This window comes from Triticum aestivum, chromosome 7D (assembly GCF_018294505.1).
Source record: "Triticum aestivum cultivar Chinese Spring chromosome 7D, IWGSC CS RefSeq v2.1, whole genome shotgun sequence".
Lineage (NCBI taxonomy): Eukaryota > Viridiplantae > Streptophyta > Magnoliopsida > Poales > Poaceae > Triticum > Triticum aestivum.
In genome coordinates, this window is record NC_057814.1 from 81,219,518 (window position 1) to 81,290,777 (window position 71,260).

At 42.8% G+C, this 71,260-nt stretch overlaps 4 protein-coding genes across 5 annotated transcripts; 2 read left to right on the plus strand and 2 right to left on the minus strand.

Moving 5' to 3' along the window:
* The first annotated feature begins 18,591 nt into the window (after positions 1-18,591).
* On the plus strand, positions 18,592-20,678 carry LOC123166185 (uncharacterized). 2 transcript variants are annotated; one of them, XM_044583955.1, is made up of 4 exons: positions 18,592-18,797; positions 19,511-19,582; positions 20,108-20,309; positions 20,401-20,678. In XM_044583955.1, the coding sequence occupies exons 3-4, from the start codon at positions 20,115-20,117 to the stop codon at positions 20,497-20,499; spliced, it is 294 nt and encodes a 97-aa protein (XP_044439890.1). In that variant the 5' UTR covers positions 18,592-18,797; positions 19,511-19,582; positions 20,108-20,114; the 3' UTR covers positions 20,500-20,678. The 2 variants fall into 2 exon arrangements, with proteins under 2 accessions (XP_044439890.1, XP_044439889.1); XM_044583954.1 differs by having other exon boundaries at positions 19,516-19,582.
* Positions 20,679-24,593: 3,915 nt separating this feature from the next.
* Positions 24,594-29,596, plus strand: LOC123164380 (protein FAR1-RELATED SEQUENCE 9). Its single transcript, XM_044581820.1, has 6 exons — positions 24,594-24,993; positions 25,074-27,197; positions 27,273-27,403; positions 27,492-27,563; positions 28,805-28,877; positions 29,118-29,596. Exons 2-5 carry the CDS (start codon positions 25,127-25,129, stop codon positions 28,865-28,867), a joined length of 2,337 nt encoding a protein of 778 aa, XP_044437755.1. The 5' UTR covers positions 24,594-24,993; positions 25,074-25,126; the 3' UTR covers positions 28,868-28,877; positions 29,118-29,596.
* A 251-nt stretch (positions 29,597-29,847) lies between these two features.
* On the minus strand, positions 29,848-38,360 carry LOC123164379 (histone-lysine N-methyltransferase EZ1). Its single transcript, XM_044581818.1, has 16 exons — positions 38,089-38,360; positions 37,370-37,493; positions 36,946-37,268; positions 36,662-36,823; positions 35,206-35,290; positions 34,936-35,085; positions 34,804-34,851; positions 34,667-34,735; positions 33,848-34,548; positions 32,964-33,099; positions 32,657-32,877; positions 31,889-32,020; positions 31,513-31,603; positions 30,772-30,819; positions 30,567-30,695; positions 29,848-30,391 (listed from the first exon to the last, which is right to left on the minus strand). Exons 2-16 carry the CDS (start codon positions 37,466-37,468, stop codon positions 30,122-30,124), a joined length of 2,664 nt encoding a protein of 887 aa, XP_044437753.1. The 5' UTR covers positions 37,469-37,493; positions 38,089-38,360; the 3' UTR covers positions 29,848-30,121.
* Positions 38,361-47,336: 8,976 nt separating this feature from the next.
* Positions 47,337-55,259, minus strand: LOC123164381 (uncharacterized). The gene is made up of 26 exons (XM_044581821.1): positions 55,022-55,259; positions 54,668-54,922; positions 53,842-53,922; positions 53,611-53,748; positions 53,270-53,430; positions 52,853-52,980; positions 52,632-52,723; positions 52,463-52,514; positions 52,313-52,373; positions 51,972-52,126; positions 51,832-51,893; positions 51,584-51,748; positions 50,918-50,986; positions 50,730-50,828; positions 50,468-50,557; positions 49,971-50,046; positions 49,778-49,868; positions 49,611-49,680; positions 49,345-49,524; positions 48,831-48,953; positions 48,646-48,729; positions 48,371-48,555; positions 48,147-48,285; positions 47,978-48,037; positions 47,777-47,881; positions 47,337-47,669 (listed from the first exon to the last, which is right to left on the minus strand). The coding sequence occupies exons 1-26, from the start codon at positions 55,142-55,144 to the stop codon at positions 47,547-47,549; spliced, it is 2,967 nt and encodes a 988-aa protein (XP_044437756.1). The 5' UTR covers positions 55,145-55,259; the 3' UTR covers positions 47,337-47,546.
* Positions 55,260-71,260: the final 16,001 nt, after the last annotated feature.

Consider the following 71,260-nt stretch of genomic DNA (forward strand, 5'->3'; position numbering starts at 1 on the left):
TGTCCTAAGACACCGGTGATAAGCATATGCACTGTAGCAACTTCACACCTCATGTATCCACTGTGTCAGCCCCTTGGACATATAAAAGGAGGCCCACGGCATACTGGAGGAGGATTCGAACTTTTGAACCACTCGGCCCAGCTCGCATGCATAGCGACGAGCCGAAGCTCAAGAACACAGAATATACACTCAACCAGGACTAGGGTTTTACGCTTTCGAGCGGCCCGAACCTGGGTAAAAATCCGTCGTGTTGACCATTAGATCTGCTCTTTGCTCTACCCCTCTTCCCTGCCAAACCGTAGAAGGGATCCGCGTGGTCCCGTAGGTGTCATTTTTCCCGACACCTTTTATGCTATCCAGAAATCCTGTATTATTTCCAATCAACAATATGTCATCCACATAGAATATTAGAAATGCTACAGAGCTCCCACTCACTTTCTTGTAAATACAAGCTTCTCCAAAAGTCTGTATAAAACCATATGCTTTGATCACACTACAAAGCGTATATTCCAACTCCGAGATGCTTGCACCAGTCCATAAATGGATCGCTGGAGCTTGCACACTTTGTTAGAACATTTTGGATCGACAAAACCTTCTGATTGCATCATATACAACTCTTCTTTAAAAAATCCATTAAGGAATGCAGTTTTGACATCCATTTGCCAAATTTCATAATCATAAAACGCGGCAATTGCTAACATGATTCGGACAGACTTAAGCATCGCTGCGGGTGAGTAGGTCTCATCATAGTCAACTCCTTGAACTTGTCGAAAACCTTTCGCAACAAGTCGAGCTTTGTAGACAGTAACATTACCATCAGCGTCGGTCTTCTTCTTGAAGATCCATTTATTTTCTATGGCTTGCCGATCATCGGGCAAGTCAACCAAAGTCCAGACTTTGTTCTCATACATGGATACCATCTCAGATTTCATGGCCTCAAGCCATTTCGCGGAATCTGGGCTCATCATCGCTTCCTCATAGTTCATAGGTTTGTCATGGTCTAGTAACATGACTTCCAGAACAGGATTATCGTACCACTCTGGTGCGGACTGTACTCTGGTTGACCTACGAGGTTCGGTAGTAACTTGATCTGAAGTTTCATGATCATCATCATTAGCTTCCTCACAAATTGGTGTAGGAATCACTAGAACTGGTTTCTGTGATGAACTACTTTCCAATTCGGGAGAAGGTACAACTACCTCATCAAGTTCTACTTTCCTCCCACTCACTTCTTTCGAGAGAAACTCTTCTCTAGAAAGGATCCATTCTTAGCAACGAATATCTTGCCTTCGGATCTGTGATAGAAGGTGTACCCAACAGTTTCTTTTGGGTATCCTATGAAGACGCATTTCTCCGATTTGGGTTCGAGCTTATCAGGTTGAAGCTTTTTCACATAAGCATCGCAGCCCCAAACTTTAAGAAACGACGGCTTAGGTTTCTTGCCAAACCACAGTTCATATGGTGTCGTCTCAACAGATTTAGATGGTGCCCTATTTAACGTGAATGCAGCCGTCTCTAAAGCATAACCCCAAAACGATAGCGGTAAATCAGTAAGAGACATCATAGATCGGACCATATCTAATAAAGTACGGTTACGACATTCGCACACACCATTACGCTGTGGTGTTCCAGGTGGCGTGAGTTGCGAAACTATTCCACATTGTTTCAAATGAAGACCAAACTCGTAACTCAAATATTCGCCTCCGTTATCAGATCATAGAAACTTTATTTTCTTGTTACGATGATTTTCCACTTCACTCTGAAATTCTTTGAACTTTCCAAATGTTTTAGACTTATGTTTCATTAAGTAGATATACCCATATCTGCTCAAATCATCCGTGAAGGTCAAAAAATAACTATAGCCGCCGCGAGCCTCAACACTCATCGGACTGCATACATCGGTATGTATTATTTCCAATAAGTCAGTGGCTCGCTCCATTGTTCCGGAGAACGGAGTCTTAGTCATCTTGCCCATGAGGGATGGTTCGCAAGCCTCAAGTGATTCATAATCAAGTGATTCCAAAAGCCCATCAGCATAGAGTTTCTTCATGCGCTTTACACCAATATGACCTAAACGGCAGTGCCACAAATAAGTTGCACTATCATTACTAACTTTGCATCTTTTGTCTTCAATATTATGAATATGTGTATCACTACGATCGAGATTCAACAAAAATAGACCACTCATCAAGGGTGCATGACCATAATAGATATTACTCATATAAATAGAACAACCATTATTCTCTGATTTAAATGAATAATTGTCTCGCATCAAACAAGATCCAGATAAAATGTTCATGCTCAACGCTGGCACCAAATAACAATTATTCAGGTCTTAAACTAATCCCGAAGGTAGATGTAGAGGTAGCGTGCCGACAGCGATCACATCGACCTTGGAACCATTTCCGACACGCATCGTCACCTCGTCCTTAGCCAATCTTTGTTTAATCCATAGCCCCTATTTCTAGTGGCAAATATGAGCAACAAAACCAGTATCAAATACCCAGGCGCTACAACGAGCATTAGTAAGGTACACATCAATAACATGTATATCAAATATACCTTTCACTTTGCCATCCTTCTTATCCGCCAAATACTTGGGGCAGTTCCGCTTCCAGTGACCAGTCACTTTGTAGTAGAAGCACTCAGTTTCAGGCTTAGGTCCAGACTTGGGCTTCTTCCCGGGAGCAGCAACTTGCTTGCTATTCTTCTTGAAGTTCCCCTTCTTCCCTTTGCCCTTTTTCTTGAAACTAGTGGTCTTGTTAACCATCAACACTTGATGCTCCTTCTTGATTTCTACCTCCGCAGCTTAAGCATTGCGAAGAGCTCAGGAATTGTCTTTTCCATCCCTTGCATGTTATAGTTCATCACGAAGCCTTTATAGCTTGGTGGCAGTGATTGAAGAACTCTGTCAATGACACTATCATCAGGAAGATTAACTCCCAGTTGAGTCAAGTGGTTATGGTACACAGACATTCTGAGTATGTGTTCACTGACAGAACTATTCTCCTCCATCTTGCAGCTATAGAACTTGTTGGAGGCTTTATATCTCTCAACTCGGGCATTTTCTTGAAATATTAACTTCAACTCCTGGAACATCTCATATGCTCCATGACGTTCAAAACGTCTTTGAAGTCCCGATTCTAAGCCATAAAGCATGGCACACTGAACTATCGAGTAGTCATCAGCTTTAGTCTGCCAGCCGTTCATAACGTCCGGAGTTTCTCCTGCAGCAGGCCTTGCACCTAGCGGTGCTTCCAGGACGTAATTCTTCTGTGCAGCAATGAGGCTAATCCTCAAGTTACGGACCCAGTCCATGTAGTTGCTACCATCATCTTTCAACTTAGCTTTTTCTAGGAACGCATTAAAATCCAAGGGAATGGTAGCACGGGCCATTGATCCTCAACAACATAGATATGCAAAAAACTATCAGGACTAAGTTCATGATAAATTAAATTTCAATTAATCATATTACTAAAGAACTCCCACTTAGATAGACATCCCTCTAGTCATCTAAATGATCACGTGATCCATATCAACTAAACCATGTCCGATCATCACGTGTGGAGTAGTTTTCAATAGTGAACATCTCTATGTTGATCATATCTACTACAGGATTCATGTTCGACCTTTCGGTCTCAGTGTTCCGAGGCCATATCTGCATATGCTAGGCTCGTCAAGTTTAACCCGAGTATTCTGCACGTGCAAAACTGGGTTGCACCCGTTGTATGTGAATGTAGAGCTTATCACACCCGATCATCACGTGGTGTCTCGGCACGACGAACTATAGCAACGATGCATACTCAGGAAGAACACTTATACCTTGAAATTTAGTGAGGGGTCATCTTATAATGCTACCGCCGTACTAAGCAAAATAAGATGCATAAAAGATAAACATCACATGCAATCAAAATATGTGACAAGATATGGCCATCATCATCTTGTGCCTTTGATCTCCATCTCCAAAGCACCGTCATGATCTCCATTGTCACCGGCTTGACACCTTGATCTCCATCGTAGCGTCGTTGTCATCTCGCCAACTATTGCTTCTACGACTATCGCTACTGCATAGTGATAAAGTAAAGCAATTACATGGCGATTGCATTTCATACAATAAAGCGACAACCATAAGGCTCCTGCCAGTTGCCGATAACTTTTACAAAACATGATCATCTCATACAATAACTTATATCGCATCATGTCTTCACCATATCACATCACAACAAGCCCTGCAAAAAAAGTTAGACGTCCTCTACTTTGTTGCTGCAAGTTTTACATGGCTGCTACGGGCTTCTAGCAAGAACCATTCTTACCTACGCATCAAAACCACAATGATTTTTTGTAAGTGTGCTGTTTTAACCTTCAACAAGGACCGGCCGTAGTCAAACTCGATTCAACTAAAGTTGGAGAAACAGACACCCGCCAGCCACCTGTGTGCAAAGCGCATCGGTAGAACCGGTCACATGAACGTGGTCATGTAATGTTGATCCGGGCCGCATCATCCAACAATACCGCTGAATCAAAGTAAGACGTTGGTGGTAAGCAGTATGACTATTATCGCCCACAACTCTTTGTGTTCTACTCGTGCAAATCATCTACGCATAGACCTGGCTCGGATGCCACTGTTGGTGAACGTAGCATGCAATTTCAAAAAAATTCCTACGATCACGCAAGATCTATCTAGGAGATGCATAGCAACAAGAGGGGAAGAGTGTTTCTGCGTACCCTCGTAGACCGAAAGCAGAAGCGTTTGGTTAACGCGGTTGATGTAGTCGAATGTCTTCACGATCCAACCGATCTTAGTACCGAACGTATGGCACCTCTGTGTTCAGCACACGTTCAACCCGATGACGTCCCTCGAACTCTTGATCCAGCAGAGGGTCGAGGGAGAGTTCCGTTAGAATGAAGGCATGGTGACGGTGATGGTGATGTGATCTGCGCAGGGCTTCGCCTAAGCACTACGACGCTATGACCGGAGGCGTAAACTATGGAGGGGGGCACCGCACACGGCTAAGAGAACAATTGATGTGCCTTTGGGGTGCCCGACGCCCCCGTATATAAAGGAGGGGAGGAGGAGGCGGCCGGCCAGGAGGGGTCGCGCCAAGGGGGGAGTCCTACTAGGACTCCACTCCTAGTAGGATTCTCCCGCCCCCCTCCTTCTTACGGAGAGGGGGAAAGGGGAAAGAGGTGGAGAGGGAGAAGGAAAGGGGGGCCACACCCCCCAACCCCTTGTCCAATTCGAACTGGCTTGGGGGGCGCACGCCACCTCTTGTGGCCTGCCTCCTCCTCTCCACTATGGCCCATGAGGCCCATTAACTTTCCCGGGGGGTTCCGGTAACCTCCCGGTACTCCGAAAAATCCCTGAACCTCTTTGGAACCATTCCGGTGTCCGTATATATATAACCTTCCAATATATCAATCTTTACCTCTCGACTATTTCGAGACTCCTCGTCATGTCCGTGATCTCATCCGGGACTCCGAACACACTTCGGTCACCAAAACACATAACTCATAATACAAATCATCATCGAACGTTAACGTGCGGACCCTACGGGTTCGAGAACTATGTAGACATGACCGAGACACATCTCCGGTCAATAACCAATAGCGCAACCTGGATGCTCGTATTGGTTCCTACATATTCTACGAAGATCTTTATCGGTCAAACTACACAACAACATACGTCATTCCCTTTGTCATCGGTATGTTACTTGCCCGAGATTCGATCGTCGGTATCCTCATACCTAGTTCAATCTCGTTACTGGCAAGTCTCTTTACTCGTTTCGTAATGCATCATCCCGTAACTAACTCATTAGTCACATTGCTTGCAAGGCTTATAGTGATGTGCATTACCGAGAGGGCCCAGAGATACCTCTCCGATACACGGAGTGACAAATCCTAATCTCGATCTATGCCAACCCAACAAACACCTTCGGAGACACCTGTAGAGCATCTTTATAATCACCTAGTTACGTTGTGACGTTTGATAGCACACAAGGTGTTCCTCCGGTATTTGGGAGTTGCACAATCTCATAGTCAGAGGAATATGTATAAGTCATGAAGAAAGCAATAGCAATAAAACTTAATGATCATTATGCTAAGCTAAAGGATGGGTCTTGTCCATCACATCATTCTCTAATGATGTGATCCCGTTCATCAAATGACAACACATGTCTATGGTCAGGAAACTTAACCATCTTTGATTAACGAGCTAGTCAAGTAGAGGCATACTAGGGACACTCTGTGTTGTCTATGTATTCACACATGTACTAAGTTTCCGGTTAATACAATGTAGCATGAATAATAAACATTTATCATGATATAAGGAAATATAAATAACAACTTTATTATTGCCTCTAGGGCATATTTCCTTCACCCACTTCCTTCCCTCTCCCCCCTCTTTCCTTCCCCCTTGGGGAAACATGGCAGGGGGGCGCAGGGCAAGGCAGGGCCCCTAGGGGGGGCGGACAGGCCTAGGGTGCGCCCTGGACTCTCCCCTCCCCCTCCCACCTATATATATGTGGGAGGGGGCGCCTAGCACACCACAGATCAATTGTTAGCCGTGTGCGGCGCCCCCCTCCACCGTTTACACCCCCGGTCATATTTTTGTAGTGCTTAGGCGAAGCCCTGTGGAGATCACTTCACCATCACCGTCACCACGCCGTCGTGATGTCGGAACTCATCTACTACCTCGACGTCTTGCTGGATCGTGAAGGCGAGGAACGTCACCGAGCTGAACGTGTGCAGAACACGGAGGTGCTGTGCGTTCGGTACTTGATCGGTTGAAGCGCGAAGAAGTTCGACTACATCAACCGCGTTGTGAAACGCTTCCGCCTACGGTCTACGAGGGTACGTAGACACACTCTCCCCCTCATTGCTATGCATCTCCATGGATAGATCATTGCTTGTGCGTAGAAAAAAAAATTGTTTTCCATGCAACGTTCCTCAACACTTTTCGATAAGTAAGAGTGTTGAGCCCAATAAGGATCATAAGGAATTGATAAGTACTCCCTCTATTCCATAATATAAGATGTTATTACATCCAATATACTCATATATTTCATGTAATAACATCATATATTATGAGACGGATGGATTAATTTTCAACAAGGTTACACTGTAAATGTTGTAAAAGATGATTTGATATATTGTTTGATAGGAAAATAAATAGTAACAAAAGTAATAAAGTGCAGCAAGTGGCCCAATCCTTATGTATGCTAAGGACAAGCCGGTTGTGTTTCTTATAATAGCTAAAACGCTCTTGAGGACACACGGGAATAAGTGTTGTGTGTGTGGACCGGAGGTAAGGCATTATTCTTACTTGAACGAATACCTACTTATGATTATACCCTCCATGCAAGAATCCTCAAATACAAGAGAGCTAATTAAGACAAATCTAACCATAACATAAAACAGTTGGATCCAAACAGTCCCTCTGAGAACAATTCATAAACTAGGGTTTGGGTTTCTATCACTCCTGCAGCCGATCATCTACAAACTAATTCCACAATGTCTTCCCCTAGGCCCAAAAATGGCGACGTGTCATGTAGTTGACGTTCACATAACATCACTAGAGGAAGAACAACACAATGTATTATTAAAATCTTAAATGGTAATCAACTTCACATGATTACTAGCCACAAGACTTCTCTCATGTCCTCAAGAACTAAAGGATTTACTCACAAGACATTGTATGCATCATGATCGGTGGGAGAAACATGGCCATATCACGACCACTCTCCATATTTTGAGATTCAGGGCATGTGAAGAAAAGATGTTGCATCTATTCGATTGGATGAAGTCATCAGCGAGAATCGGCATGTTGATGGATCATTTTCTTATGCAGGTTTTGCATTGTGTCGAGGAAGTCGGCGTGTAGGAGGCAGCCAAAGATGTAGACCTTGGCAGGAAACCTGGATTCCCATATGAGATCTAGCTTTGGATCCAAGATTTGATCGTTTAGGGCCGCATATGCCCCCTTGGTGGAGAATTTTAAGCCACCAAGAAGGGCCCTTTACCGATCCAGTCCTTCAGAGCAGGACCTTGCAACGGTAGCCTTATGGACTCAATTCATTAGTCGGAATGCAGGTTAGACGGCTACCCAGGCCAAGGTTGATCGCATCATGTATGAGTATGGCTACTAGCGTGTGTTATTGTGTGTGGTGTGATGAAGGCATTCCCTGTCGACCCATGGGCAGAAAATCGTGCCCATGGCCAAACCTAATGGATACCGATCGGGTATGGATATCCACCATATCCTCCCAACAGGTATATATAGTACCTCCGAAAATAGCAAAAACATGTGCCAACTAAGATTAGCACTCCAGACAATACCCAAATAAGCACAAGTACTAAGGACATCAATACACAATCTAAGTTCCTCACGAAATGACAAAGCACAATAAAAAAATTCTAACAGAATGACATAACACAACTCGCGAAGACATGGAGTAAGTTACGGTGGTGATATTCTTTCCTTTTCTAGTTAAGATTTATTATAGGGGAAAGGATAGTGAAGTAGGGATTAGGGAATATTGACACCAAAAGTCAGACTATGGGGTTGGATTCGGGCATACTCACGTGTATGGAACCCATACCTGATCCATGAGACTGGTCATAGTGGGAGTAACTTCAACAGTAACATAGAGTCCAACTCAGGAAATTTGTCTATGTAGCAATGAGTTAATGAGGAGAGAGGTATGAGTAACTTAGATAGTTACCGTAACATCACATATCACAATACAATACTCCCTCCTTTCCGGTTTATTGGGCTCATCTCATTTTCTTGATTTTTTTTCATATTATAAGTCTTACTTTCACTTCTTTCCATCACATGTTCACATTCCAAGGTGCATTAAATTGAAGCCTGCAAGGATTAAAAGAAATCAACCAATGCATGTAACCATTCCTACTCATTTATTGGTCATCCATGCATACATTATAATTAATGCAGATTAAAGTTTGAGTAATTTTGTAAACTATGAGATACATTCCTCCACTTATAATCTATCTTGGTTGATGAGATTTCAGATTTAAGCTCTGTAAACCGGAAAGGAGGAAGTATGAGTCTATAACCTACTCCCTATGTTCCTAAATATAAGTCTTTTTAGATATTTCACTACAGACTACATACGAAGCAAAATGAAATCTCCAAAAAGACTTATATTTAGAAACGGAGGGAGTAATAAATAAGTTTTGCATGACATAACACTTATGTTACTACCCACTATAAAGGTAGTAATGTAGTCTAGGGTCACGTATATGTTACTATAGTGTAAATTCCCTCCACTATGGCTAGTCTGACTAGTCGGGTCCGATTTGAGTGCTGCCCATGTGCGCAAAAATGTCCAAACCCTGCCCATTCGGACCGTGTACCCGTGGTCATTCATGTCCATGCGGTCATTCATGTCCATGCGAAAAATTACCAGCGTTATTCAGGTAGGAGGTGTAACTGCATGGGGTTGGGCCTATCACACAGTGACACAATCCCCTTACTCAACGACTTTTCATATAGTAACGACCTCTTCAGAACTTTAATATTTCACTGTAAAAGAAATTCGAATGGAGGGATCTCTCTCCGATTTCATTAAAGAAATCATTAGAGTTTTAATATATACTACATGGCAGAGGGAACAAAAGATATACAAGCTCACTAGAGCCAGAGAAAAACGTTCATTATTATATATGCTGATTGAAGATGCATGCATTGAACGGATACGGAGTAGGAAAGTGGATTGCTGTCACTCCAAATGCCGCGGCGCACGTTGCTTTTGCTTTGGCCACCGGGTGTCATGTCGATCTACAGTAAGGGAAAGGCTCTACATCTGCAGCATTGCGTTTGCACGAGTTCCAAGTATATGTCAATCAGTACTGCCTAAAATGGGTGGTCTTTCCTACTCTGCTAGAATCTATCTCTTGCATCGTCCATGGGCATTGGACATCTCTCTCTCTCTCTCTCTCTCTCTCTCTCTCAAGTTGAAGATTCGGATCAGCATAATTTGATCGCGTTCCTGAAGCTAATTTACTACGTGCATGGAGAGTTGGAGACCGTTGCATCAGGGTTAGTGCAACGCAGTGGCAGTGATCTGAATCTACATGCTCCTGCTGCCAGCACAGTGATCTGCCTCACGTGCATATCGATCCCCATGCACAGCACATGAATACGGCAGGGAGGGAGACCGGCCGGCCATTGTTTGACGTGAGCTTTGAAGCGAGTCGTTTGATGAGTATAGCATGGGAGAATGAGGCAGGGCCAGCCCCATGGTTTGCCCATTTCCATGTTGGTTTGTACCTCTCCACTCGAGTGGCTGTTCCATTCATGCTAGCACAGTACGTAGCACTTGGTTGCTCACACGTCAGGATACATCCACGCAGAGAAATTAAGGGAGGCAATGAAAGCAAGAAAAATCATGGAGACAGAGGTGATAAACCCTTCAAAACCTTGCTATACGTACGATCAACTCCCGTCCAACATGTACGATTGAAGACAAAATGTAGATGATCCAGTTTGTGGGCCATAGCATTTGCAGTCTGGTCGTATAGCTATCCAACAAAAATTAATCGTACGCAGAGCTGTTTCGTAAACCCCTTAGGCATATATCATATATGCAGTCAAATTTCCAGCTAGCCTGTGAGGAGCTTGGATTGCACGTGGTCAAGCTGCATGCTTGGAGAGAGACCGGCCGCTTGCAAAGCTGCTGGATGCTGGACTGGAGTGGCACTGCGGTTTGTTGTCCGGGGAAAGATTTTGCTGGGCACGTTTGACAAAGGGGAGATGGCATTACCGAGGTGTCCATTTCTGGGTCGGTTGAATGGCCCGGTCACGCACGCACCTGGCCCCGCATGCCAAGCACAAAACAGTGAAACGCAACTAGTACATGCGTGCGTGCGTGCATGATCTACAGTGGCCTCCCCTGTTCCCGGCCAGGACTCTGTCGCTCATCATCTCCTGTGCATGCTGCTAGAGAGAGAGAGAGAGAGAGAGAGAGAGAGAGATTGACTGAGACTGAGAGTATGTGTATGGCTAGCCAAGTCCATCGCTATGATAGCACTGCCCAGGGGAGAGAGAGAGAGAGATAGAGAGAGAGACTGGTGTGTGATGGACTGGGACATGAAAGTGACCAGCAAGAACAGCCAGTGGCCATCAAGCTTTACCTGTGTCGCCAGTACAAATACCCAGTGCCGCTTCACTTCACTTGCCTTGCCATACATCCATCCAGCCCTCTTCTACCTTCGCTAGGCTAGCTACTTCTGTAAGGCTCGATCGACACCATGGAGAGCGGGGGCGCGAGGGAGCAGCAGCCATGGCGCTACAGCTGCAACTTCGCGTGGCCGCCGCGCTCCTACACCTGCAGCTTCTGCAAGAGGGAGTTCCGGTCCGCGCAGGCCCTCGGTGGCCACATGAATGTCCACCGCAGGGACAGGGCCAGGCTCCGCCACGGCTCCCCACCTCCTCCTCCTCAGCTTGCTGCTGCTGCTGGTGGAAGCCCTAACCCTAGACGGGCAGCAGCAGCAGCAGCCATCCCCAACCTCAACTATCCTCCTCCACCACCGGCGCCGCAGCCATCCCTGTACAATGAGCGCTCGTCGGCGGCTGCGGCGGACACGAGGGCGTTAGAGTTGAGCCTGGAGCTAGGGTTGGAGGCTGGTGTGCAGTCCTGCACCAAGGAGGAAGATGATGGTCTGGATCTTGAGCTTAGGCTCGGCTGCTCTTGATCGATCGAGCATATGCATATCATTCTTCTCTAGTATAGCTAATTACATCACTAGGTTGGTTCTCTAGTTAGTTCTAGCAGTAGCTAGCTTAGTTCAAGCTATGAGAACAGCTGAATTGGTGTTTGCTTCATCGCTTCTTCAGTGTATCATTAGTCGGCTTTGATGTTTCAGCTAGCTAGGTATCTATGTATGGTCGTGTTCACTGTTTAATTAGGATGGTACCGCCCAGGGTGACCCATGATCTATGAAATCATTTTACTGTTGTTTTTTCAGCATTGTCTCTCTCACGTGGTGTAAATACTAGAAAAATAAATTTTATTTTTGTTTGGTTTGGACCTTTGGCTACCCAAAGCAGACATACATTGCGCCAAAAGGGATCGGGAAACTATATTATGACATGCTAAACTTGGTAAAATCAAGCCCCAACACTAGCATACATAAATATAAAATTTCCAATGACTACATTGAGATTCATTTTGTACATCATAGTTTGAAATGGCCAGGGAGGAAATCTGACTGACAAATGTTGAAGAAAATGGCGAAAGAACAGTTTGCTTTGTGCTCACCACGTAGCTACGCATGTTGAAAAAAAATCAAAAAAATGTTGAAGAAAATAAGTTGGATACAAAACTATAGTGGGTAGAGCAAAGATTGAACCCCTTATCAAATTCTTAGATAAATGATTTGTTGGACATGTCAGATTTGAACTGGGGGAGTTCCATGCATGCTCAGCTAAGAGTGATTGTTAACAGAGTGGATTTTCTCCCGTGTATGGAAGGTCCGTTCATGGACTAGTCCATTGATTATTTTGGGTCGACCCCTGCATGCAATTTTTGGTAGAGATGGCATGCTCCACCCATCCAACTTCCTTGATTTTTATTTTAGCATTCAAATTTGAATCTATTGTATCTTCTGAACTGAAAGTCCAATTTTTGTTTCGTTTGCGTATTTGTGTTTCTTGCGACGAGGGCTTTCAAATAATAGCAATCTTGAATACATTTTTACAAGTTTTAAGATTTTCACCTAGTTTCATCGATTAAAACTTCATACGATGAAGGATAAAATCACCGATTTTTCAATAATAAAACTTAAACCTTAAACCCTAAGCCCTAACCCCTAAGTCATAATCCCAATAGTAAACCCTAAACCATAAGCCCTAATACCCATCTTCGCGTCGTTTCGTGCTCGCCTCCGGATCATGTTCCTTCGTTGCGCCAAACCTGCTCCTCAAGGACACTGTGAGAACCCAAATGACATTATGCTCCGATCCCCCCCCCCCCCCCCCTCTCGTCGATGTCGTTGAATCTGGTAGCTTATGCATGTTTCTGATGGATTGGAAATGATTTTTGGTTATGTAGACATGTCTATGTGCATGATGGGGCAGAGCATTGAGTGAATTATGATCTTCAACTTGAGCACTTGACAACATGCAAGGTAGTTTTTTGGAGATTAACATGCAAGAGAGTTGTGTGTCTGTGTGTTGATTTCTCCCCTCCTACATGTTTTTCAAACCTATGAAAATTCTTCTAGTTATTTTCAAGTTCATATAATTATCTTAGTTGCCATCATCATCAATATTCGAAAGAATGTAAAATAACTATCATATAATATTTTGACTAAATTGATAATTTATAAACTAGTATGGTATGGATTAGTATTAATAAAATAAATAAATAATATTACAAACGGTGAATTGGAATCCTTCTAGCACTCTAGGGGAATTCTAGTTATATCATTAGCTCACAACATATCTAAAGTTCTGCCAAATGACTAAACTTCCTCACAGTCGCCTCCCCGGCACAATAGTTTTACCATCACAACCAGCCCAAAGCTACTTGCATCGCAGCTGCATCCAAACAAACAAGCCTAAATCCATCTAATTTTCACCTTCGGGGTAGCTACTCCGCCGGAGTTGCTCGTATGTCATTTGTGAAAGGATCAAGATGGACCTAGAGGGGGTGAATATGTCAACAAAAAACGTTACTTCACTTGTTTGCAATTTAGACCTTACGGAATGTAAAGTGTGAGCCTAAATATGTTATGGTGAGAGAACAACTGAAAGGACATGCGGTGTCCCCATGTGTGGTTTTGGTAATTGATGACATTCTCTATAGACTAATGGTTGCATTGAGTTATATTTGAAGGATTTGTCCATAGGCTTTTCTTGAAGTCCATGTGTTGGTTTCAAGGAGTTTATGAGTTGACCAAGGTGCTATTAAGGAATTATCCAAGATTGGTCATGTGAGTGTTGAGCTTATTGCAAGCATGTCTTGAAGAAGAAGATTGTGTGATCATTCATGCTTACCTTCAAGGCATCATCCAAATGAAGAGAGTTGGAAAGATTCAAGGTTGATCAAGACTAAGTACAGAGAGTGATTCAAAGTGATCAACACACAAAGTGTAGAAGATGTACCAAGAGGGATCAAGTGATCCCATGGTATGGTAAGCATTGTCCATTACGCTTTGTGTACTAACCCATGGTCTACGTGAGAGTTCTATGTGGGGTTAGGTATGTTTCCATGGGCTTGCGTCAAGAGGAAGATATCATACAACCCATGGAGATGATGACATCAAGTGGTGATCGTCGTCAAGATTGCGGTGTGCAAATTAAAGTGGAGCATCACGAAGAGATCATACTTGAAGCTTGTTGTCCATTGTGGTGTCAATGGACTTGTGAAGGTGTGCCAAAGAGTGGCTCACCCATAGTGGAGTATGGGGGAGCAATCAACTAGTCTTCATCGAGCCAACGCAATCAAGAAAGGTGGTCCAACTTTAGGGAGTCAAGATCGTCATCATCTAGCTCAAGTGGACTATGTGCAAGGCAAAGGTTTGACCTTGATAGGTTTTCTATTTTACCGGTCTCATGGTGGTAGTTGGGAGACCATGTTATAGCTAGGATCGATTGTCGTACTATCAAGGGGGGCTTTCGATGAGTAGCTTGATCGTATCGTTCGTAGAGAGCTCAAACCATTGCATCCTTGCATCACCTTTCTTGGTTCTTGGTTGGTTCTCTTTGTGAGTCTTAGAGCTTATGGTCATCTTGATGACAAGCTCGAGTTCATCGAAAACCGATTTCATATGCATCTTCTTTTGTGTTTTCGGTGTTGGAGTTTTTAGCAATCTTATTTGAGAAAGGGTTCTCACCATTTTATTTTGGGTATTTTCTCAATTGCTATTTCTTGATATTTCTATCAAGATTGTGTTTGCTCTTGTCCTTAGCTTTCCAACAAACTTGATTTCGTCGAATTCGAAGCTCGTACGCGAAAGTTATGGTTGTTTTGTTCTTAGCTGTTTTTCATAGAGAGGTTGTACCGCCCCATAGAGCGGTTGTACCGGTGTTTGGAGCGGTTGTACTGATCCAAAATTGGTCCAAAGGTTGTACCGGGCATGTACCGCTCTACCACCGGACTAGTTTCTGTTTTGGAGCAGTTCTTGGGCGGTTGTTGACCGGTTGTACCGGTTTAACCGGTACTACCGGTTCCCCGGGCTGTTGTACCGCTTTTCCTACAAGTTGGTTTTTCCTCTGCTTTGATCGGTTGTACCGGTTCGTGCACCGGTTGTACCGGTCCTACAGTTTTCTGCACATAACGGGCAGATTCGTGGGGACCTATAAAAGGGGGTCTTCTTCCCCATTGAACCTTATCCTTTGAGCTCGTGTTCTTCCCCCATTATTGACCTTCTTCGAGCTTGCTAACTCTCAATCCCTCCATGGATTCTTGCTAGTTTTTGAGGGAAAAGAGAGAGGAGATCTAGATCCACATTTCCACCAATCACTTTCTCCTCTATGTGAGGGGAAACCCTTAGATCTAGATCTTCGAGTTCTTGGTGTTCTCCTTCTTGTTCTTCCTCTCATTTTCCTCCCTAGCATTAGTTGCTTCGGTGGGATTTGAGAGAGAAGGACTTGGGCACTCCGTGTGCCCTTGCCATTGCATTTGGTGCATCGGTTTGAGTTCTCCACGTGATACGTGGAAGTTACAAGTTGAGGAGCTTATTACTCTTGGGTGCTTGGTACCCTTGAGCTTGTTCCTCTTGGGTGCTTGGGCGCCCTAGACGGTTGGTGGTGTTCGGAGCTTAATCATTGTGGTGTAAAGCTCCGGGCTAGCGTCGGGGTCTCCAATTAGGTTGTGGAGATCGCCCCGAGCAATTTGACGGGTACCGGTAACCGCCCCAAAGGGTTGCCAAAGTGTACGGCTTTGGTGACCGCCCCCAAGGGTTGCCATTTCTACGGGTTCGGTGACCGCCCTCAAGGGTCCCTTAGTGGAATCACGGCATCTTGCATTGTGCGAGGGCGTGAGGAGATTACGGTGGCCCTAGTGGCTTCTTGGGGAGCATTGTGCCTCCACACCGCTCCAAACGGAGATTAGCATCCGCAAGGGTGTGAACTTCGGGATACATCGTCGTCTCCGTGTGCCTTGGTTATCTCTTACCCGAGCCCTTTACTTATGCACTTTACTTTGTGATAGCCATATTGTTTCTTGTCATATATCTTGCTATCACTTAGTTATTTATCTTGCTTAGCATAAGTTGTTGGTGCACATAGGTGAGCCTAGTTGTTGTAGGTTTTGTGCTTGACAAATTAACCACTAGGTTTATTCCGCATTTGTTCAAGCCTAAATCGTAATTATTTTAAAGCGCCTATTCACCCCCCCCCTCTAGGCGACATCCACGATCATTCAACAACCTATACAAAGCTTGCAAGGTCCAAAGTTAATCACAATAAACAAGCTAGGGTTAGAGTTAACCAAAGACATGCGATTGGAGGGAGCAAGTTACCGTTGGAGAGGTGGATTCTCACACAAGCTCAACTTCTTCTCCTTAAGATATCACCATAAAGGTGATTCACATCCACTCATGGTAGACCTTAAGGCAGTCTCCAAACCTTTTATAAACTTTGGGGCAAATTAAAACATGATTTTTATGTGAGAACTCCTAACGCCTAGGATTCTCGAACATCTCAGAGTAATAACAGGATCAAAGGGGAGAGCTTGAAACTCACTCAAACCACAAATCTAGTTTTTCAAAGTGACGAGGATGTGTAGATCTATGCTTGAGTGGAATCCACACTCAAATCTCTCAACATTCCCTCAAGAATCAAAGATTCGGTTTGGGGAAAGTTAGGAGAGTTGTTTCTCAAGTTTATTCAATGTGGTCAACCCACCCACAAAGAGGTAGGTGGATATTTATAGTGTATCTGCAACTAGTCGTTGTTTTTCTCCATAAATTCCATAGCTGGATAGTCCATGCCAAAAGTGGCCAGATAGTCCAACTAATGAATTTTATGGAGAACAGTAGTCGAGCCATCAACAATGATTAGCGTAAATCCAAGGGGCGGACAGTCCGACTATTATGGGCCCGAACAGTCTAACCCATTAGTCATGTCAGACCGAGCGTGCTTGGACAAGTCATAAATTGTCCAGGGCTTGTCTTGCTCGTGAACGTCCCGAGAACGAGCAAGCCGGGACAAGGCCCGGACAATCTAAGACTTGTCCGGCTTAGTCCGAGCAAGCTCGGACAAAGGCTCAAACAGTTTGGCAGTTGTCCATCTCATGAACCACCCCGAGCCAGCCAGTTGTCAATGCCTAGATAGTTCGAGTAGATACATGTCGGATACTCAGGCTTACTATTTGTTTCCCTTTTTTACTTCTTTGACTTAGGATATTTTGTGAAATTTTGGTTTTGGACTTCAGAGAGAATAGGCTTAAAATTTGAAGATTGTGAAATGAGCAAATCATTTGCATCCCTTTGACCCCTCTTAATAACTTGGGATCCCTATGCCTTAAGAACAAAAGTAGAAAAAATGTACTTGATCTTGTTGTCGCACATGTCTTCAACCTAGTCATTTGGAGGGTCGACGATGCACAACACAACATTGCAAAAGGGGGCTAAAACTTGTAGATTTATTTAGTAAACATTTACCCTCCTATAAATATGTGTCATCAATACCAAAACATTATTAAGGGCGCAGTTGCACTTTCAGTATGTGTCCTAGATGCAATATGCCTATATCACGGGAGTCGCCTACGGAGCACCTTCCATGGGTTGAGGACCATTTTCATGTTCTTTTGGTTTCCTCTTTATTCTTACCTTTTTGTTTATTTTAATTTTTTTAAAATTTTCTTGTTTTATTTTTTTGTTCTATTTCTTCTGTTTTTATTTTCCTTTTATAATTACTTTTTTTGTTACCTTTTTTTATTATTTTTTCTATTTACTTCTTTTATTATATTAAAACAATATAAACATTGTTGACACATACACAAATATGTTTTACCAAAAATGTGTGAATACTTTCAAAAAAATAGATGAAGATTTTTAAAGCATGAACACCTTTAAAGATTACATGAATTTGTTTTCCAAAAAATAGATGAACTTTTTTAGTTACATGATTTTCTTAGAATGTGTGAACACTTTTTAAAATTACATGTTTTTTTAGAACGTGGTGAAAACACACTATAAAATTTCACAAACATTTCCTTAAAATTTCAAACATTGTTTTAATTACATGAACATTTTTTACAATAAGTAAACACTTTTTAATTACACAAAAAATTTAAATGTATGTACACCTTTTAAATAGGTGAATATTATTTTAAAATACATGGATATTCTTAAAAATACATGAATATTTTCTCTTATTTATTAGTATAAAATTGAATATTATTTTACCATGTCCATTCTGACAGCGCTGTGGTGGGCCGGCCGCAATTTCATTCCATCGCCCCAAACACTAAACATTCCACCTGTATGGACTTATATAGAAGGCCTAAATATCGTCTGGGCTTCCGTCCCGTCCTTTCCCGTGTGCGCCGCGGTGTCATTCCGGTCCTGCACGGCCCGTGCTCATCTCGAAAAGAAAACATCTCAAAAAAAAAAGGCCAGGGAGGGACCGTGCAACCGCAAACGCTTGCCCTTTCCTCCAAGAAAGAAACTAAAACTCCGGTCGAAAAAAAAGAGAGAGAAAGAAACGAAAACAACAGCCGGCCGAAGCCTCCGCTGCGCCGCCGCCGGTACAGGAGCCAAGCAGCGCCTCCCTTCGTCGAGCAGCAACGCCGCCGCCCGGAGCTACGCCGGCGACGAATACATAGGTCATCCCCCCTCCGTCCTTCCTCTTGCATCCTCTGTTTGTTCTTTTTTTCCCCTGATTTTTGTCTTGGACGAGTACTTGCTGTAGATTTGATATTGTGAGAATATAATGATGGCTATTTCTTGATGACTACTTGCTGCATGATTTTTCCAGCGCATGTTCAAGTCGTGAAAGGATTTTGCTTGGTAGGTGTTTGTGATAATGCTTATAAGGGAAAATGTATACAAATTGTAGTTTGAATTTATTTCAGATGATCACATGTTTTGGTTTAAACATGTTAGCAGTGAAACAAGCAATGCCTGACGATATATGTAAGGGAAAAGATTAAGTTGTTTTATCTGAATCAAAGCTTAGGAGTAAATGCAATTTGAGAGAGCAGGAGCTTTGTCTTGGTTATACTGGACGAAATTGGTTAACACATTAGTACTACTATATACTGGTGTTGTTGGCATCATAGATGTCCCAAATCTTGTTTATGATTGGGAATATAGTGATATTGTTACACTGTGCTGTTGATTTTAATAGTCAGACCTAAAATGTTAGCTGATTAAAGTGATTGGTTCTCCTTTTGGATGTTAGCTGACTGATCTTAAGGTTCCACCTTTCGTATTATGCCATGATAGATGTACAGCTAACTAATGATTTGATTTGCTGCTCCATATTCATTTACACTTACTAAAAGTATAATTCTATCTCTTTGGAACTTGGAGTCAGAACAGGGCATCAACATTGTCAATTGGAGAGGCTTGGAGCTGCTTTGGCATCCACAGTAGAGCAAACAAGAAGGTAATCTGCTGTTCCTAGCTTCTATACTTTTTTTTTGTGGATAAAAAAAACTAAAACGTATCCCTGTATTGGCGCTTTTCCAAAATGGCGAAGTTACGTATCCGGCCCAATACTGCTACACGTACCCATATCGGTGCATTTTAGCTTCTTATTTAGTAGGAGTACTTACCTAACGAATTATGTCAAACTTATGGTCACTGTATTCCCCTTTTGTTTCATATGTCAGTTGTGCATCACAGATTTGTCTCTGTTCCTTCTGAGTCAGTCCCACCACAAGTTGATTACTGCCGTCGTGCGATTTCTATATTGCACTCTCTTAAATTTCAGTTTGGTGAAGTAGATAATGCTCCTTTTTGGTTTTAAGTTTGCGGTTGTCAAGTATGACAGATGGCATATGGTTCTTCTTCCCGTGATTAAATGTGTAGAGTAGCTGCAGTGATGCAGAAGTTGGCTTCAGGATCAATATTACCCTGATCTCCTCTTTGGAATATGTACATCAACCTTTTCTCCCTTGGTTTCTTTCAGTATCGACATGGATTCCAGCACTACACAGTCTGAAGGTTCTCAGCCACCTGTTCCTCCTAAAAGCCCTACCATGTCGTCGTGCCGGAAGAAGAAAACTGATGATGATGCTACCTTCCTCAAAGATGTGAAAGAGCACATTGATGAGTTCATCCATGCCTCCATGGATGAGCACAAGACCTGCTTCAAGAAGACCATCCAGAAGGTATGTGACGCTGAAACTCAAAACTTTTGTGGTTCTGCCTTGTTTAACTTTGGTGCGTTGATGATCAAGCCACTTGCTTTGTGTTGCTCAGATGTTCGGGATGTCAAAGGCTGTTGCGGAGCGGTCCGCTGCAGCAAAGGAAGCTGAAGTCGAAAGTGCTTTGCCTCTTGAGACCAGTGTGTCCCGGTAGGAGATTGCATTGGTGGTGGCCAGTTCTTGCTTTCTGGTGGCATGGTTCTTGTATCAGGAATCTAGCAAATGTTTTTTTCCTATTGTTGCTGTATGGTCACTATATATTTTTTCTGTTAGAAATGTTGAATAATATTAACATGAGTATAAACTGAGACTGAGGCATCGGCAGGTTTGCTATACAAGCCCACGATAATTGACGCAGGTAGAGATTCCAGTATAGCCCAGTAACAGAAACGAAATTGGATTCAGCAATGCTTCAGTCTTGTGCTTCTGATGGGCTGAATATCTTCACTCGGCTGCTCATTCGGTTCGTCCAACGAACTTTTTTCACAGAAAAGAAAGAAGAGAAGCCCTGCCTGCTGCAAAAAAAAAATCCCTCACATTTCGGTAGGTCTGGGACAATCTGGTGTTTGAGTGTCTTTTGAAATTCCATTGGGAAAGAGATAAAGAGGGTATAGAGTAGGCCCTGTGCATATTTTTCTGATGGAGAAAGCCATCCACAGTTACACACATCTGTCTCTCAGATCTTTTTGTAGACGTGGTGGCAAACATTCAAAGATAAAGCAAATTTTGCAAAGCTATCAGCTTCATGGTTACTATTTCTTCTCTCGTGGATGGCCTGGCAATGCTCAAACTCAGTTGCTCGGGCAACAATACCCCAAGTCCTTTGGGAGATTTCCCTCACTATTGCCTGACATTCTGATGCGATAATCAAGCACTTGACGAGCAAGTTTTTAGCCCAGGGCTTGAGCTTCCCAAACGGCTAGAGACTCGAGTATAGAAGCTTCAGTTATACTCCTTCTATTCCAAAATAAATGTCGTGCTTTTTGTTCAACCTCTGAAGGTGATCGCAGATGACCCAATATATGTACCGTTATGGTTCCAGCAGACCGCATCAATAGCTTCAACATCCCCATTCCTGGAGGTTGCACCATCAACACGTTTGACATGGCCAAAGTTCAGTGGTAGGAGCATTTTACATTGTTTGACTATTGTACAAGCAAATTGTGAATCGGTACTTGTCTTCGTTGAGGTACTCCAAGTGTACCAATAGTTATGCCTCTATTTTGTTGGCTATTTAGGAATCAAGGTTTATTTTTCCGCAAGGCTTGTTGAATGAAGCCTTAAAGAATGTGCATGGTGTCAACTTCACAGCACAAGGTTAAATGTTTAATTATTATACTACATCGTGTTCTTTTGTTCTCCATTTGTGGATCTCCAGAGCTCATGAAACAACTCGAGGCTTCCAAAAGAATTCAGTCAGACAAGAGACAACCACAACAGCTCTCAGGTGTACTAGAAGAATTTGAAAACAGTTTTGCAGATATCCATGATAGTTATGTTGCCCATACAGTCACCACACCTATTATCTGCTGGTGGATAACCTTTTGTCGTGCCCACCAAATTGCCCACAGGGCAACCAGAACTTTGGTGAACTCCGCATGTGACAATGTCTCCTTGAGGGGAGAAAAAGGCATTGTTTCATATCCCAGGCATTATTAGCAACCGAATGATCTGTTGTAGTTGCTCCTTTTATCGATGACACATGTGCTCAGGCTTTTCTACCTTCACTAGGGTTGGGTATAGCTTATGTAATAAGGATATTAATTGTGTAGCTCACTGTTTGGGTTTAGGATCCGTCGAGCTTTATTGTCATTTGATTATTAACATTTTTTCTGAATACACGATGAACTTTTTTTTCGCACTAACAATGAACTTTTCTTTAATTCATGGTGAATATATTTTTTTTTGAGGAAAGGCCATAATTCATGGTGAATATTTATTTCAACGAGAAAGCTAACTTGGAAGACAGATCCGCACGACTCGCGAGCCGCTCGATCCCCGCTCGTTCAGCTCTTGCGCGTGAAAAAAGCTATTGGAATTAAAAATAGGGCCCGCCAGGATTCGAGCCCACGACCAGTCGTTTGAAGCCCGTGGCGCGCAACCAGCTGGGATATCTACCTATTCTGTTTCCCACATGGATTAACAGTACCTGAGAATGGGAAAGAAAAACAACATCGCCTTTGACGAGGGGACAAATTCATCTAGTCCAGGTTTTGTAAAGGACTGATGCATCGTGTTGTACTTGTCTCTATTTTGTAGTGATGAACATTTTCTAGTGAAATAAACATTTTGCTCCCATAGAATAATTTTTTTCTCATGTGTCATGAAGAAAAAATGTTTGTTTTAAAATATCATCCGATAAATTCTTTGTAATGAGTTTGATATTTTATGAACCACAAACCTGATAGCTTGCATACAAACATCGGTAGCTTTTTGACCAATTTTTTTTATTGAAAATATATCCTCGGTAACTTATGTCTAAATAGCATGGTAATACACATGCCGCATACCTGATAACTTACGTCTAAATATCATGATAACTTTTAAGACAATGGATTTTTTTAAACATACCCCTGATAAGTTTTGTTTAAGTAGCGTGGTAACTTACGTACCACATACCTGCTAAATTAGGAACAAACACCATGGTAAAATTTGCACCATGAAGGGGGCAGTTGTTCAACCCCCCCCCCCCCCCCTAACATGTATGTAAAATAGCATGATAAATTACACATCGTAGAGTTGATAACTAATGTATGGACATCGTGATAACTTCTTGTAAAAATTGTTCAAAACAAAACCCCGCTAAGTTCTATGTAAATAGCATTGTAATACGCACCGCATACCTGATAAATTATGGACAAACACCATGGTAACTTTTGACCTAGTGGATACAAATTGTTGAAAACATACATATGATAAGTTCTGTGTAAGTAGCGTGGTAAGTTACAAACTATAGACCTACTAAATTAGGTACAAACAACATGATAACTTTGAACCGGAGAAAAAATCATTGAAAAGATACCCTCAGTAACATATGTGTAAATAGCACGGTAAATTACATAGCGCGGAGCCGATAACTCGTGTACGAATACCATGGTAACCTTTTTGACCCTCGGAAAAAAGTTGTTGAAAATATATCCCGGCAAGTTTTGTATAAAAAGCATGGTTTTCTTTACGCATTACAGACCTGATAACTTATGCACAAGCCCCCTGATAATTTTGAATCGGGATTTTTTAATTAAAAATGTACCCCGATAACTCTTGTGTAAATAGCAAGATAATTTACACCTCACATATCTGATAACTTACATATGAACACCCCGATAACTTTTGTTTCAGTTAAAATAAGTGTAGAAACATCCCCCGATAAGTTCTAGGTAACTAGTATAACATGAGGGTCATGGAGACACCATATATCCGTTCGCGAAAATTGTCCAGTACAGATATCCAAGGAAAAAACTGGAAAAGCATGTTTCCTGTACTATTATACATAGTAAACAAATGTCCAAAAATTGGTTAGCTTATTATTTGATTTGGTCCGACCGTTCAATTTAGTTGTGAGGCGAATTTCTCTTTCAAATATGTACTCGAATTCTATAAGGAGTCAGATATTTTTGAAGCTTGTCTGACGTTATAGATAGTAGTGAAATATAAACTAACGCATAACTTAATTGCAATGAGGGGTTAACTCAGGTGGTTGTTGAGCTGGGGATGGACACCCGAGGTTTTGTGTTCGACTCCTGCGCGCGTTCTTTTAAAAAAAATTGCGTAAAAAAGCTGCGATACGGGGAGAATCGCTAGGGATGAAAAAATCGCTGTGGCGGGAGTCGTGCGGATCGACTGGTGGTTAGCACAGTCCTTATTTTGAAAGACAATTAACATTTTTTTCTAAAATATGGACACTTTTCAACACGGCGATCATTTTTAGAAAAATGTTTATGAATTTGCAAAAATTCTCTTTATAAATATCCATTCATTTTCCCCATATAATTAGAAAAATATTCACGTTTTATGAGAAAACCAAAGGAAAGCGGAAGAAGAAGAAAAGCGCTGGAAAACCAAAGGAGTAATGGTCGGTAAGCTGACAAGGCGAGCGCCATGTGCGCTACCTCGACTACCTTGCCGCTGTGAGCGGCAGATAGGAGGTCTCCGTTGTCACCAGCATGTACCACGAAAGACGGGCTTCACTCACACGGCCACAGCCCGTACACCTCGTCTCCGGCCCATTTACCCCGGTTCACTTACAGGACTCCAACGCCGGGTCCAGGCAACGCCGCCGCTGCTTTCCTTAGACCCGTTCCACCATCTCGGCCGTACACCGCACGACCAACCCCCGCCCCCGTCGCTGGGCTCCGGCGAGGCCCGCCGGCGGTCGCCCGTGAGCTCCGCAGCTAGGCTCCTCCTCTCCGCCATCCCGCAGCATCTCCTCTTCCTCTCACGAGCTATCTCGCGGGCGCTGTGGCCTACCCAAGCTCCAGCCCGACCCCGCTGTGCCCTAGCGCTGCCGCCGTGCGCCGTAGCTCAGCGTCACCGCCTCCGCCGACGCATCCGCCTCTCGCGCGCGCCGCCGCGACTGCCGCTCCCGTTCTTCCTCCCGGGGGCCCTGCTGTCTCCACCCCGTCCGCAGCCTCGCACATTTGGGTTTGAGGTATGAGCTTTTTTACATATCCAGGTGATTAGATTACTCAAACTCAAACTTATTAATAACCTTCACAAATTACCATGTAGATCCAGTCCCTGATGCTGTTCACATGAAGGCCGGTGCAGCTGCTTGAGTAGAAATGGATAGCATACCAGGCTCACAAGAGGAATTGCTTCGAATGAGGAAAAATGGTGAGGCAGGAAAGAAGGGGGAAGACCATGGAAATGCCTTGAGCCGCAAGGAGGCGACCGAGGAGCTTATCGGTTGCATGGTCCACAGTGAGGAGGAGGCATACAAGCTGTACTGCGACTATGGACATCGAATCGGCTTTAGTGTCCGGAAGGGCAAGCAGTCCTACTTCATTGGTACCAGGGACATCCGGACAAAAGATTACTACTGCTCGAAGGAAGGGCTTAAATACGACGAGCCTGTCACAGAAGCGAATTTCAACCGGCCGGACACAAGAACGAATTGCAAGGCGATGGTCCGCTTTAGAGTCGATGAGAAAGGGCGTTGGACTGTCATACGCTTTGTTCCCCTGCACAATCACCAGTTGGCTAAACCTGGGGAGAGGCATCTGTTGAGATCCGCGAAGTCATTTGCTGTTGGAAAATCAGGTGTTATAGATCCAGCAGAATCTGCTGAATCACATGCAATGAATGGTTCTTCTGATAGGACCGTGGGTGATATTAGTGAACCTCCAGGCTACACGACAAGGGATTGCTACAATCATGACAACGTGCAGAATATAACGCTAATTGGGGCAGGAGACAGCCAAAGTCTTGTGAGCTACTTCAAGCGTAGAACCAACGAGGAAGGAATGTTTTATTGGGATGTCCAAGTTGATCAAGAAGGCCGCATGACTAACTTCTTCTTCAGGGATGGTAAAAGTAGAAGTGATTATGACTGCTTTGGGGATGCTGTTATATTTGACACAACCTACCGCACAAATAAATATAGCCTGATATGTGCCCCTTTTGTTGGAGTTAACCACCATTGGCACAATGTTGTTTTTGGATTTGCATTCCTGTTAGATGACTCCACAGCTTCCTATGTTTGGCTATTTAAATCATTTTTGGAGTCAATGGGTGGCCGGTCGCCAAAATCGATTTTCACTGACCAGGATGAAGCTATTATGCAGGCAGCCGAGCAGGTGTTTCCTAACACGCGGCATTGCTTCTCCTACTGGCATATCCTGAAGAATGCACAGTCTCATTTAGGCACTGTAAATACTTCTCAAGCATTTCAAAATATGTTTATGAAGTGCATGCAAGGATGTGACACAGAAATGGAGCTTCAGGAATCTTGGGATGCTATGCTTGATGAATACAAACTACAGGATAATGATTGGCTTAATGGCCTTTATAAGTTTCATAACAGATGGTGCTCGGTATTTAACAAAGATACTTTTGATGGTGGGATCAATTCATCCCAGTGGGGAGAAGTCTCAAACAATATCCTCACTGGAGTTGCTGATGAATCTACTTCTATAACAAGATTTGCTCTCTTGCTGGAAAAGGTTGTGAAAACACTACGTAGAAATGAGTCAGAAGAGGATTTTCGCTGCAGCCAAACTGCTCCAGTTCGTGCAATCAAGCACAGTACAGTTCTGAAGCAGGCTGCGGAATCTTATACACATAGGATGTACAAGTTATTTGAGGCTGAATTTCTGGATGGATGTGGAGCAACTTCATGTCATGAAAATTCCTGTGGTGGAAGCTTATTGAGGTTTGAAATAACAATGCAGGGCAGGGGTTCAAAAATGTGGACTGTTCTTCTTGATACATCCACAATGGAAATCTCTTGTGGTTGCGGAAAGTTTGAAAGGATGGGCCTTCTTTGTTCTCATGCTCTGAAAGCCTTCAGCCTGCAGAATGTGGATATGGTTCCTGAAAAGTACATCTTGAAACGGTGGACGAAAGATGCCAGGAGAAGCATGTATAATCTCAGTCAAGAAGATTCAACACAACAAGAATGTACCGAGGCTGAACTTGCGTATCGCAATCGCGCAATGCAGTATGCGTATAACCTTGCATTGAAGAGCCAGGAACTGGAAGAAGCAAGAAAGATATTCTGGGACTCCCTTGAAACAGGAGAGAAGGCACTTGAAGTGTTCTTCGAAATGAGAAATCTGCACGCTCAATCTGCCAAAGATGCCAGTACAAGGGAGAAGAAGAAGAAGAAGAAAATACCTAAAGGACCAAGCACCAGTAAGCAACAACACTCAAGTCTCCTCGTGCTTTTAAAACATCTTTTTTGCATAACAAAAATACGCCACTGTGCAGAAAAAGCAAAGCAAGCCCTGGCATCTTCCTCGGCTGCTCCGGTACTAACCGCCCAAACTAATGAGCAGCAGTTTCAATCTGCACAAGATGCAAATGGTAATGCAACCATTGGAAGATCATATTACTATCAGGTACACATAAATATGTATGAAATGTTATCTTTTCTTCTGGCATTTAAGATTTAACTGATCTCATACCAGCATGGTTCATGTTCTGCAGGTTTTTCCAACGCCTATGCAACCAAACCAGATCTTCATGCATCCGAATACAATGCCTGTTTGTGCACCACAGGTATTCTGGTTGGCAGATTGGCCTGAGCAAAATTAGTTTTGTCTGTTATTCAACTGTTTATTAGCATTATTACCAAACAGCACTTTGGAACTCATAAATGGAAGTTTTGTAACAAATAAATTTGAACAATGCTTCTATACATAAGTACATGTTGTTCCTCGAGGGAAATATACATAAGTACATGACAGACGCGGATTTTGGCTCACGGGAGTCGGAGAAGCCGTAATCAGGTCCGGACGTAATCCCTCGGGATTGTTGGAGTAAATGCCACAAAATTCACTCCAACTGACATACCAGATGCATACACCCACTTAATAATACATCATAGATGGAAGGATACTCAATTAATGCGTCACTTTAGTACTCCCTCCATTACATATTAGTTGTCGTTGATTTAGTACGAACAGGAAGAATTTAATTCCCAAACTGTTACCTACGTCATCTATCATACAATAATCAAAGAAATGCCTGAGTCGCCCGTCCCTGTAACCCAGAAGTAATATCCTCCATATAGGGCTGGTCTCGCCTGAGCTCCATCACTGTTCATCTTCCCCGTTACTGCCTCCATTAGAAACAAACTCCATCCTGCTCCCCACCCTCATATTCTGATGGATCCAAGTTCTTCAAAGCAGATTAGGTAATATCTTGGTGCAGACCACCCAGCCATGTAGAGCAGAGGGGCCTTGGTTGGACCTGGTGATGACGATGCGGACATGGTGATGGACCTTGGTTGGAGCCAAAGAAGGTGTAGGTTTTTAGGTCAAGATGGCGTCTGACTCTGGAGAAGGGGAGTGGTGGTGATGAAAAAGAACTGTGCGTACGGTTGTTTGGTGGTTGGAACAAAATAGGTGATTTCTGGCTGGTGGGACAAATCCGTGTACCATGGTACAAAACATACTAGCTTGTAATAAATTGGTACAGGGAAGTATATATGGGTGGAATACATAAAGTAGCATACGATCCCAAGGATAGTGCAGGGTGAGGATATAGATGCATGGACCACCCGGAGCTCCAATGCAATTACCAATACATGACTCTGTACTTTTGTAGACTGAACTGAGCAAACCTTCAGGACGTCGACAAGTATGCCATACTATTTTCTATTTTCTGGTATTAGAGCCCGTAGCACTTGTACCATCTCTTAACTTGGTAGATGGGTTTACGATTCCACTGGCATTACAGACAGCATTAATAAAAAATGCTGAAAGGCTCTTGGCTTCTTGTGCACTTATGATCAACAGGATTTGTCAGCATATGCCACAGTGCGTCCTAATTCAAATTTCGGCGGCGCGAAGAACATCTAAAGGACACAAGGTATACAATTTTTTTCAGTTCAGTAACTTGATTAGCAATATTGCTTCTGCCACTCTGCGCAGAACTAGGATGGTAGCACCAGGCTTGTATCTCCCTTGCATTTCTTGAATACCTTGAGCATCATAAGCTAGATGTGAATCCTGAGTTAGCAAGGGTTCAAACCCTACTACACACACGAGGTGTAACCCATATTGCGGTTTGAAATTTCTACACTGATCTGTTGTTGCTCTTAACTTCCAGGGTCTGCTAGATGTGTTTCTTTACAATTTTTTGTTGGAGATGGCTACTACCAAGTACCAACCGTTACAGAGGGATCATGGTTCCATAGATGCTGCTCTTGAGAGTGGCTATTCTGTCCTGTGCCATTTCTTTTCTACCGAGGGTGGAGTCTAGGATTAATTAGGCATCCCATTGCAGTGTGACCTTTTGGGCGTAGGCAATTATATATAGCATGTAAGCTGTAACTACAAGAGTAGACATTAATTAGCTGTTAACAGGACCCCTGGAGGGAGTCCAGGAACCCTTGGCCGAGAAACGCAATGTGGTGTAATTTTCAACATTCATTTTTTGCCCGAGTTGGAGCATGAGAAATGCAAGGCCTTGACAGCCTCTCCAAGCTGACCTTGAATTCTTTGTGTTGTCACCAAATTGTATCTAAACCATGATTCTCAGGCTGATTATATATTTGATGGATGGCGCTTGCATATTGTGAATTGTGATTTTAACTGGCCTTGTATGTTGCATCTTCTACTTTCCCTTGTGTATGCAGAACAACAGCCACTAGTGCCTCCAGCAGTCCAGCGTGTACACTGCCATTGGCAAACAGCTCCTCGCTTGTTTGCCTGTATGTCACCCCACTCGTCAGTCAGAATGTTCAGTAACCAGTGAGTCACGAGCATAACGCTGGGCATTGCTCGAACAAACAAGTCGCTCGCAGGACCATTGTGGTGCCATGATCAACCCATGCAGCTACAGCAAACAAACACACTTACAAGAACTTTTTAGAGGGCAAACACACCACCAAAGGCAGCCCAGCTGCATTGGGCATGGAGCAGCAACCATAGCGGTTAAAAAACCGTCCATGTTCCATCCACAGGTTCCGACACAAATGGGGTTCTCAACTTCCGACACTACAACAACAGTCATGGGCCAATGAATGAATGTCAGGTTAAGGTACAACAGCATGCTAACGATTACCCAGTTCTGGCCCTGAACAAAAGAATCAACCAATGACTGATGTCTCTTCAATGGGCGAGCTTCTTGGCCCGCCCGCTGGAAGGCTGCCCGGGGTCTTTCGCTCCAGGAGCATCGGGCTTTCGAGCCCACACGGGGGCTCGGTCAGGCTCGTAGCAGTAATCATAGAAGATCTCCTCTCCTGAACCGATCCGCTCTTTGGCAAATATGCCCACCCTGTGATCGCCTGCTACCATGATGACCTTGGCATAACAATTCGGGTCAGGGGAGTGGTTGGCAAACTTCAGCTTGTCGCCCATTCTGAAGGCATCCAGAACAAACTGCACATAGTAGAGTAAGGCAACAGCGGTTGGATCAGATGTAAAATGCAGGGGGGCTTTGAATGAAGAGTTGGGAAGGAGAATAACTTGAAAGAAATGAGCTATATCTAGTGATCAGTCCAGCATATAACCCTGAATGTTGAAAAGACTGTAAATGGTAACATTGTATACCCACCTCATTATTCAGGTTGAAAAGGAAGGACGAATTCTCACGGTCATATATCTTTCCACGCTTATCTGCTTCCTTGTGAGAGATAAGCTCCCCAGTGTACTCGCCAAGATATTCATGCTTGCTAACAGTATTCTGAAGATCATGGAAAAGATAAATAAGATGAGTTAAAGGGAAAGAACGATGGACAAGATGGAAGGAGCAATTTTACCTTGAGAAATGCTCCCCAGCCAGAAACATCAGATCTTCCAAGTAAGACCTGAAAACAAAGTAATGACTATTCAATACCATGAACAGAACATTTTGTTCAAAACAGAACCAGGCATTATAATGGACAGCATGTATTTTACCAGCTATTCGATGTGTTGTGTCACAACATCAAGTCCAACAAGAACATTAAAATGGCCGTCGTGTACAACAATTCGGCTTTGCAATTCATAGTCATTATCACAACTAAGATGTTGCCTCGATATCTATTAATCCCTTCTTAGTTTTTTATAAGGGGTGGCGATGCTGGCATTGCCCTGTTCTATTTTTCCTTGATTTCAGAAGAAAAATGATGTGCCCTGCTTAAATTGATGGTAAAATAATCTCTTAAGAGAACGCCCAATTTAAATCAAATCATATCCTAATTGGTTCATAACTGGCTCGGAACTAACCATAAACAAGAGCCATTGCTCAGAAGTTTTAAATTATTGCTATATCAATACCAGCCTCGACAGTAATGAGAACTAACTCAAAGAGATGTAGACACTTAAATCATGTTTAAATCACATCTAGCAGTTCAGGTATCTAAGCCTGCAGTTCTGCACACAAAGAATCTGTAGTTCTTATCTTTATTCTGTTATAGATGACAGTGCCAACCACAGAAATCATCAAATCAAGTATCGACTCGAAGAAATATAACCAAGATGTCCACAACATGTGATAAGCTGAAGTGTAAAAAGTTTACCCTTTGTTGTTGTTTAAGAAGTAGCTTCATGTTCCGGCATTCATAATTATCGCCTCTTTGGCTGGGAACTCCCAATGAACCATCACCACACCTGTAGGTTAGAAATGGAACAGTTTAATGCACTGATGATTTATTCTGCAATACTTAAAGATGAGACAACAACATTTCAAGCTTGAACAGTTTGCAAACCATGACTCAACATTAATAAAATTGTGCCTTGCAACTTAACGGGTTTGGGTAAAACACCCATTGTGAATTTTGAACTACTCTGGTACAAGTGAGATTGTAGAAGTGTAAAGAACAAAATGCACAGGTCCTGGTGGTGCAATTAACTACAAAGCCGTTCAAAGATTGATCTGATTTTGCAAATACATACCCTACCCAGCAGTTTCTGCACACGTCAGGATCACATTCCCTGTCAGCAGCAAAGCATGGACACTGGCGACTGCGACACTGGCTCTTTGCACAATGACAACCTCGAAAACGATTCTTGCACATTTTCGGACACCTGAAATGCAAAGGGAATAAACTTTCAGTTTCTCGCTCCAATTGCTACATTATGACAGCAGGATTAGTTACAAAATTGTTTGTCTGTTTTTATGTGTTTTTATAGTTTTTATTTTTCCATTCACAACTGAGATTTCTCAAACTAAGCAATAACAACAAAGTATCCAGGACCACATAAATTAGTCTGATTTCATTCTCTAATGATAGTTAATCCATGTACTATGCATCTTTAAAAATCTCTTTTTGAATCCAATACTAGCTTCGATATTGTCTAAAAAGAGTCCAGGCATGCTAACAAGTAACGGGAAAGCAATTCAGCACTGAGGTATTCAATCATTCTACTAAACAATTCAATGGAATATGAAATCAAACTATATCTCTAGATATACAGTAGTTTTTAGCAATTGTAGTAGTGTCCAGAAGGACAAGCATTCTTAGTTCACATGTAACAGGATTAGTCCAAGCAAAAAATATATAACAGCAAATGAAAAGGTAAGTTAATCTGTGGAAGAGGACGGTTATAGTCAATAACTAGAATAGCTCCATAGAAAACAGACACCAAAATACATATACTTCAGTTGCATAGAACTTTTGCTATAATAGTGCAAGTTGTTGTAAAGGAAAATAATCAACTCACCCACAGTATTTCTCACAGCATGTCCCATTTACAAGACATGGACACTGTTTCCCACATGATGATTGACAACCACATGGGTTATATTGCCGACAAGGCTGATCCTTCCTTTCTGTAATCCTTTTCCTTATAAAATGGTAGCCTGCAGATTTCCAGGTGTACTTCAAACGACGAACTCTACCTCGCCTTCTAATAAACCGTGATCTCACACGCAACTCATGTCCCTGAGATGTTGACATTGGCAGCACTAAAATAAGAAACTAGCTGGGTGAAAATAAAAAATAACATAGAGGGGCAGAATGAACCATGCCTTTATATATCCTTTGACGAGAGAATCACCCCTGCTAAGAGTTCCAGATGCGCTGCTGTTTTCAATATAACTCATATACTGAAAAACATCGCTGCATGTTTTCATTCCACAGAGAAGGTTCCGAGCAATTAAACAACTGCATGAAAGAAAACCCATGAATTCAGTGTGGCTATTAATTTTGGGAAACAGGGTAAACTTACGGCTATAATAATGATAAAAGGAGAGCAGCGATTTGGCTCCCAGATTAATGTGCTCCCACTGTGAGCAGCAACAATTCAAAAAAGACACATGAAAGTGTCATACCCTCCCAATTTTCATGGAAAAACGAGTATTTTTTTAACCTTGAAAAAAAATGCCTAAAAATATAAGTGGTGATGGGATCCTTGCAGTTCACATTTTAAACTTTAACCATTTATATAGGTAGTATATACCTTGACACTATGAAGATAATGACATTAGTGGAAAAATTATGTCATTAGTGGAAAATCTGTTTGTAATATATAGTTTTGAGGGGATGGCCGCAACTTTTAGTCAAAGAAAGTTCATAAACATTTCCTCCCCCAGCATTTTTTCAATCCCTGGTACTCCGCACTTGTAAGATGGTGAGAAAACAGCATGCAAACGGAAATGATGGGAATACTGTATGTAAAGGAATGAATTGTCTACTCAGTGAGGAACCATAGTCAAAGTCTTCCGAGTGGCAGAGTTTAAAATAATTCACATATAACCTTTACTCAGTTCAGAAAAATGTTTACAGGTTATGTAAAGCCACACAGAAAAGATCACCTGACTGGATGCATAATAATACTGTAGTAAGCAACACATAAACAAGTGCAAGGTAATGAAACCACTGATATAGATGGTCATCAGGAGAAGGGTCCAACCTGTTCCTTCCAAAAATCTCCAAACCTTTCACTAGAAGCCCTTGCTCAATCACCTTCCAGGATCTACATTTATTTTCTTGCCTGCATATATTCTCCTCAACATCTTCTATCATCGAACTATCATGGCCATCTGTTGCTGAATGTTCGTTCTTAGTTTCCTCTGTTGAATCATTACGATCTTCCCCTGAAGCTAAACTATTCTCCATTTGAGGCGCGTCCTTCTTCCGAGAACTTCTTGTGCTTGGAGAATTCTGTTGTGGGGATGCAACTGAATCCTTGTGCCCATTTCGTGTATCAGATCTAAGCTTCATGTCCCTTGGCCAGAGACATCCACCAGAATTAGAATCTGATGGTGCCACTTCTCTATGTCCTTTTTTCACACTCATAAGAATCCGCTCGGCAATTCTTCTATTAGTACTTTTCCTGATTCCACCTTTTGGGCTAATTTTGACTTTTGATTGACAAGATGATTGTTGTGGAGATTTAGTACTCGTTGGATGTCCTTCTGAGTCGCTGCTTTCTGAGGCAACCCTTTGGGTTGAAGAGCCTTCACTTTGTTGGGATTTCGCTTTCTTACCACTAGAACCCTGTTTTTTCTTATTTGAGCTTAACTGGTTCCTTGTATTATCAGATGAGTGAGTTGGCTCCTCTATGTCAAGCATGTCAGAATCAACTGTGGTAGTAGCATCTGGTTTAGGAGCCTGAAAAAATGTGGTTTGTAAAACAATGTCAATGCAAGTCACATGCTTATGTTTCAAAATTCAAATTGTCAAACAAGACAAGCCAATTTTCAGAAGTCATACACCATAAAATACAAACCAGTTTATAGCAATGAATACCACATGGTATACCATCATCCAGGCTGTTCCAAGGTGGTTGCTTTTCTGTCTGTATGAGAAGGCACAAATTAGAATACCTCCCAATTTTGGAAATAACTCTTGAACTTCAAAACTTACAGGAAATACTAAATCTTGAGAACACCCATGTAGTTTGCAATCAAAAACCTGCCAATATCAAGATGGACAGAATATTCATCAGCAAACCAGAGGCATTACAGAAAGCATATGATGGTTAACAGATGAACGTACTAGACATCGGCGACAAAAGAGATTGTCAAAGGAATCCAATGCTGCATCCAAATCTTTATCACGGTAGAGATCTTCCACTTTGGCATTAGGTACAGAAACCTTTTTAAGAGAACCCTCAGTTTTCTCCCCATTTAGGATCTCATATCTGGCCTGTAAAATAGGGCTATATGTGTTAATTGTCAATATTGAAAATGTGAACTGGAAAAGGAAAAGCCCAAATGGCCAAAATGTTATTGAGATTATGTGAATGATTATGAACAGAAAACTAGCCTTTATATCACCAGCTGCCCTATCAAAACATCGAGCTAGGGTTTCCAGCACTGCATCAGACATGCCACATTCTTGAATTGTCATCCTAACATAGAGTAGCAGAGGAACATAATTAATGACATCGTCATCAAATCACCCATTGAGAAGAAGGGGTATAGCAGAAGCCTAAATCTATTTTTGGTCTATCCAGGTTAAAGAAGGTGTGTAAACTCATCAACAGACTACGCAGAATATAGTTGGACAACATAAACACCACATTAAAGTTCCTTGAAGAGTACGCTAGAAACAAAGCATGCAGCCCATTTTAAGTAACATAAGCCTACTTTTCTGGAAGTCCAAGCTAGTCTAGTCCGATTATGCAAACCAATTAAACATTTTGCAGTCTCACCTTAGGTAGAAAGGAAGAAGAAAGACACAAAAGTGGTATTGAATTATCGAAGTTCTTTATTAGACGAAAATAAAGTGAAGCAATGCAGGCCACAATAATTACTTAGTGATACTTCGTATTCATATTAGTTAAATACTCCCTCTGTTCACTTTTATAAGACGTTTTAGACAGTTCAGACAGCACCCAAAACAGTTCAGTGCCAGCTGTCTGAAATGTATTATAAAAAAGAATGGAGGAAGTACTTTACAACTCTTGATGTACCCCCGCCTAATCCCTTTTCGGTGGTGTGTTTCCAATTTTGCCAAGACCAAGGATTTCCAGCGCAGAGTGCCCGCAAAGATTTTGGTCATTTTACCGTCACGCACACCCCAGCTCTTTGTTCACATCATCTGATAACTGCACCATCGCCCAGCTCTCGTATCATAACGCGCTATCTTGCGAAAATTGCAAACAGATTCGCTCCTGTTTTTTCTCTCTTGATCTCACACATCAACCTTGCGCACTACTGCTGTCCTGCATGTATTTATCGTGGATAAAGGAGGAACGAGAGAAGATAACGGGCATGTGTTCTGGGTGTATTTAGTACGGCCATAGATTGTGGAGATCAATGGGTTAAGAGCCGATTAGAGATTAGTGAGAGGACTAGACACGAAAACTAATCATTTGACTTCCTGATGTGCCTCCTTAATAGGAATTTCAACAGGAAAAAAAACACACACCACATAAATAGGAACGGATGGAGTATTATGTTTCAAGAAAGAAAAAACGAGACAATCCTTTAACTTAAAAGTAAATTGTGCACAACCGTATTTTTTTCAGGAAACTATTAATTGCTTATGTATCCTAAAACCATAAGCTGCTTGTATCCTAATGTAGCGTGGTTCCCGTACGAAAATAGAAATACAACAAATGTATTGCTTCAAAGAAAAGTAAGTGAGGTAGCATTTATTTGAGGAACTGTGATATTAAAACTAGCCCATCTGTGAATCACAAATAAGTGCAGAAGTTAAGCCAAAGCTAAGGCAAAATAATGCAAAAGAAAACAAAGGAATGCCCCAAGTTGTTTACCGAATAAGACAGTCTTCAGAAACTTTGAACTCCTTTTTCTCCTCTTCATCCTCAACAGCTTCATCCTCACTATCACTGCAAATTAAAGCTTCACCACAATTTGCATCATAGTAAATCCTTCGTCGACCAAGTACAGATTGGTCTTCTGTCATCCTCTGGTTCCTGCATGAAACCCCGAGAAAACTTTTGTCTCAAGAAACCCTACGACACCTTACTGAAGGAAACTCATTTGCACGCAGCAGGGGTATGGGGAGGTCGAGAAGTGCATGTGGTTATAAACAGACCTGTCCAAAAATGTCCATGTTGTATAAGGCGGAATTTTTGGTGCTTCTGGTAGTTTAATTGGCCTAGTGACATTCTTTGCAGCTAGATTTCCACCCAACATAACAGTTGACGCGGCATAGGAGCTTTCTTCGTCAGAACTGACACCATCTTCGTCAGCAGGGGATACTACAATACGAGGCCCAGAAGAGAGTACATCGTCTTGCCTACTTGTCAGCAGATTCGAGTCAGTGCTATTTGATGTATTTCTTTGCCAGATTTTTGAAGAATTGCCAGTGCCTTGTGTAACGGGGCTGAGCTTTATCTTGTTATCCTCTATCCTATTCTGGAAAAAGAATATAACAATCAGAAGAAAGAAAAGAACAACATGAACATCTGATAAAAAAAAGTAGTGAGAGAAATACAGAATGTGTGATCTCAAAGCACCTTAATGTAAGTAAAACGATCTGCTGTAACTTTCTTCTTCAACGAGTCAATAACACGTAAAACGTGTCGGGAGGCCTCACTTCTTTCTTCTTCTGACATATTAGCCTTACTATCTTGAGTAAACCTAGACATGTAGTAACTTTAGCATAACAAGCATAATACAAACTCATATCACAGCTGTATGATTGAAGGGTAAAAATATTGAAGCCAGAAGACAACCAACTTTAGAGTGCCACTAATTAGTTCGTCTCAAAATTTTCAGGCATAATGTTAGGCATAAAATGGCGTCGTGATTACAAACTGTAAGCGCATAATGATACTGTACACCATAGAGAACAGACAAATTACTACAAATCTACAATAAATAGGCACCATCGTCCAGTTTACTGTTAGTCATGCATAAGCGTCCAGTTTAGGGTACTATCCCCAGATGACTGCACTCGAAAATAAATGAAGCAGTTCTTCAGTAACGGAAAGGGCAGACCATGACAAAAACACAACGGGTGGCTCGTGAATGCTCCTAGTAGAAGGGAGAAACGCAGTATAAAACGCACGAACTCAGACTCCGCCCGTTTCAGGCCGTCAGAGCGTAACCACGCGGCGCTCAGCCCTCGCCGCATTCCGCGTCGCCGCGCCATGGACGGATCTATAAGGTGCGCGCGGCGGCGGCCTGTTTCGGGGCGGAAGCAGCCGCCGCGTGACCGGAAGGAAGGGCATACCTGAGAGCCAATGTCGGCGGTCGCGGACGCGGCGGAGACGGGCCGAGTCGGGGCGGGAGCCGCGGCGGCGGCGGAGGGGCGGGCCGGGGAGGAGGCGTCGGCGGCGACGCCTGGCTGCGGGGGTGCGGCGGCGGCTCTAGGGCAGAGCGGAGGAGGAGGGGGAGGCTCGCGGTGGCCGCATTGGGTGGGAATGGCGGATCGTGGTCGTGGGGGCTGGGCAGGGTAGGTCAGACTCGGAGCAGGGAGATAGGTCACGAGAGGGGGGAGAGGAGGGGAGGGGATTAGTTTTTGAAATGCGGGGAGGGAGGGGGAAGAGAAGGTGGTGGTGCGGGACAGCGCCGAGGGAAACCTGGGGGGAAAGCAGGTGGGCTTTGATGACCCGGTCAGATCACTCGCCGCCCGGCGTGGATAATTGCTATCTTCGCACCCTCTCTCCACTAAAAATCGTTTTCTTAGCAAAACAAAATATGTTGAGGAAATGCATACTCTCTTCATTTCATGACGTAGTGCTTATAATTTTTGAAAGCCAAGCTTTGTTGACGTTGATCAAGTTAATATTATAAGATAAGATCCGTAAAGAATGTAGTTACTATCACTAGGGGTTGGAGCTAGGGCGCGCCTATGGCCCACTGCATCTGTCGGGCTTGGGTGTTTCAATTTTATCTAAGAACCTTAAGGGGCTGTTTGGATCGTTATCCTCACATGCCCAGCCAAAATTATGGGGTTGGCCTTGCATGGTGTAGGCGTTTGGGTAGCTGCCAATTATTTGGTGCGTCATGCCCAGCCCAACTATGCTAGTTCAATCCGACGATAAATTTTTGGCGAGATGCGGGCGCCAGAATTGACCGCTAATTAATTGGCGTGCCCGCAGTTGGCAGGGCTGACCCCGGGGGCAATCCAAACAGGCCCTAAGATCATTAATTGGGTCCCTAATCACATTTTGGTTATGCACATTTGCTTACAACATTGGCGGAGAATGAAAATGTGGCTTTAACGCGATGACATGTAACAAGCAACAAAGAAGAAATCATTGAGATAGTAGATTTATAAATAACGTCAATGTAGTAATGAAAACATTTTCATCGTTTTTTCGCAATAAAAAAACTTCCCTTGTATATTCGAAACTGCGGATCAATGGACATTTGAGCCATACTTCATCGACATATGAGGACAAGTCGAGAACCAACCAACACTCTTGTGTACTTCTTTAGCTAGGAAGGATGAGAAGTGTCATTCGGCACCTCACCAAGTTACCCTACACGCGAGAACATATCTGCACCGCCCAAAGAAACCAAAGTGCCACTCATCATTTTAGAAAGGCTGGAATAAGAAGTGTAATGAATCGTCAACAAATGCAGAGAGATTTATTGGTAATACTAATTTTAAATCAAGTTCATGCTATCAGATAAGTGTTTCAAAAAGCAGGGAAGACTATAAAAGTAGTTGAACTATCAACTATGACAAATAAATCTAACAATATTGTGTTAACTTAGTCATAGTGATTGCTCTTTAATTCTTTACTGGTTATGGAGATAATAGTAGAAGGCTTACTGCTGATAAAACTAGTTACCAGTTGTGATGTGAGATAATTAGTGGAAATATCAATGTTTTAATAAGCACCTAGCCATAAATAAGTTTTCACAAGTGTCTGTATGAGACCGGGTAGGCTACACTGGCATAAATAAAAAATTCTAACGTGTTCATCCCGGGAACTCTTGCAAGTAATTACATCTCGACACGTAGCGCAACGGAAGAGTGTCGATGTTGCGTGCCGATGTCGATGTAGTTGTACTCCTCCTCCTCTCTATCCCACATACAACTCCTCACGGATCCCATGAACCATTCGTACAAGCGCCGCATGTGTAGTACCTCCAAGGTGTCCACACATACAAGGACTAGAACATCACGCGGCCGGTGTGCTAGCTCCGAAGGCGTGATCTGGGTCGAGGGAGTGCGGCGGCTAGGGTTTGTGTCTCACACACGCATTAGATTAACCCTAATCCTGCCCACCCTTCACTTTATATAGACCTCGTGATGGGCTTCTACCTTAGAAGCCCATTAGCACTATATACCCAATAAATGATGGATCACATCCAAACTTTGTTTCAGGCCCCTTAAGTGCGTGACCCTATAGGTTCACGTATATTTGCACATGCACGAGTCCACTGCTCGACCAATCATCGGTAGCGGCCTCTAGCAGGATGTGTCGACTCCCAAATACACGTAAAGATCGTACTGGGCGAACCTTTCACAATATTATATACATGTTCCCTTTGCCTCGCGATATTGATTAAGCTCAAGGTGAGAATATGTCATCCTTGTTAATAGCTCGAGCCTCTTTCTCGATTTCCATGACTGTAATCCCTGAAAGACAGTTAGCACTTAAACGAGAGTATGGCCATATATTTTCTGGATCCGATCACTAGAGTGTCCAAGAGATACTCCCATTGTATTGAGGGGGCAAATCTCATCTTGATCGACCATATCTTGCAGCATGTTGCGAGGCAAACTCGAAAACTACCTTTGTGACTACATAGTAATGGTGTAGACTTTGATAGTCCCTAAGTAAGCCCTTACACATCCCATGCACATGTGAAGATCTCAGGTCTAAGGAATCATCACATTGTGGGAGACCAATTGACGGCATAGAAGGATACAATGCTCTCACAATGTCTTATGGTGAGTCAGTCCAACCCCATGTTCTCCAACATGTGTGTAACATTACTGGTGGACATCTCCATGTCAATGATCCGTGAAACATGATCATCCATCAATACGTGTTCTATTCGTTAACTCATATGCATCTCTCTCATATGCTTGGCTAGGGACTTCTTTAGAATAACATCATAGAGATAATGGGTTTCACACATGAATCACATATTCATTAATCAATATCATGCTATTTTATTCAAGGGATGGAATAACAAGTATTCATAAACATATGGAAATATCATCATCTCTGTGATTGCCTAGGGATATTTCCAATAGTGTCACCTTAGGATTGATCATAATCACCACAAATGCACCTAGATGGCCTAGCAGCCGACTATGTTCTTCGGTCGATGGGAGGCCCGACTTCCGGGTTGAGCATCATGGCGTGCAAGCCAAGGCCCCCCTCAGGATAAGGTCAGTTAAATATTATGTAAACCCTAGCTCTTGCCCCCTTTATAAGGCGAGGCTAGGGGTAGGTTGATGACATCTGTTCCAATAGCTCAGACCTCGGTAGCATTCACCATCCTCAATCTGTAATCCCCTCACACAAGGCGTTCCCACCATTGATCCAAAACAAAGTAGGAGTAGGGTATCACCTCAACCATGAGGCCCTGAACCTGGGTAAAAACCCCATGTGCAATCCCCTCTGATACCTCCGGTTATGCTCTCCACCCTATCAAGGACACTGACGGTTTCATGCACCTTCAGCCCGCTTTGTGGGTTTTGGATGATTAATGACAAAATGGTGAAGGGACTAATATGTTTGTAAGTATGCACAGGTGAAAGTCCCTGAGGATTTGATTTAACAAGTGGGTGATGACCCCTAAAATATGTTGTGAGAACACTGAAGTCTTCGGAATATCATATGAAGAATTGAAGCTTGAAGAATAGTGTTTCTTTGTTAGTTTCTTTTATTTTTCATTGAGTCATAGGGCAAATATACTATTTAACAGGGGAGGGGGGCGAAGTGAAGTAAGATTGAAGCCTCCATGTGTATGCCCAATCATAACCTATTACTTCAGTGAGTGAAGACTTGGAAATCTCCTTCCAAGTGAGCCTTTTAGCTCAAGTGTTGAAGTTTAGTCTTTGGGACACTTGGTTTCAATTCCTCGCTAAGGAGTTGGATGACTTGCCCTCCAAAACAGTCCAGGTGCATCAGTGTTGAAAATCCGACCGGTGCCATGTGTTGGTTTCTGGATGGGCGCAGTGGGTCTCCAACTAGGCCGTAGAACTATGCCAACATTTTGAACTTGGGCAAACAAATCTTTGTGTTTTCGCTAAGCTTATGGGTTGCAATTCCTCGAACACTTTACTCTCTGTATTTTACCATGTTTCAAAGAATTCTTATCCCTCCGCCTTTCGTGAAGACTTCCCGAGTACTTTCATTCTGTTGCTTTAAACTTCTATTAAGTTTCAGCACTCGTCAAAGAATTCCATTCGCATGCTAGTTGTGTTTGCTTGCTCTGTCGCTTAGTTTTCATTTCCTCTTGCTTGCTCATGCTTACTTTACTTAGTCATTTTGCTTTGCATGCCTTTAAGTTTAGCTATCTAGCATGTTAGTTTTCTTCATTACTTGTTTACTAGTTCTGTTTTACCTTGTTTCTTCTAAGAACTTGTTGCTTTTGAAGAATTTGTTAAAAGCTCCCATTCACTCGCCCCCTCCCCCGGTCGATTACTTTGATCCCATAGTTTTATTCTAAAACTCACCTTCTAATTTCCATACAATATTAGTTTCACATTTTAGCTATTTTATGGACTTCATATTGAGTGTGTAAAACACCTAATTTTATTTACTTCTTATTTCAAACTAAAAGTTTCTATATTCCTTTTTTCATCACTTCAAAATGTAGTTACTTATTTTGCTTTGGGTGGATGGGTGGGGGGTGGGGTAGGAATTTGTAAAAAAACAAATTGTTGGTTCCATTGTCTATCTCGAATTCCATAAAGTATAGAGTTGTAATCCTTTTCCAGCAAATAAAGCTCGGTATATTACATACCTTGTACGCACTTTTTATACCAACATATATGTTTGCACCTTTACATGATTAAAAAAATTATTAAATTTGGATGTCGTAATTTGGCTTCATTTTGCAGTACAAACACATACTGCTCTATCCTATGCTGAGTTTGAGTCAAATTATAGTTATATCATACTGTAATTTAAATTTTATGATGAGTTTGGCCCAATTACAGTTTAGAGGAAGCCAAACTATTATGTGAGGATATCTTCTATCTCATATTGTATTTACTAACTAAAGGCATCAACGGAGCTCCACGCTAATCCTGGGAAATCTGATGAAAATAACCATCTGATCTCAGCTGCGTAGATAAGATCTGACAAAGCACCGGATCGTGTTCACAGGAGTCATAGAGACACAACCTTGCATTATATCTCACCCGTACTCGAATATGTCACTCTACACAATTGTGTTGTGGCATGTGGCAAGGCACCCTATGGCGGCACGCCCAGCGCATCGTTTGTCTCAAATACTTGGATGTGATTTCTATTTCTCACATTCTATTCATAAATCGTTCATGGTTTGGTCGTCGCCCCTGGGTCAGGACCAGGTGGCAGGGGTAATAGGTTTCGGTTTCATCCTTTTTTTGCCAGGGAATCAAGTTGAGGAAGAACGTCCATTAGCTCACCAAATCTCCCATGCGCACCCCTCCTCCTGAACTCATCCGGCCTTCGTCGCTCCATCACCCCATCCCCATGCATCTGTATGTTGTTCCTTACGGACGCTCTTCTGCCGTGTCTACTGCTCTTCCGCCCTCTCAATTTCAATCTCCCATCCATGGTGGAACTGATCTGAGGAAATTTACGATCGAATCGAGGTTGTGTGGCCCACTCATCCTAATATGCTTATCTCTACAAGATTTGGATCTACATTTCGTGTTCTGATCATGCTACAAACTAGCATCATTTTTTGGTCCCATAGATGAACCTGGTCCACAATGGTTGAGGAGTCAGGAGGCGTAATCATGGCAATTAAATTTCTTTTTTTTTTCAAAAAGGATTAGATCTATTATAAAGATTCACCGGAAGTACAAATCATCTCAAGCATAATAAAAATTACATTAAGGTTCATGAACCACCAAACGACCATTGTCGCCGCCAGAACGAGCCACCGACGCGCCGCTGCCGCCGCTCCTTTACTGGAGCCGGCTTGACCTTGTCGATGACAGCCGGGAAGTCTTAATGCATGAGCCCCTAAAGACTAGCACCCTGGAGCCGCAATCGTTGCCGTTGAATCCTTGAAGAAATATATTGTGGTGTTGTGCACGGGGTTGGGGATGTTAAGAGTTAACCTTGCTGTATAGGGGTTCATCATGTTTATTTTGTCGCGTCAGTTCATTCTTGCATGTAATTGAGTTTTCATAGACTACGTTTCAATTATTTTTTGAGTTTCATAGACGTGAGGCTGCGGTACGTGTGTGTGCCGTTGCATGACCAAGCCGCATAGCTGTTAGTTTAGGCTCAGATGTGGACCGAATATTCAACTAGGAAGGATGGTGTTGGCCGAATCGTGTAGGTTAACCCGTCGAAGCCGCTGATGTTTACTATATAATTTATGTTTTTATACGGTGGCCACACGCTATGTAACAACCATAGTGATCATGCCAAAAGTTTTTCATACTTATGACATTTCTCTTTGTTGTAGATATATGCAGTTTGTGATTCATTTTTTGTAACTCTTCTGCAGCATGGGCCTGCTTACCATATCTCATACTCCCCTCCGACCCAAAATAAGTGTCTTAATCTTATTACAACTTTGTACTAAAGTTAGTAAAAAGTAAGACACTTGTTTTGGAACAGAGTGAGTACATTGCATATTTTGTTCTAGCTTCTGTGAGTGATGAAAAATATTGGGTTTTACCACTTTTAACGAACTTCACATTAAATTAATAGACTACCTATTGATTATATGTTAGTTCATCCAACATACCTTATCACTCATGTATATTATGTTGCTTCCCATAGTTGTTTGCTGCACCGAAATAGCCTATTCCCAAGGCAATATAATTTACCATGTCTGTACAAACCTCACCACGTCGAAACAAAGCATCGAAGCTCTCTTTATAGCATGCCGATACATGATCAAATCATAGAAGAAACATAACATTGCTCCGATATATGAAAGGCAGCTGTTTTGTGTAGCTTGCCCAATATCTACAGGTGTGTTCATGCATTCTTTGTTTTTTTTATGCATTGATCTTCATGAATTATGTTATTTACGCAGAATTGATATTGTTTAGTTTAGTGCGCCCTGATGCTAGACTTAATAAAATCTGTCATGTAGCAGATTATATATAAAGATATACTAGGTACAACACTGTAATTATGTAGTTGTAGTTGGTCGGTGATCATTCATAGGGATGTTTTGACTTATACCTGCATGTTATTTCATCTTGTAATTCTGCTTTAAGCTACTTCTAAAGATTAGAGTACCTCTCAATAGAAAAAAAAAGTTGCCATGATACAATGACGGGACTTGAACTATATGAAAGGGCAAGAGAGAGCATAAGTAACAAGAACGCATTTATGTAGCGTGTGGCCATTTTTTTCATGCTAAATAAGACAATTGCAAAGATAACTCATGTTCTTGCTTTCCTTGGTACTAATAACGCAGATTACAGAAATTAGGCTTCTTCTGTATCATCAAGACTAGGCGTTTTTTTTTACTGAAAGCCTAACTATATCCTCCAACTTGTTGCACTCAATGTACATGCTTGAGTGTACTTAAAATTTTCAACTACATATTGCACTCATTGACCAATGTGACGCAAGACATAATTGGATCATTTGATCTAGAGAGCACAAATTAACATGCGCACCACCATACAACATTTGTTTATGCGAAAGTTCAACTTAGATGAAGTTTATAATACATCCGAATTGATGACAACATATCTAACGTTATGTACCGGATGACATCCGAATTGATGAAGCTGTGATGTCGCCTGATTTTTATTTGACCTCTTTGATCTTTTGGAATTGCTCTCTCATTTGTGAGTTCCCATGACTCATATATATTAACTGAATACCCCATGCCAAATAATCATGTGTGAGAACGCCAAATTTTAAGACATGACAATGCAATGTAGGAATAAGAACAGCATATGATTGGAATGCATGCACTATTGATTCCAACAATATACCTTAACAGAACAATTTTTTAGCTGAAACCTTCATATTTTGTAGGGAAGGTGAAACCTTTGGATGGTTCATAGGAAATGAGCACATAATTTAACGGAACAGTAAGAGAAATATGGAGAGAACTAGAGGGGGATCCTAAAGACCAGAGTCCATAAAAATGTCTATGAAACCAAACATTCCACAGAGGCCCTAAAATTATTTGATCCCTTTGGTGCTTACATACGTGAAGAAAGGTCCAGAGTGATGTCCAGAATGTTGCAACTATTTAACATTTACTCTTACTATTTTTTAAGTACTCATTTTTTATAAAAATATTGATTTTAGTTCAAATTTACATGTGTGCTTACTTGGTTGGCATTTATGCTTTTTTATATAGTTCAAGTATCACACAATATAATATAACAAATGAAATAAAAAAATTGTTGAACAAGCTTGGCACATACTACTAACTTGCTAAAATAATGGTGAATATGTTATCAAGGGGTTATGATCTTTGTATGTTAAATAACTAGCCAGCAGTTGCACGGGCTGACGATTAGTTTTACTAGTTAGTGACATCGGTGGTGATGTTATTGCAAGCAAGGATTGGTTCACACAGAACACCAATTGAATTGGATTGGCACCGATTACGACCGGAACATGCATACATCTTTTATTTCAAATTTAAAACCTTGTCCATTATAATTATGCCCCATGACTCGATGAAATTTGAATTGTTTATGTTTGTTCTGTATTATACAAAAAAATGCTTTTAGGTTACTATAAATTGTTTCTGCAAAAGTGACCCAATGCCATTTTAGAGGCCGCTGTCATGTTTGTCTCACCGAGCTAGTGGCAACACAAATATAATTTACCTAGCGCAAATATATATAACTAGGCTCATCTTCTCAATGAGTTTCCTTAACTTTTCTTTACTGATTGATTCTGTAGATGTGTAATCGAAAGCTGAAATAATTGCAACGCTTTTCTCTCTTACATATAGTAGATGTGACTCAAGATATAATTGCACAAGTGTCTTAACCAGTACAATGCAGCTCCAGGATTCTCAAAATAATTGCTCAGATGTTACCTTGGTAACGCAGCTCCAAGCTTTTCAAATTCTGATTACATGAGAACTGGAATACAAAGAGCGCGATATATGCTTTCCAATTTTGTACTTGAAATGAATTTGTTTCTAAAAAATCTTTGCTGAATGAATTAACATGCACAATGAATACAAGAATGAACAGATCGCCCGACACTACCGAACAAAATTTGCCGGACCACAAAAGGGTTACAAATACAACTCAAAATTTTGCGGGGCCACAGAACAAAACTAGGTACAACTTGAGGCTGTGCAAGCAAGGCATCCCTTTGCTTTTTCTTTCTTTTTGACAAGGCCTATCCATAGCCAAAGGAACAGATCCAGATCGCCGTAAGAAGCTGTCGACCTGGATCCAAATCATCAACCTAGATATCTAGTTAGGTGGGAGTGTCGGAGGCAGCCGCTCCTCATTCCTCAAGGAAGCAGCGAAAAACCCGACTGTTCTCTCCAGGGCAGTATACTATTGGTATAGCTACTCTACATATGTCTACCTACATACAGCTACTACATGTAGTAGCTGCTGGCCTGTTCTTTGCTCTTCCTCCTTGATCCGCCGTCGCCATACTGGTCGTGCCACTGAATAAGTTCCCTCATGTTTTCGGAGTCAAGTGGCACGCTAGCGCACACCTATGCAGCAAATCATGCAACGTGGTTATCACATGGTCAATAAGCAAGCAGTAACAAACATACCTATTGCCAGCAAGTTTTCAAACAACTAGTGCTTTGATCCTCACCTGATCATGGGCCGATTTGAAATCGTCCATTCTAAGAGGCCGGATGTCGTCAGCTGTAAGCAGCGCAGGCTCAGGCCTACCTTCGATTATCGCCAGACTCTTCTCCTGTACAAAAACAAAAACAGTATGAATTCAGCCACACCGGTGTGTGTGTGTGTGTGTGTGTGTGTGTGTTGCCTGTATGTTGATCTCTATTCAAACCTTTTGTTCTCTCTCTAGGAGATCGTGAATGGGCCGCCCTGCTGCTGTCACACAGAGATTCTGGGGGAAATTAAGGGGAAGGTCAATGAGAATTCGGCTTTGGCAGTACAATGTCACTGCTCAAGAGCATAAGAGAGTCACACCAACACCAACACCAACATCAACATACCTTCAAGTCACTTCCTGAATATCCATCAGTCATACTGGCAACTGACTCAAGACTCACATCTTCTGCCAACGCTTCTTTGGACAGTATCAGCTTCAAAATCCTCTCTCTATTCGGCGCATTAGGAAGGTTCACCATTAATCTGCCAACACCGGTCAGATCAGCGCCTGATAAGAGCTAATGAGGACACCAAGATTTGTCATGTAGTATAGGGAGATAGATGCTACCTGCGAGGTAACCTTCTAATGACCGCCTCATCAAGATCATAGGGCCTGTTGGTGGCTGCAAGAACCACTACACGTTCGTCATCTTTAGTAAGCAACCCCTCCCAATTCACCATAAATTCATTTTTCATCCTTCGCGTGGTTTCTGGCTCTTCTCGATTTTGCCTCTTTCCTAGCATGCTGTCAACCTGTGAAAAAAAGAAATACAGAAGAGGATGTGAGCATAATTAATAAACCATGCATAAAAGAAAATGATTATTATAGACTTGATTGCTCACCTCATCAAGGAATATTACAGCAGGAGATAGTTTACTTGCCAAAGAGAAAATGGCCTTTACATATTTCTCTCCTTCCCCAAACCACTGAAAACAAGACGACAGAAAAATGCACCAGCTTTAACAGGCCGGAAAGCGCACACAAGAGCAGGGGCAGCCAATTTGTTATTTTGATTCAACTAACATACCTTTGACGCGATGCTTGACATGGATACGTTCATAAAGCTTGCACCTGATTCTGTGGCTACTGCTTTTGCGAGCATTGTTTTACCGGTGCCGGGAGGTCCAAAGAGCAATATTCCCTTCGCAGGCTGCCAACATGAAAGGGATTCAATGCAGTGACTCATTAACCTTCACAAATTTATTTTTCATGTAAAACAATATCCAGCTAGCTGTACATATACTTCTTTTATCTCCCCATTTCCCAATATAAAAAAATGGCAGGCACAGTTCTGATTATTTAAAAAACAATGCCACAGCAACAGAACCCTGAGTCTTTACATCAAGCATCCTAGCTAACTGCTAGTTACTGCAGTTATATTGGTGAGCAAATAATTAAAATTCTGCATATCTTGTTTTGGCCAATAAAGTAACCATAGATATTAATCATGTTGGAAGGCAACCGGATTTATAATTTTAAAATTGTTGTACGGCCTATCCACTAACAGAGCTGCCCTTAGCTGAATGTACATGATCGAGTACCTTTAATAGCTGCCCCTTGCTGAACAATTCAGGTCTTTTTAGAGGAGTTATAATCAATTCCTTTAACGTGTCTTTTACACACTCCAGGGCTCCGATATCGTCAAAGGTTACTCCAATTTCATGGGGTGCAATAACATTCGACAGAAGGCTTCTCTCAAACTCATTCTCTGTGACCACGTCCTGAAAATAAAATAAAATAAAAACCTAGATGAATTTAAGCATCTTAGACTTTTAAATAGCTCGCTAGATATAGGGGCGGAGGACACCTTCAGTGCTTTCTTTGAGCTACTACTGGCCATGCTCTCGCTCTGTATACGTTCGAGTCCATGCTTCAGACTGTAAGCACAAAGCTAACTTGGTATTCCACAAAAACACCTAATTCAAGTTTATTTTGATATGTAATACTCGTAGGACATTAGCATAGTCTATTTACCTTTCTGTTGGAAGTACAGGTTTGGCATCCATATTGGGTTTATCGTGCTCAAGGTGATAAGAAATCCCATAACCAACAACTTTATCCACATCTGAAAATCGGAAAATCATAAGTTTTCAGTAAACATGTCTATAGAACTGAAAATAAAATACTAACAGTTGGTCCATGACTGACAATGGAAGAACCAACTTACCATCATGAGTCAGTAGTCGGTCCGTAATTGGCAATTCTTCAACATCGTGGCATTCAATTTCACATTGGGTCAGAAACTGCATTATAAAACAATGTAAGAATCATATAATAATTATCCAAAGTATCACTACCGAAGTTCATTAATAATTGAAGGTACCAAATGCTACCATTCTAGCAATTGTTGTTCCACCTCTATAGGTGCTTTCTTTTGATACATTGATTGATTGCAAGGGAATACTACTTGAAGGGCATAAAACATGTAAATCATTAAAAGCAATATATAGTCAAGTAGAGCACCATAAAATTCTTTTCAGAATTGCTTTTGTGCAAGGAGCGCTATACATATAACCATATAAGTTCACATTTCAATCATATAGCAAGTTAGAAATGAAACCATGCAATTAAGTTTTCTCGATCAAACACTGCTACATATGTACTTCCAGGGTCGCACAAAAAAATTCCCGTCACCTTCTACAGAGACTCCTTGTTGCAGCTTACCTTGCGAATACTAAGAACATTGGCTTTAGCTCTAAGGCTTTCAGCATCAAGTCTTATTTGTTGGTTCAAATATGATAGCTGTGCTTTGTCCTAAGAAAAAACACGAATCTCTAGATTAGACAAAGTACCATCTGCAAGCTAATGGTTAACAGAAGTTTTTTGAATATGTCACCAGGGGGGAGGAATCCCGCCTGTATGTTGATCTCTATTCAAAGAAATGGAGCCGGTTTATATGGGAAACCAGATAAAACCGTGACATTACCTTCGGAGGTTCGATGTAAATTCTGTTAGGGAAAAGCTTAGTTAGATGCTTTATTGAGTAATCATTGTTTCTTTCTTGCAATTTACTTCCAGAAGACCCCTGCATTTTTCATAGCATTAGTTAGAGTAGCTCTCAAGCATTCTACACCATGCCTACAAACTCTAATATAAATAAGTATTAATTTTTACCAATAAAGAGTTAATAAGGGCCTGGGCGTCATTACCAAGCGCCGGAAAAGATAATCCTTTTGGAGGTGACTATAAAATAGACCAGCGTCAGCAATCTCGAAGGTAAAAAATAAGTACAAAAAAACAGTGTTACATATATTCAACAGAACGATACAAAGCTGACAAGAAGAGAGGAGCCGAGGGGAATGAATATTTGCTGCATGTTAACTAGTGAATTCAGAATCCACCGGTGGCAAGAGTTGTCTTAGGTTTAGTCTCATGTGCCACAATGTTACTCAAACCACATATTAGCTAGTGAAATATTAAAAAGAGTTGTCTTAGGTTTAGTCTCATGTGACAAAAAGATTTGTCTTAGGTGTTTGTCCTTGAGAGTTGAGCTAGCCTAGTGATCTCGGCTATCCTACGTTTCACTCACCCCTGTTCCGATCGTTTTTAAAATATAGGTGTGCCAACCTATCTAAGCAATCTTTCCTATTCTACCTAAAAAACCTTGTGCTTTAGCAGAACACCAAATTGTAATGGACTGCTGTGTAGTACTATACCTTATCTATAAATGTGTCAACCTATCTAATCAATCTTCCCTACCTAAAAAACACCCGATATCACGGCATCTTAATCCTTGTGCTAAATTTCAATTTACTTCCTAAAGGGGACTGTGTAGTATACCTTATCTATCTGGCTGGTTGCCCAAGTGTAAGAAGCAATTATTAGAACACCAGGTGGAAGTTCCTTCCCTAGTGATTCATGTGATTCTGGACTTCTGGTCAGCGTTCTCTCTAAATCCTTAACGAACACAATCAAAGTGCTACTTTTGCTTTCTTCCGAAATGACCTGAAAGGCAATGGAAACAATGTTGCTGCAGGCTATAGAAGGTTAAATTTCACATAAATATGATCACCCAAAACAGTAGGTACCTGATTTAACTCGTCTGTACCAAATTGTTTATCACTAGAAGAGCTTGGGAGAAGTTCATTAACTAGAGAAATGTCAAACAGTTAATCACAAATCAGAGTAGGCAACCAAAATGACCATTGCACAGCAAGTTCAGACTAACCAGGGCAAAAGAAGCCATGATGTTTGTCGCACAAACCCCCAAGATCATTACCACCCGGAATCGGCTTGTCAAATCTAACTCCAACTTTACGGAAACTACTGACATTGTTTTCGAAGGCAAGCATCACTCTGCCCCGACAACCATTACTTGGCCCCCTGCGAATAAGCCAAATTTACGATGTAAAATTCCAAAGGAAATTATCTTGCTAACATAATCATGCGATCAGCAGGGCTAACATACTCATGTAACAAATATGACCAAAAAGCACAAAGAACAAAGGAGATCCAGGATGCACAAATATTATGTCAAAGTGAAACAGAAACACAAGGCTACAAAGCTACCTGTGCATAAATGTGTGAAAGGGAGGTTTTGTAATTGGGCCAATATACTTTACCCTACTCCCTGCACAACAAAGAGTATATATAAAGGCTTCACTAAAGGTTATGGTAACATTTAAGCTGATAAACAATATAAAAAAAGGGTACCAAAACCTTTTCCAAAAGTTACACCATTGGGCGATTCTGGAACCTTGGTACATCTGGCCTGAACATAATTTTATTTCTCAGATAATGCATAAATTGCTTCGGCATTCACAGAGTACAAGTTGCTTAGTTACTATGTTTGGATTGATATTGAAATGGAAACTCATGGATAACTTACAGCAGGAAGCAGAAGAGAATCAACAATGAGAAGTCTGGCACCAAACTTCTTTGCAAGGGCCTTTACAATTGTTTCCTGATAAATTTCGGTCCCTAGAAAAGCATATTTGTGCAAATATAGTTAACTACTCCCTGGACAAGCAAGCATTAGAAAATTGCCACCTCCTGGTCCTGTGGCCTTAGTAAATATCAAAAACGGAGAAGAGAAATGCTGAAAAATACCAGATGAACTAGATAACAGAATTCGCTGGTTTAGAGACGAAATTCCCCATAAACTTCTGATGAACCTTTTCCCCCTGTGTTCCATGTGTATGGATGCAGTTGTCAAGAGTTTGCTCTTTGTATTCTCACTGCATAAAAAAAAGGAAAGATGGTTTGATGAATAATGAGAGGAAAGGTGATTCAAACAAACATTTTTGTAAACAATTTTCTTTGCCTAAATATATATAAGTTAAACAACTTGAGCACCAAAAGTATACAGAAAAGGGAGACCTTGCTTTGCCCTCAGCTTTGTGGGATGCAAATAAACAGAATAGTGCAAAATGTTTCATTCACATGGCATAGCATGCAGAGAAAAGTGTTTAAGTAACGGATAGCTGTTGAAACAAATGAGCTAAACACAAGTAGCATATTAATTACCTAAGATAGTAGGGGAAATTGTCAAGAGTAACTTGAATAGCATCTGGACAAAGAATTCCTCGTTTCAATCCATCCTTAAAAGTTTGAGATACTCCCTGGTTATTCTCTCCAGCTGATACAGAGATCGGCGCTTCATTGCCATTTAAAAGATACTGGAAAATCTGGCAGCAGGTTAAGGCTAACTCCCCTTGATTTCAGAGAATAGTCAAACTAACAAATCTGGTAGCTTTTACTTATCATTGTCGGAGTAGCATATAATCAATGAAATATATGGAAGCAGGACAGAGGACAGACAGGGGTAAAGTAAAGTGTAGCAACAAAACATGATAAGAAATGGATACGTAGGCATTCTTGTAATGTGAAATGATAACTTCATCCCCATCGGCAAGGGGAGTTGTGGTGCCCTTGATGATGTTCCTACGATTTACTTGAACCCACCCCTGTTCTCCTGTGACATCTAATAGACACTGGCCCGATTCCTGGGAGAACAAAGCAAAGCAGCACAATGTTTACGCAAAAAAAGTCGAATAGTCAACAAAGCAAGGAACGGTAGCAAGGTTAACAGTATGTACCTCAAGGTGCCGCAACATGCATAGAGTCGCGCTATTGAAACTGATAGGACATGGACGGTCACTGATGGTGAGATGAGGAATCTGCAATCAGATAGTGATCGTTGGTATCTATCAGGTAGTGATTAAGGTGATTCGCGAACATGCACAGATGATAATAAAGAAGGAATGCACTAGAGTCAACAGTTAAGAAGAAACCAATGCATTTCACATTTCTGTAATGTATTTCACATTTGAGATGCTGAAATTCACATTTCTGTAATGCATTTCACATTTCACATTCCTGTGATGCATTTCATGTTTGAGATGCTGAAATTCTCACAGAGGTGTTGAGAACAAAATTTGCAAGACTAGACAAAACGGCCTGCAATGCAACTCTAAGTTGCATCTTCAAGCTAAGAAAAATTTCATTTCACCACGAGTTGACTAACACTTGACCTTTCTGTGAGTGGTTGGTTAATTCTGAATCAGGCATGATGGTCGTTGATATTCCCCAACAAATTCAGACACCAACAACTTTTAACACCCGCAAGACAAATTCTACATGAACAATGCCTACAAAATTGAACTGCAATCATCAAGACCAGGGGAAATCTTGTAACTTGGTCTAAAAACAGGGGGGAAATCTTGATTCTTGAAGACCAGCAGATGCTAGATTAGATATCTGCAGCCAGACAGCATCAAGAATGAACGCAAGCGAGCTCTAAAATGAACGCCAAGAATCACCAAGAAACAGAGCATTCGCCCCCAACGAGCTCTAAAATGGAGTCATGACGATAATCTTGAAGAGAATGGAGAACCAATGAGTCAGCAACCCCAATTCACGCACCTCCGAGAACTGTGACAGCAGCCTCGCCCACGGCCCCGGGTTGGGCGGCTGCCTCGCTTGCGACCCCGTCGCCGCCGCAGCCAGCCTGTTCTGCGCGGCCAATGACGCGAGCGCCTTGCACGCCTCCTCCTCCACAGCACGCCTCGAGCTCGTCGTCGCCTTCTCCGCCGCCGCCGCCGCGGCGACGGGCGCCTTCTCCTGGGGTTTGTCCGCCTCCGCCTTCTCCTTCTCCTTCCCCTTCCCCGTCGCGTCCGCCTGCGAAGCGAGGTCGGGTCAACCCGAGGCGCCCAAGGTCCAAACTGACACCGAATTCTCGCGCTGCTGGATTGGAGGGGCCAGTCCGGCCAGAGTCACCTTGGAGCGCTTGATGGGAGAGGCGGAGGACGGGGGCTGCGGCGGCGACGACGACGACGCGCGCTTCCCGCCGCCCTTTCCCCGTCCGCTGCCGTCGGCGGAACTACGGGGAGTGTCCACCATGGCGGTCGCCGGAGGCGAGGGGCGCTCTTTCTCTTTCCGGAAAGGAAACGGAACGGAAAACCGAACTCTCGGTGGATTTCTGTTATTTTACACGAGAAAATAACTGGTGAGTCAGCGAGGAGGAGACTTTATTCTATAAGCGGTGAGGGGAGAGCTAGCTTCCGTTTTTTTTTTCTATTGCAGTGCACACACCACGTGAAAGTAACAAGCCAGTACATGTGTTGGCGGTTTTTGGTACCGGATTACCAGTTGCAGTTTCAAACCACTGGATTTCAAACTATCCTGATAATATGACCCATGCTGTAACCGGCAATTTAGTCGTGTCTTAATGGAATACAAGTGCTCCATGTAAAAAGAAAGAATATATTAATATCAAGTACTCCCTTCGTTTTCAAATATAAGTCTTTTCTCTCCCTTCTTTTTCTCCTTCTGTTCGTGGTCGCGAAGGTGAAACGGTATATTTTGCAGGAGCGAGTGATTTTGGTCAAAATCGGAGCGGCGGGCCTCTGAATTGTGGGAGGGAATTTTACGTGGGAGCCAAAACGAGCTGAATTGTCTTTAAGTTTCCAATACAGATTTGGTGTCCAGCCAAACACCTGCATTGCTGCCAGCAGAATACCAATTCAGTTTTCATGACTTCAATGAAGACATCCAAACACAGTGTAAGTCTGATAGTACAATTGAAAAGTACAAGGCTGATTTCTGACCAAGGGTTATATACCTAGAAAGAAGACGAATATTTCTTTGATGCTTACATAACATGTGGCAACTCTCACAACCATTCAAGTGCTACTTTCGTTGGTCGCCTCACAGTCTTCTCGTTCATCAGATGGACGCCGAGACAACTTTCCTAAACAGAGAGCTAGACAAGAAAATCTACATGTAACAAACAGATGGCTTTGTAGTGAATGGTCAAGAAGGAAAGGTGTACAAGTTAGTGAAATACACTTGGAGGTGGCCTTGTTTCATGGAAGTCTTGCAAGTAAACCATCTTAACTACTTCAATGATGGAAGCAATACTCACATCATTAGAAAAACCTTGCACTCAAACGGAATGGCTTTGAGAGCTTTTGATGGACTTGCCGGTGGTTAAAAACCTAATTTCGGCTATCCTTATGAACATTGACAATCACGCAATGCTTGTCAGGGAAAGCAGTTCAAAGGGCAACATGCAATCTAGAAGAAGATGGGTATGAGACCCACATGAGTAGTCCTGATGGTAACCCAACCTATTTGATCAGAGATACTGTGAAGTGGGACATGGGAAAATAAGTTATTAGTAATCTGAGGAGAGTAACCTTACTAATCCACTCCATTGGAGATGCACTACTCTCGCAAACTGTATGACAGACAGACTTTCATCTTAATGTGTTCTGAGGCTTGTATAAGCAATATGCTATCCTACAAAGCGATCATTGGAAGAACAGACCATTATGAGCCCGACTGTTGTCACAATTTATGAGATAGGGTAATCTTGTTGGGGAACGTAGCATGCAATTTCAAAAAAAAATTCCTACGATCACGCAAGATCTATCTAGGAGATGCATAACAACGAGAGGGGAGAGTGTGTCCACGTACCCTCGTAGACCGAAAGCGGAAGCGTTATATTAACGTGGTTGATGTAGTCGAATGTCTTCACGATCCAACCGATTCAAGTACCGAACGTACGGCACCTCTGTGTTCAGCACACGTTCAGCTCGATGACGTCCCTCGAACTCTTGATCCAGCAGAGGGTCGAGGGAGAGTTTCGTCAACACGACGGCATGGTGACGGTGATGGTGATGTGATCCGCGCAGGGCTTCGCCTAAGCACTACGACGCTATGACCGGAGGAGTAGACTGTGGAGGGGGCACCGCGCACGGCTAAGAGAACAATTAATGTGCTATCGGGTGCCCCCTTGCCCCCGTATATAAAGGAGGAGAGGGAGGAGGCCGGCCAAGGGGCGCGCCATAGGTGGGGGGGGGGGGACCGACTAGGACTCCTAGTCCTATTCGGGCTCCGCTTCCTTCCAACGAAGGAGGAAAGGGGGAAGAAGAGGAGAGGAAGAGGGAAAAGGGGGCCATGTCAATCACATCATTCTCTAATGATGTGATACCTTTTATCAAATGACAACACATGTCTATGGTCAGGAAACCTAACCATCTTTGATTAACGAGCTAGTCAAGTAGAGGCATACTAGGGACACTCCGTTTTGTCTATGTATTCACACATGTACTAAGTTTCCGGTTAATACAATTCTAGCATGAATAATAAACATTTATCATGATATAAGGAAATATAAACAACAACTTTATTATTGCCTCTAGGGCATATTTCCTTCAGTCTCCCACTTGCACTAGAGTCAATAATCTAGATTACATAGTAATGATTCTAACACCCATGGAGTCTTGGTGCTGATCATGTTTTTCTCGTGGAAGAGGCTTAGTCAACGGGTCTGCAACATTCAGATCCATATGTATTTTGCAAATATCTATGTCTCCTTCCTTGACTTGATCGCGGATGGAATTGAAGCGTCTCTTGATGTGTTTGGTTCTCTTGTGAATCTGTATTCCTTCGCCAAGGCTATTGCTCCAGCATTGTCACAAAAGATTTTCATTGGACCCGATGCACTAGGTATTACGCCTAGATCGGATATGAACTCCTTCATCCAGACTCCTTCATTTGCTGCTTCCGAAGCAGCTATGTATTCCGCTTCACACATAGATCCCGCCACGACGCTCTGCTTGGAACTGCACCAACTGACAGCTCCACCATTCAATATAAATATGTATCTGGTTTGTGACTTAGAGTCATCCAGATCAGTGTCAAAGCTAGCATCGACGTAACCATTTACGACAAGCTCTTTGTCACCTCCATAAATGAGAAACATATCCTTAGTCCTTTTCAGGTATTTCAGGATGTTCTTGACCGCTGTCCAGTGATCCACTCCTGGATTACTTTGGTACCTCCCTGCTAAACTTATAGCAAGGCACACATCAGGTCTGGTACACAGCATTGCATACATGATAGAACCTATGTCTGAGGCATAGGGAATGACTTTCATTTTCTCTCTATCTTTTGCAGTGGTCGGGCATTGAGTCTGACTCAACTTCACACCTTGTAACACAGGCAAGAACCCTTTCTTTGACTGATCCATTTTGAACTTCTTCAAAACTTTATCAAGGTATGTGCTTTGTGAAAGTCCAATTAAGCGTCTTGATCTATCTCTATAGATCTTGATGCCCAATATATAAGCAGCTTCACCGAGGTCTTTCATTGAAAAATTCTTATTAAGTATCCTTTTATGCTAACCAGAAATTCTATATCATTTCCCATCAACAATATGTCATCCACATATAATATCAGAAATGCTACAGAGCTCCCACTCACTTTCTTGTAAACAAAGGCTTCTCCAAAAGTCTGTATAAAACCATATGCTTTGATCACACTATCAAAGCATATATTCCAACTCCGAGATGCTTGCACCAGTCCATAAATGGATCGCCGGAGCTTGCACACTTTGTTAGCACCTTTAGGATCGACAAAACCTTCTGGTTGCATCATATACAACTCTTCTTTAAGAAATCCATTAAGGAATGCAGTTTTGACATCTATTTGCCAAATTTCATAATCATAAAATGCGGCGATTGCTAACACGATTCGGACAGACTTAAGCATCGCTACGGGTGAAAAGGTCTCATCGTAGTCAACTCCTTGAACTTGTCGAAAACCTTTTGCAACAAGTCAAGCTTTGTAGACAGTAACATTACCGTCAGCGTCAGTCTTCTTCTTGAAGATCCATTTATTCTCTTATGGCTTGCCGATCATCGGGCAAGTCAACCAAAGTCCACACTTTGTTCTCATACATGGATGCCATCTCAGATTTCATGGCCTCAAGCCATTTCACGGAATCTGGGCTCATCATCGCTTCCTCATAGTTCGTAGGTTCGTCATGGTCTAGTAACATGACTTCCAGAACAGGATTGCCGCACCACTCTGGTGTGGAACGTACTCTGGTTGACCTACTAGGTTCAGTAGTAACTTGATCCGAAGTTTCATGATCATCATTATTAACTTCCTCACTAATTGGTGTAGGCATCACTAGAACTGATTTATGTGATGAACTACTTTCCAATTCAGGAGAAGGTACAATTACCTCATCAAGTTCTACTTTCCTCCCACTCACTTCTTTCGAGAGAAACTCCTTCTCTAGAAAGGATCCATTCTTAGCAACGAATATCTTGCCTTCGGATCTGTGATAGAAGGTGTACCCAACAGTCTCCTTTGGGTATCCTATGAAGACGCATTTCTCCGATTTGGATTCGAGCTTATCAGGTCGAAGCTTTTTCACATAAGCATCTGTAACACCCCGAGACCGACGCTCTAGACGCCTTCTATGTTTCTTGTTGCCGCCGTGTGATTTATTTGTTTGTTGCATTCATCATCGCATCATCCGCATTGCATCCGCATGTTTTCATAAAACTCTTCCAGCAAGGCCCAACATTGGTTTTACCATTTGCCTAATAACAACTAAAACTTGCATAGGGACTTTTCGGACCCCGAGGATTTTTAATCAACCCCCCGGGCTAGTGCTCCTCCGAGTGTTGGTCCAAACCGGGCGATGTCCGGTGCCCCTTGGGCAACTAGGGTCTCAGCCAACCCGACATCTTGCCCATCCGGTGTGCCCTGAGAACGAGATACGTGCGGCTCCTATCGGGATTTGTCGGCACATCGGGAGGTCTTGCTGGTTTTGTTTTACCATTGTCGAAATGTCTTGTGCACCGGGATTCCGAGTCTGATCGGAGGGTCTCGCGATGGAGGATTGTCTCTGTGGTTCGTAAGCTTGTCATGGGCTAAGTTGGGACACCCCTGCAGGGTTTAAACTTTCGAAAGCCGTGCCCGCGGTTATGTGGCAGATGGGAATTTGTTAATATCCGGTTGTAGAGGACTTGAAGTAAACTCAATGAAAATACACCAACCGCGTGCGTAACCGTGACTGTCTCTTTTCGGGGAAGTTCGAGAGGAGAACACGGTTGGGTTATGTTTGAACGTAAGTAGTTCAGGATCACTTATTGATCATTATTAGTTCGCGACCGTTTGCGTAGTTTCTCATCTTATTCTTGTATTCGTAAGTTAGCCACCATACTTGCTTAGTCGCTTGCTGCAACCTCACCACTTATCCTTTCCATACCCATTAAGCTTTGCTAGTCTTTATACCCATGGTAATGGGATTGCTGAGTCCTCGTGGCTCACAGATTACTACACCAAAAGTTGCAGGTAAAGGTAATGCGATGCTCTGAGGCGAGTGCGATGCTTGATTGCTTTTGGAGTTCTTCTTCTTCGATCAAGGGAAATAGGTTCCGGGTCGGGGAGCCTAGGCTAGCAGGGTGGATGTTGTTCTTTTTTTCGTTTGATTTCATCCGTAGTCGGATCCTACTCTTCTGCATGATGAATGTTATGTATTGATGTATTATTGTATGAATGTTGTAACTTGTGGCGAGTGTAAGCCTTTATCTCGTATTCCCATCTATTTAGTACATGATATGTTGTAATGATATCCACCTTGCTATGCGCTCGAAATGCGGTTGTGCCCGAATCACGAGTTCATCACGTGATCGGGATAGAATCGCATCTTGGGCGCTACAAGTTGGTATCAGAGCCTTACCGACTTTAGGAGCCCCCTTGATTGATCGAATCGCTGACGTTGTTGAGTCTAGAACAAAATTGTTTTGAGTCTTAGGATTATATATATCGGAGAGTAGGATTCTTTTTACTCCTCAGCCCCTTCGTCGCTCTGGTGAGGTCTCCTGACGTAGATGTTTTGACTTTCCTCTCCTCATTTTCACTAATTTTTTAGGATCACGCGGGTATCTTGGGATCGTTCTGATATTCTTGTGACGAGAACATTGTTCTTGGTGCCTCCTGACATTTAGAGGTTGTGGCAGTGTCCCGGGGAGTTGAGTTCTGAGGTGTTGTCGTCACAATTTTATCGTTGCAGTTCCGGTATACCTGAGCTCGCCGACATCGAAAATCTCTTATATGCAGTTATTGGTGAGATAACCTCGACGCCACCCAGTACTGGGGAGGGAGTTCGGGAGTATTGCCACAACTCATATATCGGATGCTTTTCGAAGGTCGAGGTACACGATTTTCGGAGTTTTCTTGGTTATGTGTTGACGGATGGATACAGTTGGAGCGTAGGGCTTGTTAGTTGTGTGATATATATTGTGCCTCCCTGTATCCCCAACATCAGATGGCATAACCAGAAAGTTTCGGGAGTTAATAGGTGGGAATTCAAGTAGCTCCTAGAATATCTTTCCGACAGATGCATGATATGGGATTGGGTAAATCTCTATCATATGTTTGTTTCCGGCTAATTTTCCAAGCCAAATCCTTTGTTTTGTTTTGGTTTGTGGTAGTCGAGTTGCTTCAATGTCAAGTGTTGATTCCATACCTGCCCTAAGCGGTGTTCTCATATTTCTACGTGGATGCTAATCCTTCTTGTTTATCAAGATTGTCATGTCAATTCATCCAAGTGATTAATTCCTTATTCCGGAGGTTCATCAAAATTCTTGGTTTCAATTGTTCCATCTTTCTTTTTCCGGAGTTCCAAGTTTTCTTGGTTATGTCATCGCAAAGATCCATCTAAATCATTTCAAGGCTTCATCTTGTTCTTTTCAAATTTCCTTTCGTTGGATCATTCTTTTATTACCAGAGTTCTCACAAAGGCTCAACAGAGTGGTTCATTAAGGATTTAATTCATTCTTCAAGTGTTCGTCAACATCCTTGTTGGAGAGGATCAAGCATTTTTCATCGTGCATTTCAAAGTCAATTCTTTCTACCTTATCTTTGAGGTGGTGTTATGTCACTCTTGACAATTTCCTTCAGGTTTCATGATTCACAAGTTGTCAGGAATGAGATATTTAAACGCATCATTTTCTCTTCGTCCAGGAGATCCTTTGCAACCCATCAATCTCTTCATTGGAGTTATCTTGGGTTATATTTCATCTAAAGCGTTCCCTAAGGAATGTTGCTATTGTGGCACCTATCGATAATCCAAGTTTCCTCCTATTCTCTTGGTAAAAGAAGTTTTCATCTCTTCGTTGCTCTCAAGCAAGCAATTGATTCTGTTAGTGGCAAAATTTCACCTTTTGAGATGTTTTCCATAAGCCCACAACAAGCTTATTCTTTTCGTTGTTGATTCTCCATCAGCTCCGTTCAATCCTTCTTTGTAAGGATGCTTTTCAAATTCAATTGTGGTAGAAGACGTCATTTTCTTCTCAATTCTTTTCCTTCCAATGGTCCAACTTCTATTCTTTCGTTCCGGAGGCCTGGTGATGTTGCTCTCTTCGACGCATCGTCTTGTTTTGTCAAGATCATGCTCTTTTATTGTTTATCAATTTAACCGGAGTGTTGTGTCTATCATTCCTCTTTTAACCGGAGTCTCATCCAAGTTCTTTCATTTTGCCAAGTTCATATTCTATTCCTTCCATTTCCAACCAGAGTGTTGTCGTAATTGTTTTGTTCTTTATCATTCCTTGTACATCTCGTTTCAACCGGAGTGCTTGCATGTACTTCTTCTCCATTGTAACCCTTTTTCTTATGTCTTTCAACCTACAAGGTTCTTGTAATGTTCCTTGTTCCTCTGGCTGAACGGAGTGTTTTAAATTTTGTTCACCTTCGTCGTGTCATTTCTTCAAGCTTTGCGACCTCTCAAGGTTATTTGGTTTCACTCGTTTGTCGAAGAAGCAACTTGTATTACCTCTTCTCTTCCTCTTCCGTTTGTCATCCCTAGATCTCGGGGCGAGATCTCTTGTAAGTGGAGGAGAGTTGTAACACCCCGAGACCGATGCTCCAGACGCCTTCCATGTTTCTCGTTGTCGCCGTGTGATTTATTTGTTTGTTGCATTCATCATCGCATCATCCGCATTGCATACGCATGTTTTCATAAAACTCTTCCAGCAAGGCCCAACATTGGTTTTACCATTTGCCTAATAACAACTAAAACTTGCATAGGGACTTTCCGGACCCCGAGGATTTTTAATCAATCCCCCGGGCCAGTGCTCCTCCGAGTGTTGGTCCAAACCGGGCGATGTCTGGCGCCCCCTGGGCAACCAAGGTCTCAGCCAACCCGACGTCTTGCCCATCCGGTGTGCCCTGAGAACGAGATACGTGCGGCTCCTATCAGGATTTGTCGGTACATCGGGAGGTCTTGCTGGTTTTGTTTTACCATTGTCGAAATGTCTTGTGCACCGGGATTCCGAGTCTGATTGGAGGGTCCCGCGATGGAGGATTGCCTCCGCGGATCGTGAGCTTGTCATGGGCTAAGTTGGGACACCCCTGCAGGGTTTAAACTTTCGAAAGCCGTGCCCGCGGTTATGTGGCAGATGGGAATTTGTTAATATCCGGTTGTAGAGGACTTGAAGTAAACTCAATTAAAATACACCAACCGCGTGCGTAACCGTGACTATCTCTTTTCGGGGAAGTTCGAGAGGAGAACACGGTTGGGCTATGTTTGAACGTAAGTAGTTCAGGATCATTTATTGATCATTATTAGTTCGCGACCGTTTGCGTAGTTTCTCATCTTATTCTTGTATTCGTAAGTTAGCCACCATACTTGCTTAGTCCCTTGCTGCAACCTCACCACTTATCCTTTCCATACCCATTAAGCTTTGCTAGTCTTGATACCCATGGTAATGGGATTGCTGAGTCCTCGTGGCTCACAGATTACTACACCAACAGTTGCAGGTACAGGTAATGCGATGCTCTGACACGAGTGTGATGCTTGATTGCTTTTGGAGTTCTTCTTCTTCGATCAAGGGAAATAGGTTCCGGGTCGGGGAGCCTGGGCTAGCAGGGTGGATGTCGTTCTTTTTTTTTTTCCGTTTGATTTCATCCATAGTCGGATCCTACTCTTCTGCATGATGAATGTTATGTATTGACGTATTGTTGTATGAATGTTGTAACTTGTGGCGAGTGTAAGCCTTTATCTCGTATTCCCATCTATTCAGTACATGGTATGTTGTAATGATATCCACCTTGCTATGCGCTCGAAATGCGGTTGTGCCCCAATCACGAGTTCATCACGTGACCGGGATAGAATCGCATCTTGGGCGCTACAGCATCGCAGCCCCAAACTTTAAGAAACAACAGCTTAGGTTTCTTGCCAAACCACAGTTCATATGGCATTGTCTCAACGGATTTAGATGGTGCCCTATTTAACGTGAATGCAGCCGTCTCTAAAGCATAACCCCAAAACGATAGTGGTAAATTGGTAAGAGACATCATATACCACACCATATCTAATAAAGTACGGTTACGACGTTCGGACACACCTTTACACTGTGGTGTTCCAGGTGGCATAAGTTGCGAAACTATTCCACATTGTTTCAAATGAAGACCAAACTCATAACTCAAATATTCACCTCCACGATCAGATCATAGAAACTTTATTTTCTTGTTACGATGATTTTCCATTTCACTCTAAAATTCTTTGAACCTTTCAAATGTTTCAGACTTATGTTTCATTAAATAGATATACCCATATGTGCTCAAATCATCTGTGAAGGTCAGCAAATAATGATACCCGCCGCGAGCCTCAACACTCATCGGACCGCATACATCAGTATGTATTATTTCCAACAAGTCAGTTGCTCGCTCCATTGTTCTGGAGAACGGAGTCTTAGTCATCTTGCGCATGAGGCATGGTTCGCAAGCATCAAGTGATTCATAATCAAGCGATTCCAAAAGCCCATCAGCATGGAGTTTCTTCATGCGCTTTACACCAATATGACCTAAACGGCAGTACCACAAATAAGTTGCACTATCATTATTAACTTTGCATCTTTTGGCTTCAATATTATGAATATGTGTATCACTACAATCGAGATTCAACAAAAATAGACCACTCATCAAGGGTGCATGACCATAAAAGATATTACTCATATAAATTATTCTCTGATTTAAATGAATAATCATCTCGCATCAAACAAGATACAGATATAATGTTCATGCTCAACGCTGGCACCAAATAACAATTATTTAGGTCTAAAATTAATCCCGAAGGTAGATGTAGAGGTAGCGTGCCGACGGCGATCACATCGACTTTGGAACCATTTCCCACGCGCATCATCACCTCGTCCTTAGCCAATCTTCGTTTAATCCGTAGCCCCTGTTTCGAGCGGCAAATATGAGCAACAGAACCAGTATCAAATACCCAGGCGCTACTACGAGCATTAGTAAGGTACACATCAATAACATGTATATCAAATATACCTTTCACTTTGCCATCCTTCTTATCCGCCAAATACTTGGGGCAGTTCCGCTTCTAGTGACCAGTCCCTTTGTAGTAGAAGCACTCAGTTTCAGGCTTAGGTCCAGACTTGGGCTTCTTCCCGGGAGTAGCAACTTGCTTGCTATTCTTCTTGAAGTTCCCCTTCTTCCCTTTGCCCTTTTTCTTGAAACTAGTGGTCTCACTACTGGAATCAGCTAATTTGCCATCTGCCGGCTCTTTGCCGTCTGCTAGCTGATGGCAAAGAAGCTCTTTGCCATCAGCTACCCAAAAGCAGACGGCAAAGAAACGACAGACGGCAAAGAAGCTCTTTGCCATCTGCGAGCTCTTTGCCGTCAGCCAGCAGACGACAAAGATTCTTTGCCGTCCGCTGGCAGACGGCAAAGAGTGAGGTGGCCCCCACCCCCGCTCGTTTGGAAAAAACTTAACGGCCCACCTCTTTGCCGTCCGCTAGCAGACGGCAAAGAGGCAAAAAGGGCGGACGACAAAGATAGGCGGACGGCAAAGAGGGCACTACCTAACGGCCCGTACCCCCCGCCCGTTACTCACTTCTTCTCTCCTCGCCGTTCTCTCCTCCCACCCCCCCCGCCGCCGCCGCCCACCCCGCCCCGGCCCCCCGCCGCCCCGGCCCGACCTCCACCGCACCCTCGCCGCCTCGACCTCCACCGCACCCTCGCCGCCTCTTCCACATCGCCCCGCCCACACCAGCCCGTGTCGCCGCCGCCGACCCTGTCCGGCGTAGCCGGCCTCCCCGCCGCCCCGCACCCCTCCCCAACCTCCATCGCGGCCCCGCCGCTCCTTCCACGTCGGCCAGCCGCGCCGCGGCCGTCCAAGCCCCGTACCGCCGCGCCCGTCCCCGCCCCCGACGGCCGACCAACCGCCGCTGCCGCTGCAGCCGCGGGTCGACCGCCCCCCGAGGAGCGCCGCCCATCGCTGCCCCTCCCCTCCCCATCGCTGCGTCGCCTTGCTGCCGCCCCGTCGCCGCCCCCTCCCCGACCCGTCGCCGCCCCCCACGGTGAGCCCCTGCCGCCCCCCTGTGTCCTATTTTTTTTTTAGTTTTTTTGTTTTTCTTTTCTGTTTAGATAAGGTTTTTTAGTTTAAGTTTTTTCAGTTTAGAATTAATTAGTTTAGGTTATTTAGTTTAATTAGTTTAGGTTTAATTAGTTTAAATAGTTTAGTTTTAATTAGTTTAGGTTTTTAGTTTAGGTTTAGGTTATATAGTTAGCTAGATTAGATTAATTAGATTGGATTATATTAGACTAGTGTTAGGTTTTAGTTAAATAGTCATAATTAAAGGAAGTGAAAAAAGATGAAAAAAGAAGACGAAAAGTAGAATAAGTAGAAGGGGGAAGAAGAAGAAGAAGAAGAGGAGGAGGAGGAGGAGGAGGAGGAGGAGAAAGAAGAAGAAGAAGAAGAAGAAGAAGAAGAAGAAGAAGAAGAAGAAGAAGAAGAAGAAGAAGAAGAAAAGAAGTAGAAGACGGGGGATGAGAAGAAGTAGAAGAATGAGAAGAAGTAGAAGTAGTAGAAGAATGAGAAGACCCCCTGACCCCCTGACCCCCCAACCCCGACACCACACCCCGACACCCGACCCCGACTCCACCCCGACACCCGACCCCCTAACCCCCTGACCCCGACACGACACCCCGACCCCCCGACCCCGAAACAGCACCCCGACACCGACACGACACCCCGACCCCCGACACGACACCCCCGACACCCCGACCCCGAACTGGTTATTAATTGTACTAATCAATATTGTCTCATTTGATTGCAGACATTCTACAGGTGTGAGGAGGGATACGAGGAGGACACGGCACATGTTATCGAGAACGTCTGCAAGCGCCTACTCCAGAACTTACGGCACGAGGCTCGGGTGCAGGCTGTTCGAGACTACTACGCCTTGCGTGGTATCAAGAAGACCAAGCCGGCGTGCCGCGATAAGTTCCTGAGTAAGGAGCAGTACATGAAGGTAATTCTTAAGGCCTTCTACTTAAGTTCCTTCATTTAGTAATTCTTAGCCGTAGCGCTCAAGTTTCTATTTGCTAACTTAGGCGCCTCCGAGATGGTGTGCAGATCGGATGGATTGTTGGGAGGTGTTGGTCGATGAGTGGTGCTCAAAAGAATGGCTAGCCCTCCACAACAAGGCCAAGGACAAACGTGCCCAAATGGAAGGTGTGCCACACCATCAAGGCAGCTCCAACTTATATCAGTTCGGGCGCAACTGGGTATGTGGTTTGCTTCATGATTCATGCAATTCATTCATCATGCTAGCTTGAGCCCTTTAATTACTAATTTTCATTGTTTCTCTCTTTCAGGCACGCTACAATAAGGCGGATAAGGTGCCAGAGGTATACGACCTGTATGCCATGGCCCACACTGCCTCTTTCAAGAAAGTCAAGGCTTTCTCTCAGTCTGACCTCGATGACGCAAACAACTTCACCAACATCTCCTCCCACAACAAGCTCGTGAGATATAGAGATGAGAGGAAGGCGAGGAAAGGGGAGGACTTTAATCCGAGCCAGGGTCCCATTGATCCAGAGCTGGTGATGATATCTGGTGCGGGAGGTCCCATGGCTCCATAGCCATTGGAGATGGACTTATCCGTTGTCCTAGCACTCTCCCGGAGATCAAGGCGCGCCAGTCGAGCTCCGCTCCTGAGATAAGGCCTCGTGAACGGCCAGTGCAACTCGCCATCAAGGTTAGTGATACGTACTCAGTTATCTTTCTCCATTACATTGTGTGCGCTTCCATCAATGATTACAAATGGTCATGTGAGTGGTGTTGCAGGCTGCTATATAGATTGAGAGAGATAGAACGGAGAAACTTCTGGAGGAGGCGGCGGAGAGGCAGCGGGAGATGGAGGAGAGGACGAGAAAGATGATGGAGGAGGAGAGGGCACGGAATGACATGCAGGCAAGGGCCATGTACGAGCTCCTTGTGGTAAGTTTCTTCTGCAGATTACTTGCTAGTCTTAACATTTGAGTCTCATTACTAACTAGTATGACTCTGTTGTGAAAACCAAATGTGCAGTCTGTGTGCGAGAAGTCCGGTCAGCCCGCTCCGCCAATGCCAGTGATTGCTCCTGGGAGCACGGTGAGTTTAATTTGAATGGACATTACTTGCTAGTCTTAACATTTGAGTGTCATAATGCTAACGAGACATTGGAAATGATCTTTGGTGCAGCTTAACTCCAGAAACGCATCGCACAATCCTTCTCCAGGTAGCGGCACTAGCCACCCCGCTCCTACACCTCCCTGATCACGGTAAGTTTCTCTACTGTTTTGCTTAACAAATGCATAAAGACCTAGACTTAGCTTTATTTCCTCCAATATGCTTACCATAATGACCTAGAGTTAGCTTCTTTTCCTCCAAAATGACCCATTTTACCTAGGTTAGCTTATAAATGATGCAGTTCATCCAAGTTAGCTAAAAAATGACCCATTTTACCTAGACTAGCTCCTAAATGATCCATTTTACCTATGTTAGCTTTAAAATGGCCCATTTCACGTAGGTTAACTCCAAAATGACCCATCTTACCTAGGTTATCTCATAAACGATCCATTTCAACTAATTTAGCTCATAAATGATCCATTTGACCTAAGTGAGCTAAAAACGATCCATTTCACCTAAATTAGCTCTTAAATGATCCATTTCACCTAAGTTAGCTCAAAAAGATTCATTTCAACTAAATTAGCTCATAAATGATCCATTTCAACTAAATTAGCTCATAAATGATCCATTTCAACTAAATTAGCTCATAAATGATCCATTTCAACAAAGTTAGCTCAAAAACGATCCATTTCAACTAAGTTAGCTCATAAATGATCCATTTGACCTAAGTGAGCTAAAAAACGATCCATTTCACCTTAGTTACCTCAAAGACGATCCATTTGACCTTAGTTAGCTCATAAACGACCCATTTCAACTTAGTTAGCTCATATATGATCCATTTCATGTAAGTTAGCCCATAAATGACATACTCTTCTTGTTCTAGTCTTCTTCTTGTTCTAGTCACCTATTTCTAACTTTCTTATTTTTCATTTTGCAGATTTCATTCACTTGACGAAAGCTTGCATAGATGGAGTGCTCCTTATCCCTTTCTCTGTTTCTTTTGTATCGTTGAACTATGCATGTATCTTGGTAGTTGGATGAACTATGCTATGTATGATGGAACTTGGTAGTTGGATGGAACATATGTGATGGAACTATGTATGATGGAACTCTGCATGTTGGATATCTATGTGATGGAACTATGTCATATATATCTTATATGTTTGCTGTGAAATATATCTGTATATGTCATATATATTTGTGATGAAAATTGTTGGATTTAATAAAAAACAGAAAAAAGCCAATATGCAGGCTCTTTGCCGTTTGCCACCGACGGCAACGGGCTCTTTGTCGTCTGCCGCGGACGGCAAAGAGGCCACGTGGCATCCACCTGTGCTTCCTGGGAGCTGACCAATTTGGTCAATTTGCCTACAGTGGCAGACGGCAAAGAGTAAAAGAGTTTGCCGTCAGCGGCGGACGGCAAAGGCCTGCCATGTGTTGACGTGTAGATGACATCATACGGCGGACGGCAAAGACACTAGAAAGTTTGCCGTCCGCTAGCGGACGACAAAGGCACTAGAAAATTTGCCGTCCGCTGGCGGACGGCAAAGGCCTGCCATTAGCCACTTAACGGACTGAGAGCACAATTTTTGCCGTCCGCTCTCTTTGCCGTCCGTTGCAGACGGCAAAGGGGCTTTGCCGTCAGCCGCCAGGAAGCAGACGGCAAAGTAGCTGTTTACCGTAGCCTACTTTGCCGGAGCCTTTTGCCGTCCGCGGCTGACGACAAAGGCCTTTGCCGTCCGCCGTTCGTGCCTTTGCCGTCCGCCGTGGCAGACGGCAAAATAGCTGATTCCTGTAGTGTCTTGTTAACCATCAACACTTGATGCTCCTTCTTGATTTCTACCTCCGCAGCCTTTAGCATCACGAAGAGCAAGGGAATTGTCTTATCCATCCCTTGCATATTATAGTTCATCACGAAGCCTTTATAGCTTGGTGGCAGTGATTGAAGAACTCTGTCAATGACACTAATATCAGGAAGATTAACTCCTAGCTGAGTCAAGTGGTTATGGTACCCAGACATTTTGAGTATGGTCACTGACAGAACTGTTCTCCTCCATCTTGCAGCTATAGAACTTGTTGGAGACTTCATATCTCTCAACTCGGGCATTTGCTTCAAATATTAACTTCAACTCCTGGATCATCTCATATGCTCCATGACATTCAAAACATCTTTGAAGTCCCGATTCTAAGCCGTAAAGCATGGCACACTGAACTATTGAGTAGTCATCAACTTTAGCTTGCCAGACGTTCATAACGTCCGGAGTTGCTCCTGCAGTGGGCCTTGCACCTAGCGGTGCTTCCAGGACGTAATTCTTCTATGCAGCAATGAGGATAATCCTCAAGTTACGGACCCAGTCCATGTAGTTGCTACCATCATCTTTCAACTTAGCTTTCTCTAGGAACGCATTAAAATTCAAGGGAACGGTAGCACGTGCCATTGATCTATAACAACATAGATATGCAAAAACTATCAGGACTAAGTTCATGATAAATTAAAGTTCAATTAATCATATTACTTAAGAACTCCCACTTAAATAGACATCCCTCTAGTCATCTAAATGATCACATGATCCATATCAACTAAACCATGTCCGATCATCACGTGAGATGGAGTAGTTTTCAATGGTGAACATCTCTATGTTGATCATATCTACTATATGATTCAAGTTCGACCTTCCGGTCTCAGTGTTCCGAGGCCATATCTGCATATGCGAGGCTCGTCAAGTTTAACCCGA

Bases quoted from the DNA above. Each gene is read 5' to 3' on its own strand.
- LOC123164381 (XM_044581821.1), bottom strand. From the start codon at position 55,144: ATGGTGGACACTCCCCGTAGTTCCGCCGACGGCAGCGGACGGGGAAAG. The intron at 48,954-49,344 runs GTACTCGATCAT...TCATGTTGGCAG, and splicing joins GCAAGGGGCAGCTATTAAAG to CCTGCGAAGGGAATATTGCT. The intron at 48,286-48,370 runs GTAGCATCTATC...CGGTGTTGGCAG, and splicing joins ATTAGAAGGTTACCTCGCAG to ATTAATGGTGAACCTTCCTA.
- LOC123164379 (XM_044581818.1), bottom strand. From the start codon at position 37,468: ATGTCAGAAGAAGAAAGAAGTGAGGCCTCCCGACACGTTTTACGTGTT. The intron at 32,878-32,963 runs GCATGGTTCATT...TCAACATCTCAG, and splicing joins TCGTCAAAGGATATATAAAG to GGACATGAGTTGCGTGTGAG. The intron at 30,696-30,771 runs GTAAAATTGCTC...CATGATCTTCAG, and splicing joins GCTGGGGAGCATTTCTCAAG to AATACTGTTAGCAAGCATGA.
- LOC123164380 (XM_044581820.1), top strand. From the start codon at position 25,127: ATGGATAGCATACCAGGCTCACAAGAGGAATTGCTTCGAATGAGGAAA. The intron at 27,404-27,491 runs GTACACATAAAT...CATGTTCTGCAG, and splicing joins GAAGATCATATTACTATCAG to GTTTTTCCAACGCCTATGCA. The intron at 27,564-28,804 runs GTATTCTGGTTG...TATGATCAACAG, and splicing joins TGCCTGTTTGTGCACCACAG to GATTTGTCAGCATATGCCAC.
- LOC123166185 (XM_044583955.1), top strand. From the start codon at position 20,115: ATGGATTCCAGCACTACACAGTCTGAAGGTTCTCAGCCACCTGTTCCT. The intron at 20,310-20,400 runs GTATGTGACGCT...TGTGTTGCTCAG, and splicing joins TCAAGAAGACCATCCAGAAG to ATGTTCGGGATGTCAAAGGC.